A 72,089-nucleotide genomic window follows, 5' to 3' on the forward strand; every position below is an offset into this window, starting at 1 on the left:
CTATGCCGCTCCTGTAGCTCACTACAGTGCCCCTGTAGCTCATTACTCTGCTCCAGCCGCACATTACACATCGTATGCCGCACCAGCCGTATTAAAGTACCACCATTAAAAACTGGAACCATTATGAATATTTATCTAAATGAATGAACGATTGTATAAAATACTTTAGACGATGTTATTCTTATTTATATGTTACGAATATATAATATTATATTTTGAAATTAAAGAGAAAACCTTAAAAAAAGAAATTAAATATTATACTTCATTCTTTTTAAATGCATTAATTCGCTTTAATTTAAGCGAGACCTTGATTCTTTTTTTTAATTTGTTGCTGAATACGTGGGTTCGGCTGTCGCTTTAAAGGGATGCTCCCGAAATATCTGAATATTCGGTATTTAGAAAAGGTGTGGCAATTTTTGACGTGATAACGTCTTATAATTCGATGTAGCCGGCTGCACGCACCAAAAAATGCGACATGACATTGCTCATACAGCGTTACCTTGCTCATGCGACGTTACCTTGCTTGAACTGCAAGCGAGAGCGCTGACCGAACGACAATGAGACACAATCGGCCCCCGCGTTCGGCAACGTGCGATATCTGGCTCTCTCCTACTTGAGTGAGCACATATGTATATATATATAAATTCACATATTTGTACTTGCATATGCCTTCTTCCTGTGTGCATGGTAATGAACCATTTCTCTATGAGGATTATTAATTTAATTTGCTTGAAGAATTTAAAATAAAACCAATTGTATCATCATCATCCTTACCGAATTTATAATAAGAATAACACAAATAGTAGGAAGTTAAATATCACATTACTATAAATTCACATATTTGTATTTGCATATGCTATTGCAAAATTGACATATCTTTCATGAATTTTCATTTATTGTTTTATCATTTTTCACGTTTGTGTAAATGCAACTTGATCAATTCCATTCCTATTCCATTTACCTCCTTCTCTATGTCCATAAAAATATCTATCAAACAAAGAAAATTAAAGTTTTCTTTTGAAAAATGCAACCATTCCATCAGTATTTTCTAATGACGTTGTCACGTTAAACTATCGTCAGTAAACCGATTTTACAGACAACCTCTTTTTTTTTTTGTTTTTGAAAACATGTAAATATTTAGCGAAAAGTTATATAGTGACATTAAAAAATACCCTTGACTTAAAAAACTGCAAAACCACTACTGTCAGGTAGGAAATCATATATTGTATAAGATCCTCTTCACTTTTTATACTACAATTATAACGTTAGCATAGCCTTGAAATGATAAGCCGTTGCTGTTTAGTTTCACCAAGAGTTCATTAACTACTAAGCTCCGAATTAGTGGTGATAGGAAACCACCTTACGAGCACCCACTGGATGTTTGCCATTATACTACCCGAGCTAGTTGGTGTACCTTTCTCTAGCATATGGTTATACGAAGTTTTATAGGCCTTTCAATTTTAAGTACAAGTTTGAAATGGTTTAAAATTCTCTTTTTTCGTATTTTTTTCCTTGACGTGAATATATTACATAAAAAATGCATGTCGAAATCTTTTATTAATTATGGTAAATCTTTGAATTATGTGCGTATATGATTTTTATTAAAGAATGAACAATATTTTTACATAAAATTTATGGAAATTATGAAAAACAAAAAGTAGGCAAAAATGGTCAAAAGATTAGGATTGTATTATTTCACCCATAAGTATATTTTTGTATTACTGCAATTCCAGAAATATTACATAAAGTAATTTATTTAAAGATTTCACCAAGCAATCGCATACGTCTTTCGTCGAGGGCACTCTATCACAGAAGCAACTATTTCACGAGTTACAGTCAGCCATGATTACGAAAAGCTAGATTTTCTCTCAAAACTGATAACGTTCGCCCGTGAAAAAGCGTGTCATAAAAAAATCACGTGTTTTGCCCAACTTTAAAGTACTCACCAGTAGCCGCTGCTTGAATTTAGGCGTTATAATGATTTAGTTTTACTTTGAAGCGAAGGGCATCTAGAGAATATCAGTAAATGTAGATATGGCGAGCGTCGAAGATTTATATATTACTAATATAACATATTCCCTGTTATAAAATGTGTGAAATATCTTATATATGACAACAGATTATTTATTCATCAATTAAAGTACAACTCAAATATATTTAATACATGGTACGGTACAATACGGTGAGCGTGAGTTAGAAAATATGTATACATTTTTACAAAATTGGTTGGACTAACGTGTAAACGGTCCATTACGAATAAAATTCGTCTTGTGATAAGGTGAATGGAACATTTTGCTGAGTTTAAGGTTACAAGTATGATTTGAGATTATATCCCTTATACACATTATGGACCAAATGTATCTTCGCATTTCTAATGTTGGCAATGCTCACAAAAGGGCATCTACTTTTTTATGAAGGAAAAATACAAAAGGAAGGGAGTTAAGGGCAAGCCTAATGAAACGTTTCTGGACATTTTCAATTCTTAAATATGAACCCACATAGAATGGATGCCAAATGATGCTGCAATATTCGAGGTTTGATCTAACAAGAAAAACTTACAAATTCTTCAGCATAGAAAAATCTTGGAACTCCTTTGAACTCCTTACTACAAAACCGAGCATAGACCTAGACTTAGCTATCATAAAGCCAATGAGATTTTGTCATTAATCATTTCATAAATTTTTGTTATGGTGGTAGTGCCCAACTTGTAATCGAATTCAAAATCTGAACTTTGGTAAGGAGTTATCACCATAACAAGATTTCAATGATGCTAAGTCCTCTTGAAGTCCAATGTAGTCAGTTACGTCCTATATACAGGGTGGGTCATATAGCGTTTGCTTTTTGAACCACCTATTTTTTTGAGAATGGTAACGCAAATGGCATGTCAAATGTGTTCATAATTTACTTAAAGGTTTGAAATTTATGAAATGGGACGCTATATGCTTGAACAAAATTGGGAAATATTGAAAACCTATTTCCAAAGTGGTGAGTCTTCTTCTTCTTTTCTTATTTTCACATCGGTGGCTACGTCAATAAGCAAAATTGTCGGATTTGGGGCTCAGAAAATCCACACGTTACTGTAGAGAAGCAAATGCATCCATAACGAGTCACTGTTTGGTGCGGTTTTTGGTCTGGCGGCATCATCAGGCCATTTTTTTCGAAAATGAGCGAGGAGCCGCGGTTACAGTAAATGGCGAGCGTTACTGTGACATGCTCAACGAGTTGTTTCCAAATTTTGAAGAGGATGACATGGACGACATTTGGTTTCAACATGACGGTGCAACTTGTCACACTGCCAAAGTTACACTCGAACTTTTGGCTACCGTTTTTGAAAACCGAATAATCAGCCGAAATTCCGATATCAATTGGCAGCTGTGACTTTTTTGCGCTCGACGACTTTTTCGTTCGGGTGGAGCAGCAACTCGAGACGATTTTGCGCATATATTACGAGTGTCTTATAGGTAGCATGCAATGAATTTATATACAGATTAACATACGAAAACCGATATATGGAAAACATATTTTGGCCTTGATCAAGTTGGATATTTACATTTTACCGTAAACTATTCAAGAGATTTCAAAAATAGAGCTACAGGTGTTTACACAAATACAATAGAAGGAATTTGGACTGCAATATAGAGAGCTATCCCATACAGAAACAGAAAACTAAAACTTATAAAATTATACCTTTTTATATTTATGTTAAAAAAAGAATTCATCAACTGGATTCCTAATGAGGGACCTATTCATAAACCAATAGTGAGCTTCTATGAACTGGATATAAAGAAATCTAGTCTAAGCAAACACTGTCGCCTCTCACTCGCCGTTCGAGTTGCTAGTTGCTGCATGAAACATCGTGGCGAGTGAGAGTCGCCATTCGAGCGCAAAGGGTTAAGCCCGTCGGACTATTTTTTGTGGGGAGCCGTTAAGGACAAATGCTATGCGAACCATCCAGAGACGATTGATGCTTTAAAACACGAAATCGAAGTTGCCATTCATGAAATTGGAGCCCAAACAATCGAAAATGTGCTTGATCGAATGGCCTACTGTAAAGCCAGTCGTGGCAGTCATTTGAACGATATTATTTTTTTATTCATAAATGACAGTGTTCAATCTTCAAAATAAAAAAAAAAGTTTGAAAAAATATTGATTAGTTTTTTTTTATAGCCGATTCAAAAAGCAAATTTTACATGACCCACCCTATACAACTGTAAATAATCTGCATACATCAGACAAGGCGATGTCAAAAAAATGTCATGAATATCGTTGTCAAAGATTGAAAACAGTCTTGGGCTACAAGATGGTAACAGCCTTGAGGTTCTCCTGAAGTAACTTAACAGTGGCCAGTGTGCCGGATACTGTGCTACGAGAGCCGCATCATTAGTCATAGATATAAAGAGCATTTTCTTTCCTTTTGGGCATTACTTTTCAGTATACTCTGGGAAATTATCACTGAAAGGCTTACACCCACACAATGTTTAGAAATCCCGTAAATTTATTTAAATTCATGTTCAGCAAAACTTCTAAAGCACTACTATACGCTCACAGATAATGAATCAGAAATTTAGTATCAGAGCAGCTTAGACAATGTTCAAGCAGTTTAATTATCCGAGGCAATTAAGCTTTACATTGGGTTATTGGGTTTGGTTTCCACACAGATACAATTAAGCTTACACAATTAGTATTTAATAAATAAAAGAGGTTCGATATAGCTTGTGAAAAATTCGGTATGATGAAAATGGAGAAAAACTTAACTTTAGAACGTTTTTAATTATTATATGATGGATATACCGAAGTTTCGGTTGCCGTAGCCGAATGGGATGGTGCGTGATTATCATTCGGAATCAAGAGAGAACCTAGGTTTCCAGTAGGAAAACGTTTTTTCTAATAGCGGTCGCCTCTCGGAAGGCAATGGCAAACCTCCGAGTGTATTTCTGCCATGAAAAAGCTCTTCATAAAAAAAATATCTGCCGTTCGGAGTCGGCTTGAAACTATATTTCCCCCATTTGCGGAACAACATCAAGACGCACACCTCAAATAGGAGGAGGAGCTCGGCCAAGAAGGTTGTACGTGCCAATTATACATACATACATTTTGAAGTTTTCCACTCAATATAATCGAGTTTTGATTACCGCCTGGCCTTATTCAGAAAACAGTTAATTTCTTTGCTAATACTTCAAAGTTTAAGGAAGGAACAGCTTTTGCTCCTTGCAGCGTTAGAGCAAATGCAACTCGAATATCGTTGTGGAAACTGGTGAATGAAATTTAAAAAAGTTTAGTTCAAATTAATAACGTTTTTTTTTTATTAAAGAATGGACAGTCTGTTTTTGCTTCGGGAGGTCAATTGCAACTCCATTCTCCCGCAGTCCACGGAACTCCTCCGCTCATTATAATGAGAATCATTTTCAAAATTCTAAGAACCAGAACATATTTTCCGTAAAAAATCTTTGTTTCGTTTTTTCTCGATTTAATTTTCATGTCAATTCGGTTTCATGATGCTTCGTTTCCTTTTTACCTTGCTCTTCTTATTAAGCGCACTTTACAGGGTTGTAGGATAATCTTAAACAAATTTCTTGCCAATTAAGTACACTGTCCTGCGAGGTACAGTTTCTAAAACGACTATGGGTGTTTCTTGAAGATTTTTTTGAGCTGAAAACGAATATGACCTTGAAAATGTTCCAGCACGTCAGGATTTTTAGCAATTTGAGGTTAAATAGTCAAAAAATGCAGATTTTGGCCATTTTAAAAAATTTTTTTTTGAGCAAGTTAAATTTTTTTCTTAATTTTCCACAAGGGCATCGCAAAGTACTACTCTTTAGCTTTAAGGTCCATTTTTAAAAATATTTTTGCGATTAATATAAAAAAAGTTATACTATTTTGAATTCGCCCTTTACAGGGGCGTTAGAGAGTTAGAAAGGTTGAATTTGCATATCTTAAAGTCTCCAATTCGCATTATGACGCATTATTAAATTACATGAACGACAAATAAAAGTCCAAAGTCGTGATATCAAACGATCTTGGAGACCTATCCACTGATCCAAGATGAGAGATAAATTGCTTTGCGAAACGACGACGCAGAAAAGCCATTATTTCACGGGTTGTATGGCAAGTAGCACCGTTTCGTTGGAACCAAATGGGTTTCAATTTCCGGCATCAAAAAGTCGTTTTTCACGGCGCGATAGTGTTCGCCATCTTCTGTTACTTATACAAGTACATTGGCGCTAGCCTCGTTTCTTGAAGAAATATGATGATGATTCCTCCAGCCCATAGGCCGCACCCAACGGTTTTTTTCAATTGATCTAATGGCTATTCTTGAATGGCTTTGGGTTGCTTTTCAGCCCAAATACGGAAATTTTGCTTATCGGCGTAGCCATTAAGCCAAAAATGGCCTCATCCCGGTACACCTTAAATTGATGAAATGTCAATGAATACTGAAACAAATTATGTATTTAGTTTGACGATAGTCACACGTGATTTGTCAAAAACCCCTATTGGAATAAGTACTCCCAATCTTATCGTCCTTTACAAATGGATTGGTATTCTGCAATAGAAGGAAATTATTAGAAATTTAGCATTCAGCAAAAATATTACTTTAAAAGCGCTCTAATTGAAGATTATTAAAAACTTTAAAACTCGTTTAATAAATAACAGTTTCCACCAAACGCTCTATGTGTTTAGAATCTTATATTAAAACTTAGATATATGTGTTTTATTTCCATTCATAAAACTAATTTCGATTTAGGTACAATGTGCAAAAATACAATAAAAATGGTGCTTATTTTTGAGTGCCCAGATTTCAGTGTCCTCTCCTGTACATGGATTTACGTTAATAATGATTGGTTTGTGGTTACCAGTCAACAGGGTTCGGGTTTAAAATCCGTAGTATGTTTTCTAGTAGCGGTTGCCCATTGACAGTAAATGACAAACCTCCGAGTGTATTGCAGCCATAAAAATTCAAAAAAACGCTATGCCGATAGCGGGTGCTGTTCCATTTGTGAAACTATTTCAAAGGGTGTTTCTAAAAAAAAGACAAATTACGGACACTATTTCCCCACACTACAAATAATATAATATTTATACGAACGAATGAATCCTTATTTGAGCATTTGACAATAATAAATCGTAATTCGTAATACTAATACAAAATTATAAAGTTGTATTGAGCATTCCTCAAAATCATGTCTTCAAGACAATCGATCGAAAACGATCTATGAATTCAACGAAAGATGTCGTCTTACTGTTCATAAGTTGAAATAAATTATTAATTTGATAGGTAGCCGACTCCAAATATTCACTAAAACAAGCCATAAAATTTCAGTGGCAAATTGTTTGCGATTAGATGGGGACATTAGCATTTGCAGAGCTACGCACAACATAGTAGCTGGTATGAGTAGTAAAACTCGCATTATTAGTCTTAATCTTCCAGAAAATGGATAAATTACTGTAGAATATTTTTCTGTAAGAGGAATCTTAATAGTTTGCTGATGTCTACAAATGATGCTTGATCCCCTCTATGGCAGGATAATCTTTCCTCCCAATGTCGACGACATTTTCATCAACTGCTGTAAGTTTTGGTATTCTGCCACAAGCGGCATCAGTGCCAACTGTGTCTTAAAATAACAATAGATTAGCTAAAACGAAGGGTGTAAGAATGAATTTTCCAAAACTTAACTTGCCAAGGTTGGATGGTTAATATTCAACCAAAATGTGTGGAGAATTCTTGAATAATTTCGTTGTGAGCTAACAATTCTGCTGGTTGTTTTTTTTTAGATGACATTCTTAGTTATCGTTTCGGAAAATGATCCAAACAAAATATAATTTTTTGAAGGAATTCACCTAAAAATATAATTTGCAACGAGGTAGATTGCAGCATGTAAAAAGTAGACTCACATCACAAATTGGAGGAAGAGCTCGACCACACATTCAGGATGAGTTATATTAGCATTAAATCTATTTGTTACGGCATTTTTCATAAATTTTTGTTTACAATTATTTTGTCCAGCATACGAGGTGTGTGTCGCGGGGTACGTATGTATATTCGAATTTCGATTGTTTTGTGGTGATATGTTGGTACTCATGTCTCTCACTCATACAGGCGAGATCGGCCGCTTTGAATGTTCAGTTAATTGTTGACAGCTGCTTTGCTTGCAGGTGTTTCGGCTCGTCTTCGATTTTTACTTATTCAAAAAGATGGATCAAAGAACCTGTAGCAAATTTTGTGTGAAAAACGAAATTAAAGCGTGGGTGCATTCCGAATGTTGACTGTGTCATACGGAGAAGCTACTTTGGACCAAAGCAACGTTTATCGGTGTTCTCAGAAGGCCGAGAAGATGTGAACGACGAAAAACGTGGCGGATGCCCGAGCACTTCAACAACAGACGAAAAAATTGATGAAGTGAAGAAAATGGTATTGGCCAATCGTCGAATCACCGTAAGAGAAGTTGCTGAGGACCTAGACATATCGATTGGCTCGTGCCATTCGATTTGTTTCAAAGATTTGGGCATGAGACGGGTCGCCGCAAAATTCGTACCCCAACTGCTCAATGTCGACCAAAAGCAGCTAATGAGATGTTAGACTCTGTCCGCGACGACCCAAATTTACTCCAGAGGTTCATAACGTGGAGACCAAAGCTCAATCATCTCAATGGAAGCTGCCGCAGGAACCAAGACCGATAAAAGCACGCCAAGGTCGGTCAAATGTAAAAGTTTTGCTTACCGTTTTCTTCGATTGCAGGGGCGTTGTGCTTCACGAGTTCTTGTCACTGGTTAAAACCATCAATAAGGAATATTACCTGCAAGTTATGCGCAATTTACGCGAAGCAATCCGCCAGAAACGCCCAGATTTGTGGAAGAACAAAAATTGGCTCTTACAGCACCAACAGCCCCTGCTCACACATCGGTGCTTGTGCACGACTTTTTGGCCAAAAACAACACACTAATGACGCCACAGCCACCGTATTCCCCAGATCTGGCCCCCTGTGACTTTTTCTTGTTCCCGAAACTGAAGAGGCCCATGAAAGGTCGACGCTACGCTACGATTGACGAGATAAAGACGGCATCGAAGGAAGAGTTGAACAAGATAAAAAAAAAGTATTTTTTGAAGTGCTTAGAAGATTGCAAAGAAATTTGTCACAAGTGCGTAATATCTCATGGGGACTACTTTGAAGGGGAAAAAATAGATATTAATGAATAAATAAATAATTTTTGAAAAAAACACAAAAATCCCAATACATTTTAAACACACCTCGTATGTACTGCTATACGGTAATATAGGCTCTTACCTGTCTTATCTCAAGATATTAAAAACGATTTTCAATTCCAATATACCTATAGGTCGGACTCTTCTCGAGATCTCGAATTCCCTGTCGTTAGATTTTACAAAATTTACTAAAAATTAATTTATTGACTAAAGTTTTTAGAGTTTTCCAGTTAAACTGAAAAGACCAATCTTGAACCCACGCGCAGAAGTACACACATAGCAACATGTGGCTATGATTATTAAATCCAATATGTGGTATGTGGCCTTACTTTTTTCACGGTAACAGTTCACTTTCATAAATGCTTTGATGTTAACTCAAGTCAACTTTTACATAAAAAATTGCACCAGTTTGTTAGTGTTTAGCCAATGAGCCGGCCCGTAAAAAACATTCATGCGTACATATATCCACATATATTCACACACACACATCAATTAAATAGGATTTGTACAAAAGAAATGACCAACCATTAACTCAACAGGTGTACAGTATAAAACAGTTCGCTGACGGATATTTGGTATCATTCACTTCTTGCTATCGCAGCGACAAAGAACCCAGTCTTTAGTTACGAAACTATTCAACACATATCCGAAACATGGCATTCAAGGTAAATTTGAAGCTCGCAATGGTTTAATATAACATTCTCCAATTGCTTGTCAGTACTTATAGTAATGAACCTAATTTGTTTTTTTCTCTACAGTTTGTATTCGCACTCGCTTTCGTCGCTGTTGCCAGCGCTGGATACGCCCCCATTGCGCCGGTATACCATGCAGCACCAGCCTCTGTTGCATACCATGCCGCACCTGTTGCCGTCGCTCAAAAGGTTGTGGTCAAATCGGAGGAATACGATCCTCATCCACAATACAAATTCTCTTATGGCGTTGACGACAAACTGACTGGAGATTCCAAGAGCCAAGTGGAGGAACGTGATGGTGACGTAGTGCGTGGTGAATACTCGCTCATCGACGCTGATGGATACAAACGTACCGTCCAATATACTTCGGATTCAGTGAATGGTTTCAATGCTGTCGTAAATCGTGAACCACTTGTGAAGGCTGTTGCTGTCGCTCCAGTTGTAAAAACTGTGGCCCCAGTTGCTCACTATGCCGCTCCAGTTGCTCACTACGCCGCTCCAGTTGTTCACCATGCCGCTCCAGCTGTGGTGAAGACTGTTGCCCCAGTTGCTCACTATGCCGCTCCTGTAGCTCACTACAGTGCCCCTGTAGCTCATTACTCTGCTCCAGCCGCACATTACACATCGTATGCCGCACCAGCCGTATTAAAGTACCACAATTAAAAACTAGAACCATTATGAATATTTATCTAAATGAATGAACGATTGTATGAAATAGTTTAGTTGATGTTATTCTTATTTATGTGTTACGGATATATTTTGAAATTAAAGCAGAAGCGGAATTGAATACATATATTTTTATTTTTATTTGCATTAAATCTAGGACACTAAGATTCAGTTAAAGTAAAGACATTTTAGTTTCTGCAGTAAGCTATTTTAAGTTTCAATTCAAACAGCAATCCTTGAAAGACATCAGTCAGTTTTTCTGAAATTTGTTTCATATATAAAACCGGATGCGTGTACCAGTGGTTGTCACTTACCAATCCCCGCAGAAAGAAATACTGGCCAGGGTATCCATACGTTGCCCGACGTTTTGGATTGTCGTAATGGACCCACTTTTCATCGCCAGTCACAATTCGATGCAAAAAACCCTTTCTTTTGTGCCGTTGAAGCAGTTGTTCGCATGCCATAAAACGGCGTTCAACGTCTCTTGGCTTCAATTCATACGGCACCCAATGGCCTACCTTTCGGATCATTCCCATGGCTTTTAAACGTTTGGAAATGGTTGATTGATCAACTCCCAAAGTTTTTGCAACCTCTTCTTGCGTTTGAGCCGGATCTTGATCGAGCAATTCCTCCAATTCGGTATCCATGAACTTTGGCGGCGCACCCTCGCGTTCTTCGTCTTCCAAGCCAAAATCACCACTTTTAAAGCGTGCAAGCCACTTCTGGCACGTTCGCTCAGATAGAGCATGCTCACCATAAACTTCCACCAAGATACGATGACTTTCGGCTGCTTTTTTCTTCATATTAAAATAATGAAGAAGAATTCCCCGCAAAAACACATTATTTGGCACGAAATTCGACATTTTCAAGTGTGGTAAAAATATTGTTGTTTACGCTTCAAATAAAAAACTTATACTGACGTTTGTGCCTTACGACAGTAGCTCTCCAATGAATGTTTGGAAATGTGGATCGATGGAATAATAATCAAGTTACGCCATCTGTTGTAAAACCGCACGAACTTATTCATAGTCCTATTAGTAAATACATAGTCCTCTAGTCATCACGATGCATTGGAATTTCCATAGATAAGTCTTAAACTTTGTTATATGGTATAAAAAAATCAACTAAGGTGTAGACAAATTAATAATTTTACTATTGATACGAATTATTCTAGTCAATGGTGAACTAGTATGATTTCTCTTATTTAATACCAGTATCTGGTATTTGGATTTTCCCTGCAGGGTATATACAGGAAAGCATACAATCAGAAAAATGTTGATCGGATTTAAGTATGAATATCGTTTTGGGAAATCAGCTACTTTCGGCTGTAGTCCAGTCATCTGGTAGTTTTGCGAGAGTTTTGAAACTGGATAATTTTTATATATTTTGGGATGCTCTTTTCGAATTTCAACCTTGCCACCTCGTATTGAAATGTTTATAGTTTATGTAGGTGAATATTACTTTGGGGCGCTCGTACGCCAAAAACTATCGATTTTATAAAAAAATCGTAATAACATAAAATGCGGATTGCCGCATTTGGGCGAATGATAATCCAAGATTGATTACCGGAAAACCAATGCACCTACAGAGAGTGACTGTTTGGTGCGGTTTATGGGCCGGCGGCATCATATTTTTTCCAAAATGAGACCGGTCAGGCGGTCAGGCAGTTACTGTGAATAGTGTTCGCTATCGTGAGATGATAACGAACTTTTTATGACCCGAATTGGAAGATATGGATTTGGACGATATGTGGTTACAACACGACGGTGCCACTTGTCACACAGCTAACGAAACAATGGCTCTTTTGCGCGAAAAATTTGATGACCGAATAATCTCGTCGCGGCGATGTCAATTGGCCGCCAAGATCATGTGATTTGACACCGTTGGACTTCTTTCTTTGGGGTTATTTGAAAGAAAAGGTGTACGTCGATAAGCCAGCAACAATTCAAGAGCTAAAGGATGAGATAATTCGGCACATTAACGGCATAGAACCTCAATTATGCCTCAGCGACATCGAAAATTTGGACAATCGGATGGAGGTGTGCTGCCGAGGCCGCGGCGCCCATTTGGGCGATATTTTTTTGTTCCATACGTAATTCAGCCATACCAATATTATCATAATAAGGAGAAATGATAATAATTTCCAAAAAAATTGTATTTTATTCAAAATCAACACCGGCCCTTGAAACTTAACCACCCTTTATTAAAGGACGCGCTGATAACTATACATGTGTGTAATAAAAACCATATAAATCTAGAGCTTCGAGTTTTGTACGAAATTCACAAAAATTCGGTAAATTTGAAAACAAAAATATAAAAATTATAAAATTTTCATGCAGTTTCCTAGTATAATCAATTTTAGCTTAATAAGTTTCAAGTCGCTTAAAAATCGGTTGGTTGGTTTTTAACATTTTTTTCTGAGGTGTTGAGCATTTTCTTCCACATATATGGAGCTCGGAAGAATCTTTAATATATTTTAATATGAGCCAATATGGAAGAACATCATGCTACGAAAAACATGTGGTAAAATGCACTATACTTTTATAAAAACATAAAAAAATGGAAATACAAAAAATTTAAATAACAAAAAAAATAGTTAAAACTTGATAATTCGCCGCGCTCCTATTATTTTGAACACAGATGTATATATAGAACTGAAACGCTAATTAAAACACCAACCAACAATTAAATCCTGTCCTGAACTCTCTTCTGACCACTCGCCAGTCATACTGACAACTCATAGTCCATTGCAGCAAATGATAGATCGATCACATTACAATCATAATACAGACTGGAAGCGTTTACGGCGCTGAACGAATTAAACTTGAACACGAAGCTACCTTTAAAAACTTGACGAAGTTGAGACATCTAAAGCATTTTTCAACGACACGTTAATTCGTTCAGTCACCAAATGTACACCCCCCAACAATAAAATTTGTGAACAATTACATCCTTGCCAAAATAAAAAAGAAACTAAAACAAAAAAGCGAGCTAAGGAAAAAATGGCAGACAACAAGATTTCCTAACGACAAAAAAAGCTCAACAAATTAGTAAAAGAGAAAGACAATAAAATTAATAATCATCTTAAAAATATAGACGCAATAAAATCTTCAAACTACCCCCTTTGAAAAGCGACGAAGAATATGACTGACTGTCCGTTACACTTACCACCAATAAAATGAACAAATGGTCAATGGCACATTTTAAAATGAATGCCAAGGCATAAGTTTGGCTCACACAACAAATAACCAAAAAATTAATGAACAATAAATTTCCTGGATGTGACCTAATTTCTAAAGAATATGTCTGACAATGCAAATATTTACTTGAGAAATATTTTCAACGTTGCTCAAATATCTTCCTAGGGCATGGAAAGTAGCTGAAATCATAGCGATCCCTAAACCAAACATCATATCGACCTATCACGTGGTAACAAAAGCTTTAAAATTCTCGAAAATTTTTTATTTGACCGTATAGAACCTATTATATCAAGCATTAAACAGACACCCAATCACCAATTTGGTTTTTGGAATATTACCACTCGACTATGCAACAAATACTCAGAATGCTACATAAAATTAATTTAAACCAACAACACATTTGGGTGTCAGTTTATCTATACGTGGCTGAAATTTTCGATAAAGTGTGGTACCTTGGATTGCCGCACAAATTAAAATAGTGGTTATTTAATGACTATTATCTCAATACTAAAGGGTTACATTCAATACAAACAACTATGCCAAATATAATGACGCCTGCTCCGGCATCCGACGAATGACCGCAGGCAGTGTATTTGACCAACGTTGTATCTTTTATACAGGTATAAAGCCAATTTACCGACACCGAAGTCAGAAAACAGTATGATTGCAACATTTGCTAACGACACGGCCCTAAAGGTATCCAATAAAGACACAAAAATCTACAAAACGAGCTAAATATAACCTTAAATTGGTTTAAAAAATGGAACAGCAAAACTAATACAGATAAAACAATACAGTTAACCACACAAATAAAGGACAACCATGAAACCGATTAGGGTTGACAATTCTACCGCACAAATTGATAACAAAACCAAATATCTGAGCATTACAATCGACTCCAAATTAAAGTGGCAGGAATACATAAAGAGAATGCATGAATGAAATCAAAATCACTTTCGAAATCTTTACTGGCTGCTTGGGCCTTAGTCTAAATTGTCATTGAAAAATGACGTCCTTTTTATAAACGAGAATTGCACCGATTCGATAATTTGGGATAGGGGTTTGGGGCTCTGATCCTATGTTGCAACGAATTCAAACTAAAATACAATACAATTGGCAGTGCAATAGGAAACGAAAGCAGAATACAGGGCACTTCTAGTGTATCCAATTAAAAAGGCCCTACATTTAGTTTGGAAAATTACTTTTATTCATTTCAAAGTAAAAAATGTGTGAAAATAATAAAAAAGTAAGAATTCACTTACTTTTGCTCAATATGAACACCTTTTGCCTTGGCTATGGCCTTGAGATGGTCCTGAAACGAATCGCATGCTGCCCGAATGTGACTTGCAGGTATGTTGGCCCACTCGCGGGCAATGGCTTCTTTCAGCGCCTCGAGACTAGTGAAACTTTTAGTTCGGACCTTGCTTTCCTAAATGGCCCAAAGAGCATAATCCATTGCATTCGCGTCTGGTGAATTTGAAATCCATTGTGTGAACGTTATGAAGTTCGGAACATTGTTTGATTCACTCGAGCTTTGTGAGACGGTGCCGAGTTCTGTGGAAACGTCTATGGTCTGCCAGCGAAATGTTTGTCTGCCCACGGCTTCAAAGCAACCGCATTTACCCTGATAGAAATGAGCGAGTTGCCATTCTAAATGGTAGTCAGATGGCACTCAAGGCGTTTTCATCGCATGAGGTTAAGTCCTCATTAGTCCTTGAGTGCCTAGAGAAATAAAACTGACTAGGAATGCGCAATTGCATCTGGCTCACATGGATATGGCGTCGCTACTAACAGAACCCGAGCCCTTCCTTGTTATAGGACAAAACACCATCACGGAGAAACTTAGGAGTGAAGAGCTAAGGATAAGAGACGTGAGTTGGCACAAATTATAGGACTATGCCGGGCGAAAGGGGTACAATCAAAGGGGGCTCAGGAAACTCATAACCCTCATTCCCATAAATGGGAATGCTCACTGGCATTCTCACAGGTTACTGCAGATTGCGTAGTCATCTACACAGGATACGGGGGTGGTTCCCTTACCCCTGTCGTTTCTGCGACCCTAGAGACTGTAGCATATTTTCTTTTCGAATATGATACTATAGCGCGAAGAAGGTTGAGACATCTCGTTCGGATCTGGCCGGAAGAAAAGCACATGAACTCTGTCCAACCCAGCTCTTTCTTAGGTTTATTAAGGAAACTGGGTTTTGAGGAGATGCTGTGATGAGTAGAGGGCATAAAAGACCAAGAGAGCGAAGTGCAAACCTCATTTTCATTCATTCAGTCATTAATCCGTTTTTTACTAAAATATTCCCATTTCGTACTACATAAATGTGCCATTATGCCTACCTAATGAAGCAGTCACCCCAGTCCCATTCAAAATTGTAATGCAAGTTATTTATTAGTCTAATATAACTAAATAAATAAATTTATTAAAGAATTTCTAATTTACTATATCCTTTCTGCGGATTTGTGGCACCAGTTTATTGCAAATGCTTCACTGTGTAGGTGTACTACCACTTTGGGGAAAATTAAATACGAAAAAAGAACTACAGGAAAATTTCATACAAAGCATTCAAAGTTATACGTGCCACACACTGTGATTTTATGTATATAATGTTGTTTTTTTTAACAACAATGTATTCCTTGGCAACTATCTTGGCATCAGAGTTAAAACGTTTTCTCATTTTAGGTAATGTTTAAAAGAGATTCGAAACAATGATAAATAAAAGCATGATACAAAATATATCCGTGAGTAGACACATTCTCTTTCGCTGCAAAATCCGGTGTAAACCTTATTGGTAAGTAATAAATTCTATTGAATCATCAACGAACGTCACTACAAATCCAAAAGCAATACGACCTTTGAAAGCACGTTACGAAAGACACAACAAACGATTATAATACATACCATATGTATATATTGTATGTATACACGTGCATATATTAGGGTGTGCCATTTCTAGAAATTCAGATTTACAAAGAAAGTCTGGGTAGACTATTAGTTGAGAAAGTCAATAATATACGTAAGGTACTGAAAACAGTACGGCCAGCTTCAAACGTGTTTTCCCGCACAAGTTTTCCGAAAGACATTAAGTATTCTTCAAAAGCATCTTGTTATAACGCGAGTTTTCGAACAGATACTTGTTATATTGTAGATTTACAGAGACAGATTCACCAATTATACTGTGGAACAAAAAAAAAAAACAATGATTGAAAGTAGGCTAGGAAAAAGCTTCACACTTAATAGGACTATGAATAAGTTCGTGCGGTTTTTTTCGAAATTTGAAACTTTATTGACGTAAAATGGTTACAAATTTAATATTCAAAATATTGTCCATCGCTTACTACTACTTTTTCCCATCTTTCTGGCAATTCACGGATTCCCTTTGTGAAAAATTCGGTCGGTTTTGCCGCAATCCACGAATCGATCCATTTTTTGACTTCATCGTAATTACGGAAGTGCTGGTCAGCCAGGCCATGTTGCATCGATCGGAAGAGATAGTAATCGGATGGCGCAAGGTCTGGACTATACGGCGGGTGGGGTAGGGCATCCCATTTGAGCGTTTCTAAGTATGTTTTGACCACTTGTGCAACATGTGGCCGAGCATTGTCATGTTGCAAAATAACTTTGTCGTGTCTATCGGCGTATTGCGGCCGTTTTTCTCGCAGTGCTCGGCTCAAACGCATCAATTGTCGTCGGTAGACATCCCCCGTAATCGTTTCATTCGGTTTCAGTAGCTCATAATACACAACACCCAGCTGGTCCCACCAGATACACAGCATAACCTTCAGGCCATGAATATTCTGCGCCGACGTCGATGTTGAAGCATGGCCAGGGTATCCATACGTTGCCCGACGTTTTGGATTGTCGTAATGGACCCACTTTTCATCGCCAGTCACAATTCGATGCAAAAAACCCTTTCTTTTGTGCCGTTGAAGCAGTTGTTCGCATGCCATAAAACGGCGTTCAACGTCTCTTGGCTTCAATTCATACGGCACCCAATGGCCTACCTTTCGGATCATTCCCATGGCTTTTAAACGTTTGGAAATGGTTGATTGATCAACTCCCAAAGTTTTTGCAACCTCTTCTTGCGTTTGAGCCGGATCTTGATCGAGCAATTCCTCCAATTCGGTATCCATGAACTTTGGCGGCGCACCCTCGCGTTCTTCGTCTTCCAAGCCAAAATCACCACTTTTAAAGCGTGCAAACCACTTCTGGCACGTTCGCTCAGATAGAGCATGCTCACCATAAACTTCCACCAAGATACGATGACTTTCGGCTGCTTTTTCCTTCATATTAAAATAATGAAGAAGAACTCCCCGCAAAAACACATTATTTGGCACGAAATTCGACATTTTCAAGTGTGGTAAAAATATTGTTGTTTACGCTTCAAATAAAAAACTTATACTGACGTTTGTGCCTTACGACAGTAGCTCTCCAATGAATGTTTGGAAATGTGGATCGATGGAATAATAATCAAGTTACGCCATCTGTTGTAAAACCGCACGAACTTATTCATAGTCCTATTAGAATTTTGAATTGAGCCGGAAAATCAGTTTTTATAGAATGAGGCATATACTTACATCGTTTTTCATCCATTCAATCATTCACCGATTCCGAGTTTTCCCCCGAGCCGAGCCTCAACGGATTTTAATAATTTTTGGCTCGTTGAAAACATAAACATAAGCATTCTTAAAATCATACAAGTTTTTTACGAACTAAATATTATAAAAAATATGTTATTGAGTGATGAAAATCTTTATTTCGACCTTTACGCGCTCCTTTGCGCTGTCTATCAATATGTCGATTGCAGCTGATAGTTCACAAGTGCCTAATATGTTTGGCGTAGAACCCCATTTGCAAATATTATAAATCTTCCAATAGGGTGAACAAAATAGTCGCTTAAAACGCAATACAAAATTAAAAAAACTCATTAGTATAGTTAGTATATTTTTTAATATTTTCAAATTTTTTTTTCCTATGTATAATTTTTGGATTTATTTTGAAGCAGTATTTAATTTAATTTGCTTAAAGTTTCACTGAATTTGGAAATAGTTTGATTTGATTTGAATAATTTTGCCTCTATTTTGAAAAAGTTTTCGTGATTTGATTGTTAAATAAATGACACACATACATATATACATAATATAATAATACAACAATGAAATAAAGATTTAAAAATGTATTGTAAAGTAGAGCTTAAGTATTGGTTCTTAACGCACCAGTTCACAACCCAGTGAATTTTCCTGCAGGGTATTCACGCACATATTACTTATATATTATCAAGTGCGCTATTCATACTTCTTTCTTTGACCACGTGAAATATTTAATAGAGCCATTTAGTAATTTGGCTATTTGATTCAGTTGTTTGTGCCAAGTACTTGTCTGCCAACTCTTACAAATGAAACAAGCCACTGAATTTGTTGGCGCGAACAGAGCATTGGATGTATTAACTGATTACTCCTATGCTCGCTACAGTTTCGATGTTTTACGACGTGTTTATGTACAGTGGGGGATCTTGATCATGTGCATACATAAACAAAAAAAAAAAAACATACATCTGTATAGAGTACACCAAAAATTTTGTATATGACTTAGTAATTGTTTTATTGGAGTTAAAAGGTTTTCTATTTTAAGTTGAAGAAAGAAAGGGAATGCTTTTAAATAAAATGGAATCTTTTATGATTCAAGGTCTGAATAGAAACGCTGCTGTACTTATTTGTTAAAAAAAAAAAGTGTGCTTTTTTACTTGTTTGTTAACTTTTCGGAGCACACAGCTTTCAAATCCTTTTCACACCACTTTTACTATCAGGGGAAAAAACATTTTTTAGTTATTTCAGAGAAATTCTAAAGTAATTTACATTTTTTTATCAAATGGGGTAAGCATTACTTATACTTATATTCTGCACACACCAGATTTTCAAAATTTAAGGGCTACAATGATTTAAGGCAATAATAAAAAGGAGGCGTCAAATACGGTAGAGTGTTTTTGAAAAACTTCGGGACTTTTAGAAACGTACAGATGAAGAGTAGCAAGTGCTGCTGCCATGTAGTAAGGACAAGGAATAATCCAAAATGATTTTGTTTTATACCGCACCAAAATAAGTAAAGGCAATCATGTTTTTAAATGCCAATGAAAATAAATTTTTAACTTTTATCCCTTTCAAATATTTTCCACTTGTGAACTAGACAGCTGCAGTATACTTATACAAAGAGATAAGCAATGGAGAGCATAAATGTCAAAATACAGATTTTCTTCACTAAATATTATCATTTTTTAATTAGTATTAAAGTTAACCAAAAATAAATTGGATGATTAATTGGTAAGTACATATTCGTACTTGCACTAACCACTATTTATTTGTACCCGTATGGTTTCTTTTCACACTCACTCCATTGCAAATTTATAAACCCAACAAAATTTGTTTATGAAACTATAGTTCATGCTACAACAAAAACCATATAATGCAAACTTTCAAGCTTTGATCTAAGTTTTTCAAACTTTCACCACGACTTTTAACTCTTTAACCGGAATTTTTACAATTCATGAATTATATTTTATTATTAATTTTCTTCGTCTTAATTTACTTCAAATTAATTTTGTTAATTCTCTGCATAGAACCTTGGACCCCATATTTGTAAGTAATAACTCCTAAAAATAAGCATCATTTACTCTTAGTTGTCAAACTCGACTTTTACTGTTTTGCTACTGTTCCGTCTGGTGCCAGGTTACTGGATATTAATTGGGATAATTTATTTGCTAAACTTGACACATCTAGTAGTTTTTCTGCTTTTAAGTCCATTTTGTCTAAACTCTGCTTAAATAACATTCCGCTCAGAAAGAAAAAGCCTTATAAATTACTCTTGTAATCTAAGGCTTTGAAAAAGCTAGAAAATCTTAAAAACACTTATTTCAAGAAGTTTAAGTCCACGAAGAATCATTTGTATTTCAGTTACTATAAGCAAATGTTAAGGATTTCAACAATTTAAATAAATCTTTCTATAATAGCTATGTTAACAACATGAAGTTAAACATTAAAGTAAATCCCAAAACCTTATGGAAATACTTAAAATCTAGAAGGAGTAGTGCCAGTGTTGCCACTGGTATCTTTTTTGATAATAGTCAAGCGCGAAGACCAAGTGAAGCGGCAATCTTATTTGCTGAGTTTTTTAAATCTAATTTTGTTGACGAAGAACTTGATCTTCCGTCCGACTTTTCTTCTGACTTAGTTTATGCCCTGAACTTTGCCTCTCTCCTCAGGATATTAGTAATGATTTATTTAAATTGAAATCATCCTCTCAAACTGATGCTGATGAACTTTCAGCAGTTTTGATAAAAAATTGTCCGACTTTGGTCTATCCACTGAAAATTATTTTCAACAAAACTTCATAGTTGGGGTGTTTCATTGACGCATAGAAGCTCACTTTCATTACGCCCTTCTTTAAGAGTGACAATAAAAAAGACATTAGAAATTATGGCATTTTTATTGTCACTATCAGCTATCGACTTGGCGGCCGCCGTAGCCGAATGGGTTGGTGCGTGATTACCATTCGGAATTCACAGAGAGGTCGTTGGTTCGAATCTCGGTGAAAGCAAAATTAATAAAAACATTTTTCTAATAGCGGTCGCCCCTCGGCAGGCAATGGCAAACCTCCGAGGGTGTTCCTGCCATGAAAAAGCTCCTCATAAAAATATCTGTCGTTCGGAGTCGGCTTGAAACTGTAGGTCCCTCCATTTGTGGAACAACATCAAAACGCACACCACAAATAGGAGGAGGAGCTCGGTCAAACACCTAACAGAAGTGTACGCGCCAATTATTTATTTTTTTTTTTTTATCAGCTATCGACTATTGCTAAAATTTTTGAGCACTCGATCAATGCAAAGCTGACCTTTACAGTTAAATCTCCAATCAACATAAGTCACACAACACATATTGTATATTTTACTGCACTGATTCTTTCTCGGCTGCTTTCCAGGTCGCCTCCGACAAAGTTTCTCATAAAATCTTGATTAAAAAATTAGCTTGTTTTGGCTTTCATTCTGCATTTCTGCAGTTTATAATCTCTTATTTGAGTAATAAACGTTGTATTGTAACAATATATGGCATTTCATCTACTCCCTTTGCTGCCACCTCTGGTGTTTCGCAAGGAAGTATCTTGGGACCGCTTTTATTTGTGTTATTTATTAATGAAATCAAAAGTTGTTTCCCCATTGTTACATTTTTGCTTTATGCTGATGACCTTGAGATCTTTTCAGCGATCAAGACTCGAGAGGATGCCATGAAACTTCAAGCCGATATGAATAGATTTTACTTGTGGTGGCGAAATTCACGTCTTTCGCTGAACTTATCTAAAAGCTTTCGACTATCTTACTCGAAAACATCTAACATTTTGTGCACTAAGTACAGCATATCGACAAGTATCTTGCAGTGTGTTGCGAGTTTAAGGACCTTGGCGTTATCTTTGATAGCAAATTTTCTTTTAGTAACCATATAAATTATATTATTTCGAAGTCTTTCTCAACGTAGGGCTTCGTCATTCGGAATGCCACTAAGTTTTCTGCTCCCTATGCCATTAAGTTACTCTATACATCTTCTGTTAGGTCTCATTTAAAATATCCTGCTTTTATTTGGAAATATTGTAGTCAGCAAGCTATCAATCAAACGTGTGCAAAAAACATTTATCAAATATGCGATTCGGTCTCTGAATTTTATTGATCCCATGCCATCATATTCTGCTCGTCTCATGCTTATAAGCCTCAAGTGCTTAGAAATTCGTAGGTCTGTACTGTGTCTGTCTTCTACTCATCATATTATTTGTGGAGTAATTGATTAATCCTTCTTGTTGGAAAGGATTTAATTTAAAGTTCCTCAGCGATCTCTTACGAACTTCTACGCTTTTTGATAGGGGAAACTTTAAAACTAAGTATGCAAGTAATGCTCCCATTACCGATTTTTTAAATCTCTTGAATTCTATGGCAGAGTTGTTTTTAAATACATGTAATATATTAGTAGTTTAATCGAAGCAACGTTTGTATCATAGTCTGTAAGGATGGTAATTCATAGACTTAAATAAATAAATAAAGGAAATAAATAAATTTGATTATTTCATACGTCGACCAAAATTTGTTTGGTGATAACCGATATAGAGACTATTTCTTTTATATAAACACCCTTTTCGGGTGTTTGGCCGAGCTCTTCTTCCTATTCATGGTGTACGTCTGAATGTTGTTCCACATATGGAGGGCCCTACAGAACCGCAAATGGTTTTTCATGAGGAGCTTTTTCATAGCACAAATACACTCGGAGCTTTGTCATTGCATTCCGAGGGGCGACTGCTATTAAAAAAAAATTGTTCAATTATTTTGGTGTTTCATGCACGGAGGTTTGCACCCACGCACTTCCGATAAATAGTCACGCGCCGACCCATTCAGGTACGATGGCCGCCAAATGTGCTTAACATTTGATTAATGGGAGATGATCGTATTTGTTGCAAACATCAATTTTGCTCATCTTCACTCAAGAAACATTTGTACTACACTTGAAGCTTTCAACTTATTTATTATTTATGGCCCTTTTGTGTGGAGTACTACCACTGTACGGCACGTCGGCACTTATGTAGTTAAAGTCGCGTTTATTGTACTCTATTTTGACTGAAAGGTGTGAAATGTTGGCCAGGTTTTGCCAGCCGGCCGTAGAAAATCGTATCGCGAACATGACATTGAAATTCCACTGGCAAACGGAATTTCCTAATTGTTAAACACTTATGTATATTCGCTCGTCATTTAGACGTGTAAGTATGTACGTAAATACACATTTATACATAACTTGGAGTAATGTAGATTATACGTAGTGGGGTGATTGTTGTTTGTTTTTAGTGCGGCCAGTAATATGAGTGTGCGCGTATATAGAGTAATGAAATCAAAAAGTTCTCATTAATACCCAAATGGGATCGAATAGGCGGTTCGTGAGACTTTTTGTTTATTAAGATATTTTTTGTCTGTTATTAATAATCCTCCGAAATGAAACATATGTAGTAGTACAATAGATTTACAGGTTTTCAATGCAGTACATTTTTGGTATGCTATCGCATATTTCCGGTTCGTGATTCTTAACGCTTTGTGCTCTGATTTGGTATAAAGCCATTCAGCATCTACTATATTAGAGTAGCAAGAAATGTTTATAAATGCATTTGTCATAAAGGAATTGGACAGATAATATTGAGTAAAAGTAACGTGGGTGTTAGCGGCCAAAAGTCCGTTTAAATACGACTTTAGAAATTAAGGCGAAATCTATTTTTCGTTGGGTGTATATTATTTCACATACTTGCATGCAAAAATGGTGGTTTTGGTCATTGCATTTGCAAACTCTCCATCCTGGGCATAGGCTTGACATCTGTTTTTTTGTTTTTTTTTTTTTGTGATACAACACAACATTTGAATGGCTAAGAGGCTTACATGGCAAATTAACCCACTGCACAACAACTTTCCCAAAATCTGTACCTACTGTATGATAATACTCGTACTCTTACTAATGTCAAACACATCCTCAACTAAACTAAACCGTCTTAGTAAAACTATATCTTAGTATGGAAGGTCTCTATGATGTGAATAAAGCAACAGTTGTAATAGTTGCTTTTTATTCGCAACAACGTTGTGGGACAATACCAACAACGAAATACTACTATTGTAGAACGATTCGTAATAGTTTCATTCTACGCCAGTTCATATTAAAGTTCAATCACACACGGCTCACGAGATTAGCTCTTTGGCTTTTGTGGGAATTTTTTCGCTAAATTGTTGAGCCGCTTTATTATTTATCTTCATTTGATTTTTATATACACATTTGTATTACTTATTTAGTACGTCCGTGCAACATGACACGTATGTATGAACGTGCAACATCTATCGGAAGAGTTAGTGGCTTTATATAACCCAATACATTTTTCGTTGCTCTTGATGGATGTAGTGGGGTGAGACGTCTTTACCAACTATCCAAGTGGGCAACCACAGTTTTATGCAAGAAGGTGGTGGAAATGTTAAAAATTACCATCGAGTGTTATCTAAAATTAAATTGCAACGTTGCACAAAAGTAACGCGACTGGTGCACTCTGTTTATTTAGTGAATTACTTGGTGAATGCGTTAATTCGTCCCCAAGTCGACAGTCGTGTGAATATTTGTCAAATTATTTAACAGTTTACTGCAAGATCAGCCATAGGGCACTTTTCGCTGATATTACGAGTATTGCTGCTAAAATATATACATATGTACACCAAGTACAGTTATGTTAAATAAAGAAACAAAAATTAAAAAACAAAAAAATTCTTTGTATGAGCTATTTTAGACTCTGTTTTCTTACAACACTCGAAGCAACTTGATAAGTGTTACAGATGCATAATAGCACTAAGCAACTAAAATTTATGGAGATTTCCTTTCTCCTAAAAAATTTTGTCTTTTCATTGCCCTCTACTTCTTTGTGCTGGCAGTTGGTTACCCTCAAAATCAGCTGACTACTTAAACCGTTTATATTAAGCTACTCGTATACCTTCTTCTTCTTGAGTTTAACAAAGCGCGCAAGTCATTTCTTTCTCGGCTGTCATTCTTATCGGTGTTAGTGCTAGTTCCTAGATAAACAAAGTCTTTTACAACCTCGAAATTATAACTGTCAACAGTGATGTATGTAGGTGCCGATACGCAAGTGTGCCGACTGTTTGTTTGATGACAGGAGATACTTCGTTTTGTCCTCGTCCACCACCAGACCCATTCGGTTTGCTGCGCGGCCTTAACAGCGTGATTGTTAAGGCCGATGATTTCAATATCATCGGCATACACCAACAATTGTACGCTTTTATACGCTACGCGTATGCCAGGCAAAGATAAATACATACTCTTGTAATATCCTAGACAGACGGTAGCATTAATCAGGATTAAAGATTTAATTCGGAATTCAAGACTTAATCCTCATGATTTAATCGAATTATGGGAGTTTAACCGGATTGGGGGAATTTTCGATGGCAACATTGCCGAAAAGGGGCAGTTAATATATGTTGTGGATGTTGTCACATGGACACATTAATTGTTTTAATTTTTCTAAGCAGTTTGAGAAATAGCAATTTACGATTTTTTTTTATAATAAATAATTATTTTTTAGTATCATGGCAGCTAGTACCCGCATTTGTGGTCTGTGGTCCATCTTTTACTAACAAAATTACCCAATAAGCAAATCAAATGTTCACTAATCCGCGTAACAACCGTCTACATTTTTAACAGAATTAACTGCGACGGTAATCCCGATTAAAGCAGCCGTCTGTCTAGACTATTACATATCCGTATTTAGTGCTAAAATCCGTTTCTAGAGATGAGAGTTGAGTTGAACTTTAAAAAATGTGTACACGTGTACGAATAACATTTTTTCGTAGAAAAGAAAACACCATTAGTTTTTTAGGCTTTTATTCTTGAAGGAATATTCAATAAATAGTCAATAAATATAAAGTGATGTTTTAATAATATTTTTATAAAATTTCTATTACTTCCCTAACATATTGCACATAGGTGTGGCACAATTTGTACGCTATAAGGTATTTCTAACTGGATACCCCAACAGTTAAATAGTAACCCAGCTGAACTTCAGTTGAGATCTACCTAATAGAAGATATTTCCTTACTTCGTGCTCCAATGTTACTCTTTGCAGAGCAAAAGAAGAAATCTCCCAAGCGATGAATAAAAGTTTACTCCTTTTTATATTAATTTTGAGCATTAAAAAATTTCTCCTTTAGTTTTTCTTTTTTATTAAAAAAATTGCGTACATTATAAAAAGGAATATTGTCAAACTGCGTCTGACCTAAATTAATATATTAAACCGAACAAGGATTTTTGCCTCATTAACTTTCAAATATGTAGATAATTTTGCTGCTTTGCTAAAGTAATATCTTATTGCTCGATTATGAAAAATATGTACATATTAGACCGCTATTAGAAAAACTTGTTTCTATTATTTGGTGTTTCATGCACGGAAGATTTTATAAGCTCTCTTTATTTACTTCCTTAGGAGGTATCAAGCATTATTTTTCAAATGCTTCCCTCTTGTTTGGAAGGTGAAAAGCAGTTTTCCCATTATTCGCCCTCATAGGAAAATAAATATAAACAACGACAAAGAGTAACAAAAGTTCGTATGTACTAGCGATGTAAGTTCCGGGATCCCGAGATCTATTTTTCTATAATTTTCGGGGTTAGTAATTTCTTACGAAGCACATGAAATGGAGGCAGAAGAATAACTTTTGTACTAAAAACAAGCAACTTGAATTTTGCAGTATTCTTGTGGATAAAAATTCTGTGAAATAAATTCTGGAAGCCTAAATTCGTTTGAGTTATAATTCTGTAAAAACAAAGTATTGTATCTGGGTATACAAATTTATTTCTGGTCATAATTCCATACTTTAAATTATCTTAAAGAAAAAATTGTTTGAACATAACATAAATAAATAGTATTTACTAAAAATTAAAAAAATATCTCGCCTGTAACTGTAAAATACAAAGTGTTAGAATTGAATACCATGAAAATAGTTACGTACATACGTCTAATGGGCCCAATAAACTACACAAATTAATTGGGAACAGGTGTAACCTATTTACTCTTTCGGTATATGGTGAATTATGAACTATACGGCTGCTCTCCATAAATCAATTTTATGACTCAATATAACAAAAATTCTTTCTTGTACCTTTCTTGTGTCACTAATGAAATTATAACTAAAAAAAAATAATTTAAATAAAAAGTATATTCAAAATCCATTTATTTATTAATTAGTACGTATAGGAGGCCCCTCAAGCAATACTCATGTAATTTTTTGGAGTTAAGGTGTTGCAAAATAATGAATATATTAATCCCGAAACAAGTCCCGAGAACCCGGGATTGCGTGACCAGGTCTCGAATATGCCTACCATTGATGTTTCGTTAGCATATATCTTTAATTAATTGTTTACGTTTTAAAAAAGTAAATAAATAAATATGAATGATGTTTGCGTATGTATAAATACTTAGTCAAGCCTATTAACAAAATAATTAAGTACGTTCATAGTTATATTCACACACAAGGGTATACTTTCATGCCTACTTTATGAAAACATTTATTTTTAGCTCAAAAAACAATTAACTCAATAATTTTACTTTTAAAGTCGCCTCGTTAATTGTTATTAATGTTATCTGTAAGCCTCTATTGTACCCGAGTGTTTTCGTATAGTAACAGATATAACATTAATACAATTTACTATTTTTATTTACTCTAATAGGGTTCATAATTAGACAGTGTGAATTAAGGCAATAAAGAGGGTGAGATCAAGCGTGACTACAGCTTCACTGGTATAGTACAATAGACAGGTTTGAAAACAAAAGTAAAACACTATTTCACGCTGCTCCATGGCTTCCTCTTGATACATGACAGTATTGTTTGATTGATTTTTAGAAGGGAGTGCCTAAAATTAATTAAGAATTGGACGGATATTTTTTTATATACATACATGAATAAAAAACTTACCAACATTAAATTCGTGAAACGCAAAGGCACAATTTCTGGGCTAAGGGAGAATTTTTAAAATTTTTGGAGTTTACTCCTTAACACTTATCCTGTATTCAAAAAAACTAACGTACGTGACATAAGTGGGTAAATTTTGCCCAATGGACGAATAAATAGATTTTGATTTTATTTCAAGGTTTAAAGTATTTTTTTATTTAAAAATTATAGAATTCAACATTTTTTATTTAAAAAATTAAAAAATTCAGTTAAGTAAGCAACTAGTACATAAGATAGATGTTTCAGAATGAGTCTTACAAATAAAGTTTTCGCATTTACTGCTATATTTCGTACTATTTGATCGACTTGGACAAATAAAGCAACGACCACGTTTTAGATTTGTAGGTTTTGGAGTATTTTCAGTAGTTTCTGCTGTTTTTTGAGTGTTTATTACGATCATTTTTGCTGCACTGTTTCGAGGGAGTACAGATCTGCGCGAAATTTCCTGTAAAATAAGTTCATTTCCGAGCTCTTCTAGGAACAAACGACGCTTAATTTTTTTATTCTTGTTCCATTCAGTGTTTATTTCTCTAAAAATTACAAAGCATTTTATGCACTTATATCCAACATATTGTAAAACAAGGACTGTGGCCATCGATTTGTCCTTCGCTTGCAGGTGTATGTTCTAATAACTTGGTCTAGTATATCGACCCCGGATTTAGTTTTATTGTAAAAATCTATGATTTCTGGCTTTTCAGTGTTGGGATTGATTTCAACATTATTGTGGAGAGTACTGAGTAGATATACAGCTCGATTCCTTTTAGGCACATATCCAACTGTTCTGGTTTTGGCTTCCAAACTAATACTATCTATTTCGACCCAATTATTTTCAAACACTGATTGACCTGAAACAAATCCCCAGGTATTACTTTATATGCAGGTACATACTTCTACTTATATAATTATGTCTTTCAATTGCAAGTGACTACCTTCTATATTAGTCATCTCAATGATTATTTTCACCACATCGGGCGGCTTAAATAACAAAAATGAAGATTTTATACCATCGGTCCGAGCAATGGCATACCGTGTAGTACCGGGTGCGGTGGTAATAACATTTTCTGCAGCCCGCCTGCCAGCTTCGCTTGCAACCACATATATTTTCCATCCTTAGACGGAAAAGCTCCTGAAACATTATGCTGAAGGACAGAATTGTCCTCTTCGTCTGTTTCATCTGATAAATTGGGATCGTAAAGGGATTCCACTTCTGATATCTGGTCTTCTTCATCATCACTTTCGGTATCGTTTGGTGCTTCATCACCCAAATCGGAGTTCTCTAGAAGGGCTTCAATTTCTTCTCTATTCATACTGAAACATAAATAAAACACAACCGCACTAAAACCACTTCTTACTAATTCACAAAATAATATTGATTTCCCTTTTTTACACTTACTTTATTCCTTGAGAAAAAAACATATGAGTACACATACTGCTTTTACTATTGGGCAATTTTGACCCACTTATACAATATATGTAACTATTTCTGCCCAGCCTATCCTGTGGATGACACATTTAATCGAAAACTTTTTTCAAGTTTAATTTTATTAAATAATAAAAGTCGAGAAGTTTAACCAGATTATATGAAGCATAAAAAAATATATGCAACTTTTAAAGTCGTTTGGGCAATTTTGACCCACTTATACAGGATAAGTGTTAAGAAACGATATATAAGGCCCATGGTATGAAAAATATGGGTAGTAAAATCGTGAATCACCGGAAGTGTACACTGACGGAAGTGACGCGTTGCCCTTTTTCTATATTCTAGTGAGAAAAAGCACTGCCTACCTTGTGGCGCTACTTTGTTGGTGCAAACTTGTATGAAATATATTTTCCTTGTGGGTGCTGATTTCTCGTGAGAAAAAGCACTGCATACCTTGTGGCGCTGGTTTGTTGGTGCAAACTTGTAGGAAATATATATTTCCTTGTGGTTGCTAATTTCTAGTCAGAAATAACACTGCCCACATTTTGGTGCTTATTTCCGTTTCCTATCTAGTGCTTGTACGTTCGTTGAGAACCTACATATACCAGTGATATCGTCTGAACCTTTGGAGGAGATTGTCTTCAAAAACCCTTACAATGGTTCATCTGCCAATTACACGCCAATGAACTACCGCTTAGACATTTGTTTGAATACATTGATGGCTCTACGTCTGAAAGCTTTAAGCTGAAATAGAGAAAAAATTGAAGGATTGTGAGAAGCTTTCTTTCGTCAATTATAAACCAATTATATTCACACTACCAGATATATCCAGTGAAAAAGATTTAAGTACGGACCAAAAATACCTATTTGATATTTGTAGTGCTATTATAAGTGGACATTGCGACGACAGCTTAAAAAAGAAAAACCCCAAAAAAATTGTTCATTCCAGGTGGCTTACTATAGCGAATAGAATAAATAAATTCATATTTTTCCAGTAATATAGAAAAGGTCTTCATTTACTCCTTTTGCATATTAAATATATTTTTAGTTATCACGGTAATCGTTCTTAAGGAGTAAACTCCAGTCGCGTGTCGGAGCTGACACACACACCTTTTTTATTTGCAGTTTTAATCATGATTCTTTTTTAAGCTCATTAATTATATATTCAAAAAAAATACCTCATTGAACAACAAAAACCATATAAATTAAAATTTCAATTTTTTTACGACCTACCTATAAGTTCACAAAGTTTTTTTTAAATGGAGAAAATATGCAACACGGCCAGGGAAAAACCCGTTAAGAATAAACGAAAGTTCAAGGCCACTTCAAGCTTGCTCTTTATTATACTAACATTTAATGAGTTATAAACTGCGTACCCAATTTTTTTTTCTTTTAATTCCTATTAACAATTTTTAAATTCTGATGAGAGTTTATTGAGTTTTTGTAAATCTTGCACGAATTTGAGTCATTAATTAATATGGTCTTTATTAAAGGATGTATTACTATATTTGTATAAAAAGTTCCAATTAAAAAATAAATAAGTATTCAAACCTTTCCAAAACGTTGATATATTTTTTTCGCGGGCCGTATTTACTAAAATAGCAATTGCATAGTCAACTTAACCAAATAACTTGAAGAAAATGAGGCAATGAATTTAAAAAATCATCATATTTACATACTTGCATACAAATGTAGAGATTCTGCTAGCGACGCGCAGTGTAACGTACCCATATAAGCTGCAAAGAAAAAATATAAACAATGATAAAGATTGGGGCGTCTATATGGAATGTGGTCCGATTTTGATGAATTTCGTTCATATATTTCTTTTACCTAGAAAAATAAAAATATATAATATAATATGGTTATTGGCGATTGATTCAACGTCACATCCAAAACTTGAATCTAGGTAGTTCTAAAATATGATTCATTTTGTCTACGATTTTTTTTATAAAATTTCTTCATGCCATATTTATTTTTCATATTACAGTACACATTGGAAACATGTGTGCGTCTTTTTTTACAATAATACTCTGAAAATTATTTACAGCCTTGGCCAAAAGTATAAGGCACCCCATTAATTACTGAATTTTTCGTTTGAAAAAGTGAAGTAATGATATTTTATTAATAAATTAGTACAAATAAAAGGAGTTAGTGATAAAAACTTTGATATTTAGTACTGCCGCCTTTTATTTTGATAACAGCAGCATCTCTGGGGCATGGTGTGTAAATTATAAGTTTTTTATAATATACAAATTATATGCTTTATTTAACACAACCTTTTACCACCGGAGTCATCTGCTAAAAAAAGGTCCATTTTCAACAGAACTCCCATTTACAAATTCTAATTGGACAATAGTGAGTTTCACACTTTATTACTCTTCGCTGTTAATTGCTCTGGTCGCTCTCATAACAGTCGCCTCACACTTTCATTGTAACTGCAAGTAATGCGTGTGCTGTTCGCTGTTAACTGAAGTCGCTTTCACAGCAGTCGACTCACACTTGCATTGCAACTGTAGAAGCGCTGTAAAGTCGTATGCTTAAGATGTTCGCTGGTAGGAACACATCAGAGAGCATATCCGTGTATGAAGGTGGCCAGCAGTTATTTCTGCTTATTTCGCATTCGCCGGTACTTACTATATGGTGCTCCTATCGTGAATTAAAGCATTTTTCAGGCTGGTTTTCGATGTAATGCTGTGCTCCTGTATCTTATGTTTTAAAATAGCCCACATGTGCTATATGTGGTTTAAATCTGGAGGCTGTGGGCCAATCTAACAAAACAATGGTATTATCTCTAAACCAACGCATTGTAGTCGCTGATTTGTGACAAGGAGCATTGTCTTGTAACGAAGGTAAAAGTACAGTGTCTAATACATTTGTATGCTTTTCACGGTCCATGCGACACTCGCAAATGAACATTTCGCCGACACCATCAGCAGCCACACAGTCCCAGATCATAATGCCTCCTTCCCCATGCCAAACAATGGGTACCACGCAACCTGGATGGTATTCCTCGCCCCACGAACGTCACACCACATGTTCCAAATACTTGTGGGAAAGGAAAAAAAAAATCGTTTTATCACATTTCTGTTATTTTCTTCAAATTGGATTATTGTTGTAGGTATTTTAAAATGATGCAAACTAAGCTTCCCTTCTTCTAGCTGTTCGAGCACTAACGGAATTTTCCAGAAGAGCATTTTTTACGATCCTTGAGATACTCGCGCATAAGTTTTTGGTCTTCCCCTACATTAGTGATTTTTTATGGTGGGATTTTGTCTCCGCACATCGCTTAATAGCACATTCAACTGCGCACCGCAATCATCCGACCAAATTGGCAATCTAAACCTGAGATTTTCCTCCCTCACTTAAAACTTGGAATCTCACTCCTTTTTGTCAAAATAAAGTTGACTATTTTCAAAAATTTTGATGAAAAGAAATTATTTATATTCTCTTCATAATTTTGCACTAAAGATTATTCACACAGTGACTAGCAAATTTAAAATGCTAAAATATTTTTAGCACACCTTTGAAATTGCAACTTTCTAGACTTTACGCGTCAAGTGTGACATGACTTTTCCCATAATACAATTTATTGTTGTAATGAAACACACTAGTGAAATGCAAAACCGGGATCCCTTTGGTAGCCACATTTGAAATTACTTGCATTTTAGTTGGGTGCTTAATACTTTTAGCCAAGGCTGTATTTTGCAAATAAACAAAAAATATTATGAAATATTCCGATTACTCGCTTCTTGTGATATTTTTCTATGGCTGACCCTGAAAAATTTACACAATATTAAAACCAGTTGATTGCAGTTACAACTTACTTTTTTAAAACATACTTATCACGACAACATATCGAAAAATTGGGAGTTTATTTTGATTTAAATAATAAAATAGGTTAAGTATACATTAAGTTAAGTTACATTTTTTTCAGAAATATATATATTTTTTATATGTCTTTTTTTGTGTGCATAAAGTACGTTTCCAAAACAGGAAATGTAAAATTCTAATCTCCAGCCAGTATAAATGAGTCTAAACACCTACGACTTTAAAGCTTCGATATATTCAGCACCATATGTTTATTGAAAAAAAGGTTTATTTTTAGTTTAGTTAGAATACTGATTGTTTTCATTTGCACAAATCTTATCTTAATTTTAAAATAAGATTCAACGCATTTTGACCGTTACACTGTGCGACGTGATGAAATAAATTTCTAAAATTAATTAGGTCCCAGCAAAATCACTGTGACCGAATCTCCAACACGCCTTCACTCCTTACAAAATCCTTTCTTCTTCTGCCATCTAAGACGAAATAGTACTAGCCTAGCCAATTGAATTCGATTTTTTGGATTCTGTTTCAACGCCATAAAACAGGCAATCGGGTAAAAAAAGGAGGTTGTCTGTAAAATCGGTTTACTGACGATAGTTTAACGTGACAACGTCATAAGAAAATACTAATGGAATGGTTGCATTTTTCAAAAGAAAACTTTAATTTTCTTTGTTTGATAGATATTTTTTATGGATATAGAGAAGGAGGTAAATGGAATCGCAATGGAATTCATCAAGTTACATTTACACAAAGGTGAAAAATGACAAAACAATAAATGAAAATTCATGAAAGATATGTTCAATTTCGATTGTGCATCAGACGTTAATAAGACAACAACACTAAGAGGCACTATCATCGATTTGACTTTTTCAAGACACATTACACTCGAAACACTCCCTTTCATTTCCTACTTTTCCTATCATCGTCCTATTCTCAACAGAAAAATGGTTCATTGCCATACCCATAGGAAGAAGGCTTATGCAAATACAAATATGTGAATTTATATACATATGCGCATATACATACATATAAGGGCGGGTCGATTTAAAAATCGCTCATTACTCTGTGAAAATTGTTTTCTAAGGATCAAAATAAGAAACTTGGCCGAAGGAACCATATCTCTAAAACGAATTCTGATGTCCATTTGACCCATTTAGAGTGCTCCTATCGAGTCCAAATGTATGACCGACCCCCACTAACTTTGGACGGCCGATCCACCCATGCCAGTCGCACACCCCCTGGAACTCCCCTGGAGGGTTCCCCATACAATCATTTCAAAATATCACCATTTTTGGCCTTTACATGAGAAAAGAAACTAAACAGTTCGACCCAAATTGCGGGACATCAGAATTCGTTACAAAACATTAACAAAGAGGTAATGCTTAGTACAGGATCATCCTCTTAACTTTATGCAACAAAGAATCAAACTGGTATTAAGTTTTAATTATGAATAAGAAAAAATTTGCCAATTTAAAAATAAAGAGTGGTGGTCAATGTTAATGATGTTCCGAGTTATGATTGTGAGGAAACAAATAGTGGTTTAAACTGTTCTACTGGCCGATAGCCCCTGTTACTATATGTCTTGATTTTGTAATATAATTATTTATATTTATATCTCAACTAAATGAATAATTAAATTGTTCCGATGACTCGTTGCTCATCACTGATGAAAGTTTTGAAAATGTTGATGTGGTAGAATGTGACAGTGCAAGTGAAATTAATGAAATGATGGGCGGTTACGAATAAATCGTCTTTGCTTTAAATACCAGAAAAACAAGTCTTAAAGGTTTACCACGTTCGGTTAAACGTCGTGCAATCGTTTGCTTTCCGGGTGAATCGCCCTCTACTATTGCTTGCCCATCTGGGATGATAAAACTTTGGAACGTCAACGATTTCTTAAAGTAATTTTGCGATGAAGTACTTGATTTAAAAGAAAGCGGTATTCAAATACAAAAAATGTACCAAATTTAATAAAATAATTTAATATCAGAACAAAATAATAACTTGCGATTGGGTTAAATTTTTATACTCAGAATAGAACCGGTCAACCAAAGTTTTGCTTTCAAATCGTGTGAAAATATTTTAGAAAAAAATGTATCGCAATTTCAAAATCGTATCGCAATTTACATTTGATCTAATGCACTTAGTCGATCTTAGTGTATATAAGAAGTTGCTCCAACTGCTTATGAGAAATTTTTGCTCTAAGATAAGTGAAAATAAAAAGTATTTTAAAAAAAGTACCTGGATATTGATTTAAAATAAAAGATGTAAAAATGTAGATTCTTTTTATATATATTTTTATTGAAAATACGGCTCTTCACAATTGTATGATATGTGAAAGAAACACGTCTACAAGCTGTCAATATTTTCAAGGAGCTCAATAATATCAATCCGAATGTATTGTTTAAGCTTTGGAATCGTTATTGGCTTTTTGACATCGACTTTATACATATAATTGGCGTGTAAACCCTTTTAGGGTATTTGGCCGAGCGCCTTCTCCTATTTGAGGCGCGCGTTTTGATGTTGTCTTACAAATGGAGGGACCTAGAGTTTCAAGCCGTTTCCGAACGGCAGATATTTTTTTATGAGAAGCTTTTTCATGGCAGAAATACCCTCGGAGATTTGCCATTTCCCGCCGAGGGGCGACCGCTATTGGAAAAAACTTTTCCTTCTTTTTTTATTTCACCGGGTTTCGAACCTACGTTCTCTCTGAATTGCGAATGATAGTCACGCACCAATCCATTCGGCTACGGTGACCGCCATAGACTTTACTTTTCAAAGAAACCAACAAAAAGTAGTCTAGTGAAGTTAGATCGTTTATGTCACCACCCATCAGAAGAATTAGATCGCAATAATGCAATGTTTTCCCGTGTTGTATGACTTGTGACTCCATTCTTTTAAAACGGCAGGTCGTATATTCTTTCAAGGGCAGGCCACGAAAAATGTTCAATTAGTGGTCTGTAGTGATGTCAACTGAAAGTAGCAGCTCTTTCATTTGTATCTTCGAAGAAAAATGGACCAATTATATCACCAGCCCCAGTGGATGTAATGGTTTTCTGCAATTACTCGAGGCTTCATCACTAAAGACGATTTTACGAAAGAACCCAGCATCGTCTTCAAAGAACCAATTCCTGAAATTTCTGTGTCACTTTTAAAGGACCCTTTATTAATTTTGTATCGAAATAAGTTCCCAAAGAATTTGGTCGATATGTACAGACTTAAGCGAAATAAACAACTAAAAGTTAACTAAACTGTTCTATATTTTTCTACTGTTATAACCGTACGATTAATATCTCCCAAAAGTAGCGAAAGAAATTTTACAAGAATTTGTTGCTTTATTAAAAAACATTTAGATATGATGTCTATTTTCATCTTATGACCTCGAAAACTACATGTAGCATTTAATTTTGATCACAAAAAAATACACTCATATTGTACTAGTAGCAAATTAGGTGCAATTAAAATTGAAAATACAGAAGAATATTAAGGCCTAATTACTTAAGCGTACAAAACATTAATGAAAGCCTCATTACCGCTGAAACTTTTGCCGACCTGCTTAAAATCATACATCAGTCATGATCGCACTGCATGTGCAGCCATATTTCATTGATAAACTGCCCTCCATAACATCAAATAATACGAACTGGAACAAAGGAATATCTCGGACTATCAGGAATATCTCAAAACTATGATGAGTGTACCAATTATACTGTGCGACAATTTTGGGGTCATCAAAATCAAACCGCATCGGACCTTTTTTTTCTGAAAATATACCTATTCAATAGCAAAACCCTCGCTGTGTTTTTAAAAGTTAGCTCCATTTTTTTTTTATAGCGTTTTGAAGTTTTCTATTTTCATGAGATTTTGGAGTTTTACCTGTACGCTGAATTTGACTTATAAATCGACCTTTGTTTGATTTAATCGATTTATTTTGTCATAGCTTAATTATTATATTATATATGTAACTACTTATTTCCCTTGTTTTACTATATATTTTGCAACTTTTTCATATACAACTTTAAAAAAATATTGTTGGACTTCAAAGGGTCAAATGATGATATCAACGACGTGTTGCGTCAGCTTTACACCGACGAGTTTATGTATTTTTTCATTTAGGTTGGTCAAGGCAACAAAGAAGTCTTAAAGCAGTTTTCCCTCATACCAGATTATTATATGGTGGACATTGAATAACAATTGGTGATTTTTTTTTTGGTTTGGAATCTATAACAATTTTTTTTTCGGGGACCGTAGGTTGTTATCCTAAGGATCCCATCTTCGCAATGGGACTGTCATCTTGAATTTAGTTAGCGGGATCAGCTATCAAAAACCGATTGCAAAAGTAATTAGAGAACGCAAATGGAGATGGATTGGCCATAATACTTTGCGCAAAGGCGGCATTGACATCAGCAGACAAGCACTGGACTGGCAGACCTAGAGAAACTTGGCGGCACTGCATAAAGAAAGACTTTATAGAACTCAATATCCTAACTTGGTGGCAAGTGAAAACTAAAACCAGGAACCATACAAAAAGAATATCCGCAACAGAGATCAAGGAATTATGATGATGATTTAATAAATATGTATGCAGATTATGCATTCCAGTGTATATTTTTACACCCACGTTTATTCTGCATTCTTTTAGATGTTTTCCAGCAAGACGGGGGAACATTAGTTGATAAAAATATATGGAAGTCCGTTGAATTACGAAACCACCGTCCTAAGCAATGAACATACCGCAAGAAACTTAAATCACCACAAGTGGAATAATTTTCATAGTATTAGCATATACAAGTATGTTATGAATTGTTAGGGCGTACGCGCCAATTATACATATATCACGTGCGCAACTAAGTTCCCGCTGTTTTGTCAATAGATGCCGTCAGCAGTGTGTGTTAGTCGACTCTAAGATAACCTAAATGTCATAAACCAAGATTGGACACAACTCAAAATTAACTCAAATTCGGAGTTCTGCCGTTAAAAGCAAAAATCAACTACAGAGTTTATATATTTTCATCTGGAAAAGCGTCATAAGCGAATCTTGAAGCAATTCTGAGAGATGGCGTTAGTCTCGTCGACACCTGTCGTTTTTTCGCATGTGAACAACTGCTCCAGTGGCAAAAAAGAAAGGGTTTTCTTCATCGCATCGTGACGGGTGATGAAAAATGGTTTCATTACACCAATCCAAAGAAAAGAAAGTAATGTGGGCTGCTCGATCATGCTTCTACATCGTCGCCTCGGCTGAATATTCACGCTGCGAAGGTTATGCTATATATTTGGTGGGACCAAGTTGGTGTTATTTATTATGAATTGTTAAAACCAAGCGCAACCATCACTGGGGATCGGTATCGACTTCGATTGATGTGATTGAGCCGAGCACTGTGCGAGAAGCGGCCGCAATACGCGGGGAGGCATGAAAAAATGATTCTACAGCATGACAACGCTCGGCCTCACGTTGCCAAAACCCGTTAAAACCTACCTGGAAATACTGAAATGGGAAATCCTACCAGCAGTTCCATTCATATGCAGACATCAAAAAATGGCTTGATCCGTGGATAGCCTCAAAAGATGAACAGTTTTACCGCTACGGTATACGAGATCTACCAGAAAGATTGGAAAAAGTAATAGCCAGCGATAGGCAATACTGTCAATGATTCACTTGTCACCATTTTTTCAGAATAAAGTTGTATTTTCATCAAAAAAACAGCGATAACTTAGATGTGCATCCAATATATACATATATATATATATATATGTTTTACCGATATTTTTCTATATATTGTAATTAATTGTTGAACACAATTCACATGGGAGAAATGAGTAGCAAACATAAATTTACCATTTCTGCAAGTAATAGCGAACTAATTAATTAATAACATTCATTTTTTTTTTAGTTTTTTAATTAAAATTTTTTTTTTACCAAAATAATATGTTACGGTATGCTAAAAAAGTGTACAAATTCGCTCGAACTTGATTTCTTTAGGCGAAATAGGTTAAAACTATATTAATTAATAATTTTTAATAATGAACTTATACGAAATTAACTTATTAATTGGGTCGTATTATTTAAAGCATGCAATTACTTCGAGTGAAATCCCAGAAAGAAGTAAAAGCATTAAGTATTTGCAATAAATTAGGAAGAATAAAAATTAAGCTTATATATTTGAGAAAGTTTGCAAATTCGAAGTGCGTATTTTTTTACTTCAGACATCACTGGCAAGAAACTTTTTCCCCATTTTTTTCACTTTCCAACATACAGAGTGTACCTCTCCACTTTTGTCCCCGTTTAAGGTTAGAATCATAGGCTGCATCCATTTCGGACACTCTCAACTCTTGTTCGCTTTCAATTTCTCTCAGCGGCTTTACAGCTGAGTCTTTAAAAAATATCGCACCGTTATGAAGTACAAAGTAAAGGACAATCATTGAGAAAATTTTCTCCATAGCCATTCGAATATTTGACAGCAGAATCTCTGTTATAATTGACCAAATATGTGCTTGATTAAAACGGAGGTGAATGATGCGCTATTCCATACCCAAATGTAGATGCAAAATAAAACTAAAAACAACGTAGTATCTTACACCGCTGCTGCCTTATACAAATTTCTTTTCTTATGTTTTTAACTAGTCACCCTATTTTTGGCTCCACCTATGCTGTAGAAAAAGAGTATCGCGCACATATTAGCCTATATAGGGCTTTTTTAATCATATGGTATTTTAACAGGGAAAGCTCTTTTCCACTGGAGATCTTTACAGAAAGTCAGCAAAACGAAGTTAGAACGAACGCTGGAAAAACGTGGGGAAATATTGCAAACATATTTCCAAAGACAAAGTTGTGTAGCCCAAACTGTGCGTTTATTGAAAATAAGTCAAAACCATCTTTTTTGGAGAAGCGCATTTTCATCAGGGCGGCAACGTTGAAAAGCAAAACTGCCGCAACTGAAGATCGGGAAACTTATTTTTCTTTGAAAATGTTGCTATTTCGGTCAACGGTGATCACGAAAGGGGCATGATTACGATTTTTTGTGGTCGGAAATTGAAGGCATGGACTGGGATTATCTCTTTCAGCAGGATGGTGCGCCATGCCACAGAGCCCACGCCATGATTCATATTTTACGCGGCGTTTCCGCGATGTCAATTGGAGCTGCGATTTGACCCCGTTAAACGTTTTTTGTAGGGGTCGTGAATAATCGATGTTATGCGATGAAGGTTAGGATAGAACGAGAAACTGTCACCCGGATACGGCACTCCGAAGCCAGCCAAGGCGGCTACATGGATGAAATCGTGTTCCATAAGTAATTGGAATGTTTGTTATTCCGAATAAGCCCAAAACATACCGAAAACAAATTTATTTTTATTAATTTTTTGGAACTTTTTTAAATAAACCACTTTATGGGCCCCCCTGTATGCGTATAAAGTTCAGTTAAAGGGCGCAATTTACACAAAAACTAATTTCTCTTATGTACTTGAATTTACTTCATTGAATTGAAAAATGTATTACCGCGTTTATACCAAACTTTGGATGTTGCACTTGCGGTTATATTTCATGAACACCAATTTTATAGTGACAACAAATTGTTTAGTGCCTTTCCCACGAAAACTAGCTTAAGCCACTGAGCATCGCTGTTCCGCTCACAGTTGTGAGTTTTGAGATTTGGGAAACAGCTGCTAAGTGGGTCAACAGTTGTAATTTTCGCCGCTATTAGCATATAAATATATACATACATACTTACCTTCATAATGAAATTTGTAATTGCAATAATTTCGTTTTGCGAAAATTATAAAAAGTAGCAGCCATTTGAATCAATAATGTACAAAAACCAGTTAACCAACAAGAAATAAAAAAATAAGTAGCAACGCTTTGTGTTCAAACGAAAGTCTTGCAGGAAAATAATAACAATAATAATTTTAACAAGAAACTGGCTATGAAGTAATGGCAAACAATAAACAGTTATATTGTTGAACTTGACGTAACTTCAGCCATTAACCGATCAAAATGAGTGACGTAAAAAAAGTGTATAAGCGCTAATAACAAAGCGCTCACTGACCACGCTTTCAAACATACATAGCATATTTTTTTGAGATCTATGTGGTACGCTATGTACGGTGACCACTTCCTGCCACACTGCCCTCCATCAACGAGCGATCAATAATTTTATTATTTTTTGTTAACCACTTACTCCTCAACCGCTATGCCAAACAAAAAGTCCATAGTGGCAAGGCAATCGCGCGTTGGTGGAAAGGGTGTGGTATGGCCAACATCTATATTACGCCAGCAGTGTCACCGCCAACGGCAATATACGTACATATGTATGTATGTATCTCTAACAAGGCATCGGTCTTCCAAGGTAGAGTGCCGGTGATAGTAAATGTCTATTGAGGAATGCGAATCACGCATGCATGCCATCGTTCGCTTTTACTCGTTTGCACGAACCAAACCGAAAACTTGCACTTTTACGCAAAAGCATGAACGATTTAGGAAAAAAAAAACGCAAAGAGGTGTCCGAGTACTAACCGTGCCATGACAAAGCCAGAAATATACCGTTCATCGGCTTGTGTTCCATTCAATTTAGATGCGAAAAACTTGTGCCAAAAATTTTCTATAAAACCTTACGCTAGACTCTACCTCATTAATATTCAAGTCACACACTTGAGAGTGGGAGGACAAAGTTAAGCGCGAATTTAGTAATTTTTTGCATTTGTTACCGTCACATAAACGAAATGGCTTCTAAGGTGAGTGCGTATGATAACTTTCGTATTTTAGCGATGTGCTAGAATATACAATTTAAAGATTTGTTTGAAGAAGAGATTCACAATTTAAACATTTCTATTTTTGCAGTACTTCGCAGTTGTATTTCTCATCGGTGCTGCTCAAGCAGGCATTATTTCAGTACAGGAGCAGCATGGAGTGCCTTTTGAGCATCAGCAGCACCAACAGCACCATGATGCAGCAGTTCTATATCATGCACCTGCACAGGTGGCACACGTTGCACACTCGCCTGCCGCTCATGCCGTTCACTTGCAAGCTGCTCACGAACAGTATCCCGATGATCCTCATCCTCAATACAATTTCGCTTATGATGTGCAGGATGCCGTTTCTGGTGATTCCAAAAGCCAGTCCGAGAGTCGTGACGGCGATGTAGTTCATGGTGAATACTCCTTGAACGATGCTGATGGTTATCGTCGCACAGTTAAATATACTGCCGATTCGGTCAATGGTTTCAATGCTGTGGTAGAACGTGAACCCCTTACCCACAAAGTAGTCGCTGCTGCACCGGTGCACTATCAGCACTCCCCCGCCGCTGCTCAAGCATATGCCGCAGTGCCAGTTCAACACCAAGCCGTTCATACGAGCTACGAAGCTCCTCATCAAGAAGAGCAGCAATACTTCCATCACTAATTGACTGAATTATAAGCATCATTTCCCAGCTATTCTTCTTTTTACATAACAAACCATTTGCATAGAAAGTATTATTCATCATACATACATATATACATACATATGTAATAAATCAATGTTTTTAGAAAAAAATTTATTCTGTGGTGTAACTCCAAAAAGATGCATTTAGCTAAACCCCATTAGCCTACTTGAAAGTTAATTTTATTGGATGAGATTGCTATTTCTGAATTTGGCTAAAATTATTAAACCTGGAATTGGCCAATTAACTAGCAAAATTAATTTTTAAAAAGTTATAAAAATTTTAAGTTAGCACTTTACATACAAACATACGTACACAGAATAATAGCCCTGCATGAAGATGGAAATATAATGAAATATGACGCCAATTTTGCAATGGGACAAAAATGTAGACATACGGGATGGTCCAAATATAAGGGACTTTCATTTTAATGAAATGTATAAATTAAATTTCCTATGGAATATTTTGGAAGCCGTATGGGATTGTGAGTGACAACCGCTCTTTAGGTATTTGGTCCAAATACACTATGAAATATCAAATTTGATGTATATTTCAATTCTTTAAGAGGGCCGCTCCTGCAGCACTTTCAAATTTTCCATTTTTGTACTTAAAAATGCATTTACAATCTAAAGAATATTTTCAATGTTGAACGAAAGATGAGTAAGAGCGAAAACTTTAATCGCGTTTTTCTCAAAACACGTTTTTTTCCGCGCTTTCGAATATAACTCAAAAAGTAATCAAGATATCAACTTAAAATTTTACAGGGATATTCTTTAACATATTGACCTTTGCATGTATCTCAAATTTAATATTAATTATCCCTAAGCATAATGTTTTCATCAATTTGTTTATAAAAAAAGTGTAATTTTTTCTTTTTCTCTTTAAATTTTCAGTTTTTTTTCGTTAAAAATAAGTAAGTGCAAAATGAAATTATTTCAACGAAAATTTTTTGCCTGGTTGATTTCAATTGATTACAAGAGACCAAGGCGAATTTATTACAGGTGACAGCAAACACATATAAGTAAAACCCTACATGTATTTGTTGTTGCGTTTGGTCCAACCATCACGTCAAAATCAGCAAGCAAATGTAAACGTACGAATGTAAACATACCAATACATACAAACAAAGCATATCATTTTGACGTAAGCCATACCTACGGTGAAAAATTCAGCTGGGTGAATGCTGTCACCTTAATAAATCCACCTTGCAAGAGACTGTACACTCCACGGCGCAAATTTTAAAGGAGCCAGCTGTAGCGCCGTCATTTTGTTTTTTTATTTCAAGAAAATCTTTGTATATTCATTTAAGCATGGATATTAATATGCCATTTATTTTAAGATAATCAATACTCTCATCTTTTCGCAAAAAATTATTGAAAAACTCGTTACCCGAAGGAGCTGTCCCCCGTATTAATTAGTCAATGATTACAAAATCTTACAAACTAGAAATACAGAAGAGCGTAATTGTAATTTCTTACTGATTAGTTACAAGCGATTTATTATAAATAGAAATCTAATCATAGACACAAATCGCCATAACAAAGTCGAGGTCAAGGGCACGATAGATTTTATTTAGCTCAAGAACTGCTCTAGTAATAGATGCAGAATTAAAGAAAATAGATTTGTAAAGGATAATAGAAACGTAGTGGGAACGTTGAAGCTTATCTGCCCATGAATGGTTGGGCAGTCGTTGAAACCATTATCAGCATCATACATAAACATTCAAGATTGAATAGTCCGCCCATATGAAAGAAGTTTCAGACCTATGAGTAAGTAACGTGACGGGGTCATTAAAACGAAGCGAAATTAATGAAGCCACGATGGACTGGGGGATTCTATCAGGAGGATGGCCGGGTCGCCTTAATACATGCAATATATGCCCCCAAACATGACTTCATTCATGTGGCTGGTTCGATTGACTTAGCAGCGACACATCCTGTCAATCTAATTTTTCAAGATATTTTTGATCGTATCTGTATTCGCTTTCGTTTGCCGCTCCACACGCATTTCCACCCATTACTGATTTCGTTTACAGGTGACAGAGTCATACTCAAATATTCAGGCCATTCCGCACTCATCCAATCTTCTGTCGTCGCTCTGAAAGCGAGTCAACAAATTCTTGCAAACCGACAATCCTTGTATCAGACAAGAAGAAAGTAGACAAATATAACTGTTGCAAAATTATAAAAGCATAGGACGGTTAGATGTAGGCTTTTGAAAGTTTTTTGTCATTTTATATCAAAATGCCGCGTGGTACACAACTTACAGAAATGGAAAAAGGCGTGAATGAAAACAAATTTTAAACACTTGTGAAGTGCGAAAAGTTATTCGATTGTCGCGAAACAGAACAAAAAGCTTACGTGATATCAAGGATGGATAAGACCTCGGACTACTCCCCATTAATATCTTTATCCACTCCGCTTGATATATTGCCGCTGAAAATAAATAAAACAGCTTTTTTTAAGTTTCCCAAATTTCAGCAATTGTTTTAAGGATATTGTAAGAATCATAGCAACCCATGATTATAAGAATCACAGCAAACAATGATTGTAAGAATCATAGCAGGCCATGATTTGTAAGAATCATAGTTGGCCATGTACATTTTGGTTCAGCCGTTATTCTTAGTTTTTCAACTTCTTAAAACATGGGGAATGGACTCATGCAAGTCGGCAACTACACCTTGGGTTGATGGCACGGTACTCAAGAAGTGTGAGAAGCAGTGTAACGATATTGACGCGATGCGATACCAAAGTGTAATCGGAGGGTTGATGTACCTGGCGGTAATATCTAGGCCAGATATCGCCCATGTTGTATCTAAATTATCACAATTTAATAATCATCCACATGAAGAACATTTTAAAGCTGCGAAGCACGTGTTACGATATTTGAAGCAGAGTTCAGCAGCGAAAATAATTTATTCATCTACAGGCGAAAATTTGGTGTGGTACACAGATTCCGACTGGGCTGGTGACGTATCTGACCGCAAATCATACAGCGGTTACGTAGTATTCATGTCTGATGGTCTGGTTTCTTGGGAATCAAAAAAGCAGTCTATCGTTGCCCTCAGTACAATGGAGGCAGAATATATAGCTCTATGTCAAGGCGCAAAAGATGTTGTTTTTCTTCGAGCGTTGTTGCGTGAAATGGGGTATGACGGATACTTAAATGAACCTACGAACATACATTGCGATAATCAAAGTGCACAATTTTTGCTGAAGAACCCGATGCAAGCGCAGTAAACACATAGATTTAAGATTTCATTACGTCCGTGAGTTGTTTGAAAAGGGCGAAATCGAGGTACATTTTGTAAATTCTGATGCAAATTCAGCAGATATAATGACTAAATTTTTAAAGAAATTGAAACATAAAAATGGATGTAAATTGCTAAAGCTTACAATGTAATTAAAATGTACTCAAAAGTAGCAATATTATTATTACAGTTTTGTCGTAATGAAAATATTAAAATACGGAAAATTTTGAAAAATGTAATTTATAAAATAACTGGGTTGAGAGGGAGAATTGTAAGAATCATAGCAACCCATGATTATAAGAATCACAGCAAACAATGATTGTAAGAATCATAGCAGGCCATGATTTGTAAGAATCATAGTTGGCCATGTACATTTTGGTTCAGCCGTTATTCTTAGTTTTAATATGTACAGTTAGTTGAAATAAAGCAACCGAGCAGTGGAAGCGTGCGTTTTCTTTTTCGGTTATATAAAGGTAAAATAACCTTACAGATATTTTTCCGATAAAAAGAAATTTCACTTAGATGGGCCAAATTGATTTAGTAAGTATTGCAGATATTTGCCTTTAGAGCCAAGACATTTTTTGGGTGCTTTGAATACAATGGAACAGATCACGGTCCACTTCCCATCTACACGCATGAATCCCGAACGAATTTATATGTATATATATATATAATTGGCGCGTACGCCTTTTCTGGGTGTTTGGCTGAGTTCCTCCTCCTATTTGTGGTGTGCGTCTTGATGCTGTTCCACAAAAAAGGAGAGACCTGCTGTTTTAAGCCGATTCCGAACGGCAGACATTTTTTATGAGGAGGTTTTTCATGGCAGAAATACATTCGGAGGCTTGCCATTGCCTGCCGAGGGGCGACCGCTACTAGAAAAAACTTGTTTCTTAATTTTGGTGTTTTACGGAGACTCGATCCTACGTTCTCCTAAAGGTAGTCATGCATCTATTCTCTTCTCGCATAATACAAGTGCTGTTGTTTTTGTTGCTTGCAATGTGAACCGGGTTCTCTTAGCATATCACGAATTAAAGCTTTGTCCTCCCTGGGGGCGTTCTACCGGCCACTTTTCAAAAGTTATATGTAATCTATATTGTGCCCAGAGATCATACTGTATATGTATATAGACACTGTAAACTTTGACACTTTTTACACTTATGAAAGACACACACAGGCCTCCACTGGTTAAAAATTTTTGGGGAAACATTTGCTGACCTAAATAGATTAAAAAACATACAATTTAATTTTCACATAATCTTAGTAGTTCGCCTGAATATTTTCCAACCAACATGGGATGAAAATATATTTACAAATTATTTTGTATAAATCAATACCGATATCCACGCGTTTTAAGAAAAAGGTCATTATCAACAAGCAGAGGAATGTTCGCCAAATTACCCGGTATTCCATAGTTATAGCAATTGGCCGTCAAGACCAGATCGGTCGCCATTCATCGTGATTGAACTAGTTTCCTTGGGGTCATCTCTTGTAAAGATGACAAACAGCGCGAAATTGACTATCCAATTATGTAATCAAACATTTTGCAAAACTAATCGACGTCTGTACGCGTACAAGCGTGAACTATTTCGAAAATATCATTTATCATTCATAAATTATACTAAATACTACTCTGCTGCATACATATGAAAATAAACAGGTAATGAATTCTAATTCAAAATATGTCTTTAATTTGAATTACAAAAAAGCCTCAACAATAAAGGCACTTCAGTGCTTTACAGGCTTTACTCATAACTTTACCTCGATGGACTTTTTAAAAAAATCTATCAGTGACAAGGAAAACTAAAATATTTTAAGCATTGCAATTAACAAATGCCCAAAATTAATCACCCTATCGGAGTATTTATAATATTTCCAAATGAAGTCGTACACTAATCTTGTTTGACACTTGTGAACTAGACAGCTGCAGCTGGAGCACGTAAAGGTCAAAAAAAGATTTATTCAAAATCATTTTGTTTTTATTTAGTAAAAAAGTTATTCAAAATCAAAATTCGACGATCAATTTTGCGTCCCTTATACGAGTATTTGAAAAGGCTGTATCAAGGCAACCAAACGGCCTGAGGAACGAATTACAATCAAGCTGACCGTAATAAGCTTGCAAGAAGAAATCGAGAAGTTTCTAACTGCTAACTGTTTTGGCAACTCTAAGATTAATTAATACTCAATATTTATTAAACGAAAAAATCACAATTTGTATACCATACAATCAGTCAATCTACAAATATGAAATGAGACATTTAGTGCTGTGCGGTGGTGTATGTGGTGTAAGAGGGAGCCGCGTAAGCGTGAGCCACTGGTGCGACAGGTTTGATGAAGGCTGGGGAAGCATACGCAACAGGGGCAACTGCTTTCACAACTGGAGCAACGGCAATGGATTTCACCAACGGTTCGCGACTGACAACGGCATTGAAACCGTTGACAGGGTCAGCGGTATACTGCACAGTGCGCTTGAAACCATCAGCATCAATCAGGGAATATTCACCACGAACGACATCGCCATCGCGCTCCTCAATTTGGTTCTTTGAGTCACCGGACACAGCATCCTGCACATCGTAGCTGTATTTGTATTGAGGATGTGGGTCGTATTCTTCAGCGGCCTTGGTCAGCACTGGCTGCGCTGCATAGGCTACTGGAGCGGCTTTGACGATGTGAGCAGCGGGCGCTGTATGATACACCTGTGCGGCGGGAAGTAAACCAGCACTGGCGACGGCAAGAAGGGCAAATGCAGCTACGAACTAAGATATACGAAAATGTTACGTTAGTAATGAAAATATTTTTTGAATCACAACAAATTTACCTTGAATGTCATTTCGATTGAGTTTATTTGTTGACTTGTTGGCTTTGTGACTTGCGACTGAGCTGGTGTTGCTCTGATGAATGAAAATCTGATAATGCTGCTACAGTTGCCCGCATAGTCTATTTATACGCCTCTCAATACCATACGTTACACTTATCACACTTGTTACAATTTTGCATTTCACATCCATTATTTAGTGAGGGCGAGTAATGCAGAAGAAGGAGTGTCGAAAAATGTAGCATTGAAATCTTGGTAGCAAGTCGAAAATGCCCTTTTCAAGTCATGTTTGTTTCTTTCTGCTTCAAAGCTATTATTATATAGTTATATTACCTAATAAACATGTGTGTGCGTATTTTTATTGCAATTTCATATAATGGCGCAATTTCATTTCATATTACATATTTTATTAATTTTCATACATTTTTTCGCATATTTGATATTTTTTCTCAATTGAATGCCTACATACATACATACAATATGTACATACATATGTATTCATTAGGGATGTAAATTTGTTAAGATTTCTAAGATTTCGGTATCCCGGTATTAGTCCCGGCATTCGGACATTCAATATTTTGCAACACATTAACTCAAATAAAGTCAACCAATATTGTTTGACAAGTCTCCTACCAGTTAATACATAATAAATAAATTCAATTTAAGTATGCTTTGCTTCATTAATGTGAAAATCATTTCAGTAGTAACAAACAAAAGACAACAGTTAAATTTATAAGCATTTAATAATACTTTAGTGGTGGTAAGGTAATTTAAGGTATGTCGAAGAGCGATCGGCGCAAAATCCATGCCTACGGCGAGAACAAATTCGCAGCAAAAGTCCCGTCATTTTAGCTTTTGTTCGTATGCGTTGTCTACTCATAAAATATACTCAGTTTCGTGGAAAAATTCGCTTATTAGCAATGGAAAAGGGGGCGTCCATAAATTGATGTGAGATGTTTAAGGGGGGAGGGGGTCGATTCAAATCTCATCTAATCTTACGTTGGAGAGAGGGGGGGCAAATATCACGCAATTTTTTTTCTGATTGAAATAAAAAAAAATTATACTATTTTGGTCCATTATCCAGATTGTACATGCTTAAGATTTAATCTTAAGCGTAATCGTAGTATGATTAAGATCATTCATTCGTTATACATTACTGCTGTCAAACCACCATATTTGTTTTATACCAAATAGCCCAATTTAATCTGAATTTACGGTACAGTGTAGCCCGTCGTTTGTTTTCGCCCCACTTTCCAGCCTTCTTTGTTTAGAGAGAGCCAATATTTACTCCAGGTACATTGCAATTGATTCATATCAAATTTTTATGCGTGCCTATTTCATTTTATTTTTTTAGTTTTTTGACGAGCGCGAATGTCAACAAATTTTTATTAAGAGTTACAAAGGGAAATTGTTTTTAATTTTTTTTTAGGTTGTTAAATGCGATGATCAGACTGCTGCAGCCCACGCCGGAGTGATCTGCATATGATTCTTCACGACCGTTTTCTGCCACCTCCATACCCCATCACTTAGGTTGATTGACGTTTGATAATTCCGGACTTTAAAGAACATGACGGAAAGTAATTTGCTCCATTTCTAATACGCCTACCGATTCAACCGCTGAATGCCTTCATCAGCACGCCTTATGATCTCTATTGCCCAAGTATACGTGATGATTTAGAGAAAAGATGCATCTATCACAAGAGCTGCAGCGCACAGGCGAGCAGCTCACATTGCACCAGCTAAGCAAGTGCGTATGTTCCGCAAAGTGCGACCCTCACGGATTGTCACAAGACGAGCTAATGAGTTACTGTGCGCAAGCGTCAACGCCTTAGAGTGGCTAGATCAGAACGAAGTTGAAAGAGCAGATGATTTTACTGAAAATCTTATGGACATGTTGGTCCCAATAGTCTCTCTTGAAACCGCGCATGATTCTCCATGGACTGAATTAGAGTAGATATTCTTTATTTAATAGCAGTAGTTACGATTTAAGTGTTCTATTGTTGAATTTTTATTACACTTATAACTCTCAGCAATATTGATTACTAGTCTTAACTAGCACGAAGCATTTTTTTTCTTTTTGCAATAACAATCCAACGCGTTTACATAAGAAAGTCACATTTTAAAAAATCTCACGTGAGATTGGGGGATGGGGGAGGTGGTTGAATAAAATCTCACGACCTCTCACCAGGGGGGAGGGAGGGTCAGAAAATTAAAAAAAACACCTCACGTAATTTATGGACGCCCCCAAAGGGAACTAATGAAAATCGCATTGCAGTGATTGCATTACAGAAGTGTGATAAGTGTAGAAAAGCGCAAGTGAGATTTACGAATTGCTGAAAAAACTTAATATTTCGAGAATGTTTGTTTACCGATAAATCGATTTTCTCGCGTGGTTCGAACCAATGCAGCCATAAAAGCCGTTCGAGAAAGAATTCGCAGAAATCCCCTTAGAAAGCAGAAAATCATGAATATATCGACCAAATCCACATAAAGACTAAATAGAGATGATCTCCACATGAACGCCTTTTGTAGCTCAACTGGTCACATATTGACAAGGGGCTTAAAGAAAATTAGACACGACAGATGCAAGCAGTTTCTTCGGTGGAACGGGGTCCACGACCATTAAAATATTCTTTTCACAAATGAGATATTTTCACTGTTGAAGAAGTTTTTAATAAGCAAAATGCTAAACTAATAATGCTAAAACTTCTAAAGACCCAAAAAACGTTATTCCAAGAGTTCAGCGTGGCCACCATGCAGCCTCCGTAGTGGTATGGTGGGCGAGTGTTTTGTACAGGTGTTACATGGCTTCATTTCTGCAAGGGTTAAAACCGGGGCAAAAGTGTTCCAGGAGAATGTCTTAGAAGTCGTGATGGAGCAGTTAAGCAGTACTGTCTACAATGGAGAGCGAGCAAGATTCCGTTCCTGCTCATAAGGCTAAAACCACCCAGCAGTGGCTAAAAAACAATATTCCCGGGTTTATAGCCATAGCTACAGTTTGGGATTAGAATTGTTGAATATGGCGTGTCGAAAACTTCAAAGAAATTTGGAGAGTCTCAAACAATATTTGATTCGAGCAGCGAAGTCAATATCTAATTATGAAAACCGCGAGTGCCGCAATAGCTGAATGGCCTAATCGTTCGAAGGCTTGTGTAAAAGCAAATGATAACCATTTTTTTTAAATATTTACATTATTAAATAAAACAAACTTCTTTAAAAAAGTATTATAATTTCATATCTATAACGGACTTAACTTACAACAGAACTTATGGCAGAACTTAGTAGCAGCATATTTTGTGATTGAAAGAAGTTCATATGTTTTTTTTAATCTCGTAAAATTTAAAGTAGTAAGGAATTAAGGAAAGTAGCAGTAGCAACAAAAGCAGAAACATTTAGAATTTTCCTTATTTGACAATTGGTTAGTCAGTGTTGCTTTTTTGCTATGAAAAAGGGATTTCCCCGCCTCTATATCATATGCTTCGTAAGAAATTACAAATCCCGGGATTGTAAGCTAATACTAAAAAATACCGAAATACCCTGATTACAGAACTGCATCCCTTGTAGGTATGTATATTATGAAATCCGATTTCTATAGTGCCTCATTGAGTACCACTAACTGATTCTTCTAGTGTCTGATCAGTTGCGACTTCGGCTAACACAAGCAAATACTGGTCCGAATTAAGGCGTATTTTTTCAATGTTTTTGTTTGGAAGTCCTAGCAGAGATAGTACTGCTAGCATCCAAAGTCATTAACAAATACTTTATACTAGTAATTTTAAGCTTAAGAGCATCCTCCAATCAAATACCAGTCAGACAAAACCGAGCAAATCTTTCTTTTCTGCGAATAGTGCACTTAGAACACGATTATCGAACTAAAAACGCAAAAGTTTGATTATTTAATGGACTTCATGCCAAGGCGCGGCGTTCTAAAATCAGAGATCTTCCAATGTTTTGACTTCATTATCAACACACAAAAAGTCAGCAATGAAAAAGCTCTGGTATCACTCCAAAATACGCACAATACTTTCGCTCTCTACTGTTGCTACCGTAGGAAAGATGATTTATAGAACGAATTCGATATCCAATCCGATCTTTTCTAAGTCTAGAGAACGATACTGAGAAGCTTAAATGTATAAGAAGGTAATATCTTCATAAGTTTATTTACATATTTAAATAATTCCGTATATAAAAATGTAAATTTTTCACGAGATTATGAAATTAACGAAGCTGCTTGTTCTGAATATTTGAAACATAGTAATTAAGGTGAACCATTTCATTGAGAACAGGATATGCAACTAAGCCTGAAAATTTCGTTAATTAACATTTTTGTGCAAAACTGGCTCGTCATCGATTCCCTACACTTTTATGCCACCTCCGAATGGCAGATGGTCTTTTAGGAGGAGATTTTTCATGAGAGAAATGCATTCGGAGGTTTGCCATTGTCTGCCAGGCCTTTTCAAGAGGCGCTTAGTTGTTCGACAGATGTTTTCTTTCCTAAATCCACAGTGTTTGGATACCCACATAAGTTCAAGTTTATTATATTTCTGGACAGTTTTTAAAGGGGCTAACGTTCCGCAAGGCATTAAGGCAGCACTAGGAATGGAGGAAATCAAAAAAACAATAAGATCTTGATAAAAGATCAGACCAGGCCAATGATGCTATGTAAAAATTTACTCTAGTAGCTCTGCCACTCATATCAAGTCCTTTATTTACGTCAAAAATGGCTTTGCGGAAATTCTATAAAATACTCCTTCAGAAATTGAAAAGGATTGAGAAGCAAAAAGCCTCTATTCAAGTTTAAATGTAGAGTAGTGTAGTATATCCGCGATGTCTGAATTTGGTATCCCCGCAAAACTAATACGGCTATGTAAGATGACGTTGCTCAACACCAACAGCGCCGTCAGAATTGGAAAGGACCTCTCCGAGCCGTTTGATACCAAACGAGGTTTCAGACAGGGTGACTCCCTGTCGTGTGACTTCTTTAACCTGATGTTGGAGAGCATCGTGCGAGCCGCAGAACTTAATCGCTCAGGCACAATTTTTTATAAGAGCGTACAATTGCTGGCGTATGCCGATGATATTGACATCATCGGCCTTAACAACCGCGCTGTTAGTTCTGCCTTCTCCAAACTGGATAAAGAGGCAAAGCGAATGGGTCTGGTGGTGAACGAGGACAAAACGAAGTACCTCCTGTCTTCAAACAAACAGTCGGCGCACTCGCGTATCGGCACCCACGTCACTGTTGACAGTTATAATTTTGAGGTTGTAAAAGACTTCGTCTATTTGGGAACCAACATTAACACCGATAACAATGTCAGCCTTGAAATCCAACGTAGAATCTCTCTTGCCAACAAGTGTTACTTTGGACTAAGTAGGCAATTGAGTAGTAAAGTCCTCTCTCGACGAACAAAACTAACACTCTACAAGACTCTCATCATGCCCGTCCTAACGTATGGCGCAGAAGCTTGGACGATGACAACATCCGATGAAGCGACGCTTGGAGTGTTCGAGAGAAAGATTCTGCGTAAGATTTTTGGACCTTTGCACGTTGGCAACAGCGAATATCGCAGACGATGGAACGATGAGCTGTATGAGCTTTACGACGACATAGACATAGCGCAGCGAATAAAGATCCAGCGGCTTCGTTGGCTGGGTCATGTCGTCCGAATGGATACAAACGCTCCGGCTTTGAAAGTATTCGATGCGGTACCAGCTGGTGGTAGCAGAGGAAGAGGAAGGCCTCCTCTGCGTTGGAAAGATCAGGTGGAGAAGGACTTGGCTTCACTTGGTGTGTCCAACTGGCGCCGGTTAGCACGAGAAAGAAACGACTGGCGCGCTTTGTTAAACTCGGCCAAAATCGCGTAAGCGGTTATAGCGCCAATTAAGAAGAAGAAGTGTAGTATATCTACAAGTTCTTGTGGTTACAAAACACACTAAATACAATATAATATATTATAACAAGCCATTTAAAAAAAAAGTTAAAAACTATAAATGGCTTAAAAATTGCAATACTTTTTTTTTTAATTTATTTTTACTCCTCCTCCTTCAAAAAAAATTGCTGGAAGACTCCTCTAAGGTAAGTAATTTTCAATACTCAATGATAAATATGACGTGAGATAAGATTTTAAAGAAAACTTGTGATTCTAAGAAAACGCATTACAAACGTCAAAACTGAAACTCGAAATTGTGCAGGAGCAAAATCTTTTTTAATATAATATTAATAACTAGTAACTCTGACAATCATTTGGTAAAGTTTAAATGAAATCGACGACATAAATTTTTGTACTTGATCGACCTGGTAAATTTTGCCGCATACCTTTCTGATCTTGATCTTGTTTTTGCTAAGTTGTCGCCATGTTGTAGCTCTCTTCTTGCCATCTAACCTACCTACCTACCTACGTTGAAAAATATGTACTGCTGTTAGACCTTTGTCATCACACTTTGATACATTTCTCCGAGGTTAGGTTGACCTGGCTGGCTGAAAGCCATCACATAGACCTATTGATCCTTACTGTTACCAGATGGAGCTAGACCCTTACGTTTCTTTGTAGTAGACATATTGTAACACGTCTGCGTCTTTTGCGAATCTAAGTATACTTTGGAGCTCTATCCCCGAGAGGTACTCTAACTTCTCATATTGTAAAGCTCCTAACCATTTTAATCTGGTTCTAGCCAATGCAGGGCAGGAATATAGAAGGTGTTCTAGCGCTTCCCTCCCTTCTAGTTCATTGCAAAATCTGCAGCAATCGTTGTTTGTAATTCCTATCTTGTATGCGTGCGCCGCTAGCAAATTGTGGCCTGTCAGCATACCTACAATAGTTCTGCTTTCTTTTCTAGACAGAGCTAGTACGAATCGGACGTATTTATCTGCACTCTGTGTGCACATGATTTTCGAGGTTTTGCAAGTGGTTATATTATTCCACCTCTTATCTATCCGTATCTATCTATCTGTCCACAGCGATGTCTTCGTATACCGTATTTAAAGGTTTCAGTATGTCGTTTTCCTATACGAATTGTCTGTAAATAGTGCTTTTGGTAATCTCATCTACAATTTAGTTTCCTGCAATGCCCTTATGTCCGGGTACCCAATAGATAGATAGATACATTTCTCCGAAGCCAGTTTAAATAAAATATATCCTTTTATATATATTTAGGAGCGAGCGCAAACAATTATTTTCAGAGCGGTTTAAAATATAATAATTTTTGATGATATATAATTGGCGCGTACACCCTTTTTGGGTGTTTGGCCGAGCTCCTCCTCCTGTTTGTGGTGTGCGTCTTGATGTTGTTCCTCAAATGGAGGGACCTTCAGTTTCAAGCCGACTCCGAACGGCAGATATTTTTATGAGGAGCTTATTCATGGCAGAAATACACTCGGAGGTTTGCCATTGCCTGCCGAGGGCAACACATGTGTTTAGTGTTTCCAATATTTCTCTGTTTCAAATAAATTCCAGCACTTAAGTATGAAAAAATTAGAAATATTTCTTTAATATTTCGCTCTTTCTTCTATGTTACATTTGATCGGCTTCGTTTCTTTTTTGTCTTGTATTCAATATTTCTTCATTCTTAGCTTCTATATCTCTGCCGATGTTAAGTTAATCATCGCTCCCTAATTTCATTACGTAAATACGTTTTAGTTATCTTGAACGCTAAGAAGGAGCGAACTCTGGGAACAATTGTCCCAGGGCGTGTTACACCTATGTATCTGCATGAATCGATATATATTTAGAGGTAGGGATTAATTGCAAATAATAAAGAAGCATAATATTACGAAAAATACTAGCACCGAAACAGTAAAATAGTTAATAGCACAGCATTTAAGTTTGAAATGTAGAAAATTACCTTTGGCAGATTTTGCTTTCGGCTGCAAAGCCTTCAGTGGATCCAAAGATTTCATTTAGCCACTTTGTTTCCAAAATATGTGCAATTTGTTCAGTGAGAAATTTTGTGTACAGCTCCTTTTAATACATGGCCAAAGAGGGACAGAAAACAGATTTTCGGCAATAGCCTTCAGGCTCCTCTTCGTTTATGTAATTTGAAGTCCCACTAGGAATCATAAATAACATATTAATTTTTTTTACTATTTCAGTTGCCGAGACGAAAATTTTCTGAAATGGTTCTCTTCGTTCGTTGTCAAATGCAACGACATCTTTTTCAAATCGCAATCTTCTTTTTGTAGAGAAACTTACTCTTACGCACTTCGTTAAGCTGAAAATCGGTTTCAGTACAATCAAACCAACGATGCTTGGAGCTACTCGAATCCGATGAGGGTAAAGCGTATGGCTGAATACCATCGCACTTTGCTGTCATCGCGTCTAACTCAGTCAATGCTAAGCAGTTTTTACAGAGTAAAGTCTCGATTTGTGCAACTAACTAATAGAAAGAAAATTTCTCCAAAGATACCCAACTGGGTTCGCTTCTGTATATGTTCATCCTCGACACACATCTACGTCTATATTTGAGCCAAATCAATATTTTACAGTTCATGTATAAGTAAGGATCATAATACAATTTAGTTCTGCATTCATAAAAAGTTTTGCAGTTCAATCATCATATAGAATGTCGTCGAGAACAAATAAATTTTAATTAGGCAATTCACAAGGTGCCTCACATTCCCATTTCACAACATTTGTCACAATGTTGTTGCTATTTCGTATAAAATACGCTCAGTGTTTGAAATAATAAAAGAAAAAACTCATTTTTTCAATCAAAACAAATTAAATCCACTTCACAATGAAACAAATAAAGACATTTAATCGCATGAAAACAAACAGTTCAAGTTTCTAAAATTATTTTGCCGTGAAAATTTGTGTTAGATACATATATACGCGTACTATATACAGGGTTGTTCTGAAATCCTATGAATTGAAAACTATCAGAATTGAAAATCGATTCCGATTTCATTTCGTGTTGCAGGTTATGATCTTTTTGAACATAAACAAAATCGATTGTCGAAACCGCTGATCTTTACTTACTTTTGCAACAAAATTTAAAATTCTCATATTTTAATCAAACGAAAAGTTCACGAGTGCCGCAATAGTAGCTTGTTTCCTAATGGCGCAAGGAATTTCCGAATTCGATACATATATTAAGGGGCAACAGATACATATATAATATTAGTTGTGCCGGAATCAGTGTAAGTATATTTTTGCTTGTTTTCAACTAATGAACACGTCGCAGATAATAAAGAATCTTTCGTTCTACAATACTCATAGTTCTAGATTTAATAAAAAGTGAGGTGTGCCAATCGTGCATTCCTCCAGTACTTCACCTGGCAGCAACTGATTCTAACAAAGATGATAGCCATTTTGGAGCTTCGAATTTTCTGTTGGAAGATGATTTGGTTCTTGGATTCCAGTGAAAAATCGCAGAACAGAGACTATATGTACAACAAATATAAAATTCCAAGATCATTACGAGGTACATAAATGTGGTATATGTAAAATTATTTTGCCCCAAGTTGCAAGTAAATATTAATTTGCTATATCTCGACTTGGTTCCATAAATTCCAAACAAATTCTCTTTTGAGAATATTAAATTTATTACCAGAGGAAAATGTTAAAAAGATGTTTTAGTTGTAAACTTTAATTGTTTTATTTAATAATGTATGTATATATGTATATAACCACAATTACTGAAAAATGGGATTTTGGCATTGAGAGATTTAAGGCAGATTAAAGAAATCGGGCACCAGTCCGCTTTAATGGCATGAGCTAAGGAAATTTTACCTTAAAATTGTTTTCACTACACTTTTCTTTAATTCTCACAGGTTTTTATGGGAATATAATAGTTAAAAAAATCGGCAGTGTATCTTTTTGACCTTTCTTCAGACTTCATTGAGAACTATTTTATTATCACTACAAAAAGCGTGAATTTCTTTTAAATTTTGTGTGAAATTATCGGGCTATAGGTATTACCGGCAAAACATGATTGGAAGTTAAGGAATACATTTTTATATTTTAAAAATCTTTCTTTTAAATTGCGAATGAACGAATCTAGTAATGGTATATATGTTTAGTGATATACAATAATGTGTTTCAGAAATCGTAATCCTGACGTTTTTCGAAATAAAGTAACTTCCCAGCGTTATTGTATCATTTCTAAATTAATTTCCGGCATTATTTGTTAAAAATGAAAGCATTACATCGCACCTGCGCATCATTATTGTTGGTGTAAAAGTACGAGGCAAACTGCATAGTTTTCAGTTTCAGTTCCAGTTAATCTCCAAAACCCTCGCCACCCTTGGCTGCATGCATGTTCGAAGCCAGAAGCCAATAACAAGGCCATAGAAAATTAGATTGAGGTAATGTGCTACTGCAGAACGAGACGAAGCAGCCATTTGCATGCATTCACGTTCCATAGGTAATGGAAAAGTTGAATTAATTTTTAAAAATATAGTTGTATGTGGAACACCCTGTGCATAAGAAATGCGATAGGACTGTCGTTACACTCTTCATAACTTGACACATACAGTCTATCTAATGGAAACGTGACCGGCAAAATTCACAATTAGAGTTCCAGTGCAGTGCTACTATGCACACACACAAAGGTCCAAAAATGTCACGTGCATCTGTAGCAAAAGATTAGCACATCCCGAAGACGTTCATAAATAAATGGGTGCAATGGTGTACGGAAATTAAAACCTTCACCCGAAGAGGTCCAAAACGGAGCATCACTCCAAAGCAACATCAGAAGATGATTGATTTGTTTGTGACAAAGCCGAACTTATGGTTGCCTGAAGATGTATCAGTTTTAAGCAAAAGTGGGTTTTAAGTATCCAAGACAAAATTTGGAAAAGACCTCAAATTATGGAACAATTGAAAAAACCGCTGCTCTCAATATCACATATTGAAAAAAAATTGGGAACTGGATTGGGCAAACATAGTATTTACGGATGAATCTTCTTTTGGGGCGAATAGTTGCCTATGTCGGTCTTGAGAACACTATTGATAATCGACAACTTCAACGAACTGCTAAATATCTGCTGCTTTTCCGAAAAAGAGTTTGTCCGTTTTTGGGTTTACCGTCAATTTGAATGTACTTTTTGATAAATAAAATTTGCCAAAAAGCATTGTGATCGTCAGCTGCGAACATGTTTGGAAGAAGATGCTGCGAAAATGAAGGCATATGTTAATTAATTAAATATTTATATACATATAGATTAGGCCGGGTCGATTTGTGGGGAGGCAAAAAAATCGCCCATTGCTCTGTGAAAATCATATTCTAGGGATCAAAATAAGAAACTTTGCCGAAGGAACCATACCTCTAAAACGAATTCTGATGTCCCCCAATTTGGGTCGAACTTTTTAGTTTCTTTTCTCATGTAAAGGCCAAAAATGGTGATATTTTGAAATTATTGTATGGGGAACCCCCCAGGGGAGTTCCAGGGGAAGTGCGACTGGCATGGGGGGGGGGGGGGGAGTTAGTGGGGGTCGGTCATACATTTGGACTCGATTGGAGCACTCTAAATGGGTCAAAGTGGGATTTTTCGTTCGACCCAAATTGTGGGACATCAGAATTCGTTTTAGAGGTATGGTTTCTTCGGCAAAGTTTCTTATTTTGATCTCTAGAATACGGTTTTCACAGAGGAATTAGCGATTTTTAAATCGACCCGCCCTAATATATGTAGATATTTATATTATCATTTCAGTATTTACTATTAGATATTCGGTCGCTGTAGCCATACAATTTAGTTAAATCTATTTATTTAGTAAGTTCTTATTTATTAATATAATTTAAATGTAATATTAATTTTATGTTAAATAAATTTAACTAATATAAATATAATTATTTTTTATTCAATTATTAAATAAATATAATTAATTATTTACATCTTTAATTGATCATTAAATTGAATGAAAATATTAGAAATAAAATATGCTGTTTTCATTTAATTTTTTTAATGAAAAAGAGTAAATTTGATTAGGGTATTTTACAAGAAGACAACGTTCCCAAGCATCCAACCAAATGTGTGTAGAGTGGAAACAGCGAAATGCGATTGAAATATTGGATTGACCTTTACAGTCGCCTGATGCGAACTGGAACCGCTTACCTCCACAACTTACGCAGAAATGAACACAAAGTATGACTCGAAGATGTGAAGCCACTATAGCTAATGGTGGTGACTATAGATTTTATGGAATATACTGCACTGTAATACTGTATGTATAGATATATACCCGTATGCATATGCATACATTAGCAATGCATGTCATATATCTTCTTTTTTATGCAATGCAAATCTTTTTCTTGTATTTCATTCTGTTTGTCAAATATACATATATATTTATGTATGTACTTACACATACAGATACATACTGACAATCTGTCCCACACATTCTAAACTTTGGTCATAAATTTTTGAGGATGTTTGATCCAAATCAATTTTGTACACTTTCAGAATAATATTTACACATTTTTGTGGGTTTTTTGCTTAGCCTCTACTTAAGCTTCTTTTGGTTGTCAACATTCAATAGCCACCACAGCTAAAATGCAAAGTTAAATAAAAAGAACACAGTTTTCAAACAAATTCAGCGGTTAAAGAGTCCGATTTATTAAAACGCTCCTCATGCACTTCGGCATGCCTTAAATGGCGAGCCATAAAGCTGAAAATGAATATCAATTACTTGTCATCAATGACAAAATAAACGTCTTGAGTATAAATGCTGTCCACCGAAGCGGGTAGATGACAATCAGTCTTCAGCTTTTGTTTCATACGGACAGAACAAATTTACTCAAAAAATGGCCATTAAGGTTTGTTAATTAAGGATTAAGATATTTTATTAAAAGTGTCTCGCGGACGTTTTGGAATATATTTATATATTTTTTTATTAAATAAGTGTTAAAAAGTGAAATTAATTGTTTTTTTATATTTCTGCCTCTGAAAATTTTAGTTAGTGATCGCTCTCGCTCTCTTCGCTGTGGTGAAGGCTGGTGTTATCGTACCCGCTGCTGCTCCCGTTGCTGTTGCCCCCGCCGCCGTTGCTGTGGAGGAATACGATCCTCACCCACAGTACAAATATGGCTACGATGTACAAGACGCTCTGTCTGGTGATTCCAAAGGTCACGTGGAGGAACGTGATGGTGATGTTGTGCGTGGTGAATACTCTTTGATCGATTCTGACGGTTTCAGACGTGTTGTCACCTACACTGCCGACCCCATTAATGGCTTCAATGCTGTAGTGCGTCGTGAACCTTTGGTTGCCCCAGTTGTTGCTGCTGCTCCTGTGGTAAAAGCTGCCCCAGTTGTTGCAGCACCTGTTGTTAGAGCCGCCCCATTGGCCGCTGCCGCTCCAATTGCGCCCGCTTTTACCTACAGCCGCCTGTAAAATGTTGAGCCATTCATATTAATATTATTTGTTACTTGGATTAATTAGATACAATACAAAAATAAATGTGATCTGTAATTTTAAATGTGAATTGCAGTGTCTATACTTTCAACATCATCGAAACTTAAACACGAGTAAGTCTAACCATTTCCAAAGGACTACGGTGTATAACAAAATGAAGAATTCTTCACGAAAATAATTTTCATTTCTGTTCAAACATACATACGAGTACATTATTAATTTCCATTATGTTTTTTAAACAATGAAAACGGTTCATGTCAAGTGATCCAAGTGTGGCCTATGTATAATAAGACGTAAACTGCATGATAAAAATATAGTAAGACAGAGTCTCTGAGAAATACTTTCAGCATTTTTGATGCTTGCAAACCATTTAGTCTCACGCTTCCATTTCTTTTGCTTGTTTTGGTTTTGTGTTTTCATTCAAATAAATCGAAAATATTTTTATAAAAATGTAACTCTTCTATATCGTAAAAGTAAATATCAGAAGGAACGTGATAATATCTATATTTTCAGTATTTGAATTTTAATTTCATGTATTTATAATTATGAAAATGATTGAAAGTTGATCGTAAGTACCACCGAATTCTTTCGCCACATCTTTACTGCAAAGACCAGTGGATTGTTGCTAAAAAGTCTCGTACATCTAACAACGTAAAGAATGTTCAACATCGAAAAGCTGCAATCACAACATAAAACCAGAAGACTTTCCACTCGACTCTCACTTCTGCTCTCAGATAGTACTGCCCAACAATCCGGCATGCACGAGCAATGGAAGAAGAAATCAGATTCCGGCGAGCCCGAAAAAACAGTTGGGACTCCGAGGAATGTCATGCTGCCGCAGAAAGAAAAGATGCTGCCTATAGAGCCACGCTGCGATCGGGCGCAACGCGAGCCATGTGGGATCGCTACCGAGAGCTAAGAAAGGAAACACGTCTCGTATTATCCGAAAGAAAAATCGAGAGGCCGAAATGCGTGAGTGCAAGGAGCTTGAGATGCTGGCCAATAGGAACAATGCCCAAAATTTTACCAGAAATTTCGGCGGCTTACAGAAGATTTAAAGACCGGGGCGTTTTCCTGTAAGAACAAAGATGGCGATCTGGTGAATGACATCCAGAGCATACTTAAATTATGGAGTGAACAGTTCTCGAACCTGTTAAATAGTAACAGCTGCGCATGTCACAGAAAATGTGAAGATCCCGATACCCCAATCGTCGGCGACGGAATTGTCGTTCCGCTATCCGACCATGACGAGGTGAGAATAGCGATAACGCGGCTAAAGAACAACAAAGCCGCGGGTGCCGACGGACTGCCGGCTGAGCTATTCAAATATGGCAGCGAGGAGCTGGTAAGGTGCATGCATCAGCTTCTTTGCGGAGAGGAGAATCGACACACACCATCTTTCGTCGACTTCAAAGCTGCATTCGACAGTACAAAAGGAGTTACCTACATGCCGCGATGTCTGAGCTTAGTATCTATCCCCACAAAACTAATACGGCAATGCAAAAGGGCCTTGCTCAATACTAGCAGCGCCGTCAGAAGGACCTCTCCGATGACTCGCTGTCAGGTGACTTCTTTAATCTGATGTTGGAAAGGATCGTACGAGCCGCAGAACTTAATCGCTCCGCACAATATTTTATAAAAGCGTACAATTGTTGTCTTATGCCGATGACATTGACATCATCGGCCTTAATAACCACGCTGTTAGTTCTGCCTTTTCCAAACTGGATAAGGAAGCAAAGCGAATGGGTCTGGTAGTGGACGAGGACAAAACGGAGTACCTCCTGTCATCAAACAAACAGTCGGCGCATTCGCGTATTGGCACCCACGTCACTGTTGACAGTTATGGTTTCGAGGTTGTTTAGGCCGTTTATTTAGGAACCAGCATTAAACTCGATAACAATGTCAGCCAGGAAATCCAACGTAGAACCTCTCTTGCCAGCAAATGCTACTTTGGACTAAGTAGGCAAATTAGTAGTAAAGTCCTCTCTCGTCAAACAAAACTAACACTCTACAAGGCTCTCATCATGCCCGTCCTAACGTATGGCACAGAAACGTGGGCAATGACAACATCCGATGAAGCAACGCTTGGAGTGTTCGAGAGAAAGATTATGCGGAAGATTTTTGGACCTTTGCACGTTGGTGACGGCGAATATCGCAGGCGATGGAATAATGAGCTGTATGAACTTTACGACGGCATAGACATTGCGCAACGAATAAAAAGCCAACGGTTACGTTGGCTGGGTCACGTCGTCCGAATGGATGAACACGCTCTGGCTCTGAAACTATTCGATGCAGTACCAGCTGGTGGTAGCAGAGGAAGAGGAAGGCCTCGTATGCGTTGGAAAGATCAGGTAGAGAAAGACTTGGCTTCCCATAGTGTGTCCAACTGGCGCCGGTTAGCATAAGAAAGAAGCGCCTGGCGCGCTTTGTTAAACTAGGCCAAAATCGTGTAAGCGGTTATTGCGCTAATTAAGAAGAAGAAAAAGTCTCGTTGATTTTTTATAATTGTTTTTTTGAAGCTATTGCGCAAATATATAAAAACAGTTCCTGCATTCGTGAATGATTTCAAAATTGGTAAAAACGTTGATGTGCTATAATTTTGTCCAGGGGTGTACATACATATACTCGTACATATATAACTAATGCGTAAAATATTGAAAAGTTGCCTCGGGATATGTAACTCTGTTACTACACCTATCTACATTTTTCGTGCTAATTTGACACGGCTGGTTTGTTGCTGGTATTGAACCCGGCCTGATGGAGCAGTTTACTCTCTAGTTTTGTAATGTTTGTTTTTGCATACCAATGACACTAATCTTACTTTGAAAACATTACGTACTCAACTCGTATCAGTATTCATTATGTAGGCGAAATTGGTATGAAAAAATGCAATACAATGACTGCCAATTATGATGAATTATATTTGAATTTTGAACACTTAAGCAAATGCAAATCTTAAAGGGTAAGAAAAAAGAGAATGAAAAGAAAAGTATTCAAAATTTACATTGTAAGCCTGTTTGCGTGCCAACGCTGGTATATAAATTGCAAAATTTTGAACAGTAAATTATTCAGCATCCCAACTCCTTTCCATCCAGCAGCCGCATATTGAACTAATAAACTCAAGCAAAATGGCATACAAGGTAAGTGGCTCAATAAAAATTTTAGTAAAAAGAATACTTCCAAACATTATTATGGATTTTCTCTACAATGCTGTAGTTCGTAGCAATACTCGCTTTCGCGTCGTTGGCCAGCGGTGGCGTCATCCCAGTTCATGATGTTTATCATCACGCCCCTGTTGTGCACCAGGCACCAGCCCATTATGCTGTTCCTGCTCCAGCGTACGCACCAGCTGCTCACGGGCCTGTTGCTGTTGTTCACGCTCATCCTCAGCCTGTTCTTGCCAAGCAAAATGATGAATATGACCCACATCCACAATACAAATATGGTTATGATGTGCAGGACGCACTCTCTGGCGATTCCAAGAGTCAAACTGAGGAACGCGATGGTGATGTAGTTCGCGGTGAATATTCCTTGGTAGATGCTGACGGTTTCAAACGAGTTGTTCAATATACCGCCGATCCAGAGAATGGTTTCAATGCTGTTGTCAATCGCGTCCCCTTGGAGCAGTTGAAGACTGTGGTGAAATCCGTTCCGGTAGCATACGCCCAGCCTGCTCCAGCCATTGTTAAGGAGTATGCTGCTTCAATTTCATATCATCATTAAGTTGTAAGCACTCCGCTATGCAAGAGTGTATTGTTATCAGTTGAAAAAATTGTTGAATAGTTTTCGAAAAAATAAAATAAAATATGTAAGTAAATTTTCGATGAGGCATTTTGAGTCAATAAGTATTACGAGTACGACTAAAACGATGTTCCTAATTACAAAACTTGTACCCAAAAATATATATAAACTTTGATGATTCTCGCAGGTATAATGTGGCGATGCTACTTTCTGCCATTTTGTGACGAACGTTTGTAAGCGAATTTTAATCCTCGACCCATAGTTTCTCTACACGCAAATAAGTTAGTTTGAGAATGACATAAAGGCAGTATTTCATAAACTCGATCCCCACTGCTGACATTATACATTAACAAATTTTTCCTTAAAGCGGTAGCTCCTTGGTACGCAAAAGCAAATCTGGTCATATATTTCTGCCTTGGAAAAGCTTCCCATGAAAGACCTTCGTCACTCAGACTTAGAGACGGATTAAAGCTTCAATTTTGGGACAACACCAAGTTGCACCACTCGACCTGGAGGAGAAGCTTGGCCACTTTTGAAGAATGTTTGCATAAGTCTGCCGTTATAGTTCTCAGACTGCCATCTTAGAACCTCTAAATAGAGGTCTTCAAAACTGATCGTACTTTTCACAGTTAGTTTCATGTTTTTTCCAATTCCTACTTCTTACTTCTCTGTTGAAAGATAAAGGGTGCAAAATAATGTGAATTCATTTATTTGAAATTGCTTTAGTTCAAAAATTTATTTTAGTTTTATTACAATCTTAAATTATATCACAGGAGACAGGAATTGGGAATATAATAAAGTTTTCCATTTAATGTAGTTCTTAAAAGCTTATAAAAAATTAAACAGCCACGATATAGATTATATTCAATAATTAGTTAAGTAATGGTCAGGCCACTTCTACTACGTAATTCAGAATTGGATTAAATTGTTAAAAAGTTATTTACAACAGAGGCTGTAGGGTATTAAGTTTGCTACTTAATGGCCTAAAGTGCTGTATTTTTATATACTCGTATAAAGAAACACACAAGTATTTTTTAACAAAATATACAAGGGATGTAAGAAAAAGTTAAACATTTTATCATAAGTAGCTCACTCAAATTGATCAAAATTATTTCTTTTCCATGGCTCCTTCCTAGTTTCGCAAAACCACCCACTATCGCCACACCCAATTTCGCTAAATCATAACGGGTTTTCCAATAACAGGTGTTATTTTGAATACCTCGCTATTTCGGTAGATGTCACTCTTGAAGCTGTAATTTTTTGATATTTGACAAGTAGAAACTACTCCTTTAAAAAAAATGGAACGATACACGCTAAAACAACGCTAAACTATAAAAATGGTAAAAATTTGGCAGAGACGGTTCGTAAAACTCGAACATTTTTGGGTCATCGTGAAGCACCTTGTCGGACCGCAATACAGAAATTGGTGAAAAAATTCGAGCTCTTGGGACAAGTTAGTGATTTAAAGAATAAAACCCGTGCATGTCGCTCAAGAGCAGCCGAAAATATTGCTGTTGTAGTATAAAGTGTTGAAGAAAACCCAGGTTTGGAATTAGGCATTGGAATTAGGCATTCCACAAACGTCATTACACCGTATTTTGCATAAAGATTTGGGTCTTAAGGCTTATAAAGTCCAGAACTCAAGTCAGCCGATCGTCAACAACGTCGTGTCTTTGCTGATTGGGTCGTTGAAATGCATGAAAATGATCCGGAATTCCATCGAAACATCATCTTGAGTGATGAGGCCCATTTCCACCTCGGTGGCTTCGTCAACAAGCAATATTTTCGGATCTGGGGCTCAAAAAATCCAAAAGTTATTGTTGAAAAGCCTCTCTATCTTCAACGTGTGACTATTTGGTGTGGTTTATGGTCCGGCGGAGTCATTGGACCTTACTTTTTCGAAAATGAAGGTGAAGCAACAGTTACGGTGAATGGATTGCGCTATCGAGAAATTATTAACGATTTTTTATGGCCGGCATTGGATGGTATTGATCTGGACAACGTCTATTTTCAACAAGACGGCGCTAAGTGCCACACAAGCAACGAAACCATTGATCTTTTATCAAAATAATACCTCTTATTAGAAAACCCTTTATATAGTGAAAAAAGACCTTCATAAAACGAAAACCTCAATGTAACAAAATTTTTGCTCAGTCCTCTGAAGAATCTTCGTTGTAGAGAAATTTTCAAATCAAAAGTGTTCCACAGATCCAACGAAAAATTGTGGTCCACGAAAGCTTTCGAAAATATTGACGGGTAAAATCCGTTCGAAAAGCCTCTATATAAAGAAGTGTTGGCACAAAAGCCTCTGCATCGGGAATCCTAAACTCTTGACGGCTAGGGTCCCATTACTAAAAGCCTCTATATGACGAAGTACAGTACGTTGGGTGTACATTGTCAGTAATGGTTCAATTGCTGTAAAAATAAGTTATCCAGTAAAGCGAAAGTCGATTGATTTACCTACTCGATAAAACTACAATCAAAACGCTCCAAACGCTATTCGAGGTGAAGTATTATATTTTTGAAGATTTAACATGTGTAAAAGAATCGTTGATGTGCTTATTAAAAAAAAAAAACAAAGCAAAAATCAAAATTTAGAAAATAAAAATCAGAGCAACATTTATAGGGAATTTTTTCAATTCATTCATTCCTCGCTGTAGATATATCGGATAATTTGTCCAACCCCTCCAACTTCTTCATATAGAGGTTTCACTGTACTTGTATTTTATTTTCATGCATTTTATCTATTGGTAAATAGATCCTCAATCCTCAGTCGTGATGTGCATTCACTATTTGGCAATCGAATAAGCTTTATGTTTTATATATTTTTTATTTATCAGAGCTTTATTAACCGAAAATTCTTTCATCCGTTCATTTGAAGCAATAAATTTTAATGAATGTTGCCAAGTACAACAAGTAGTAACCGCAATAAAATACCAACAAATTCTACATCATAAATGAATAAAAAGGCATGACAAAGGGGCTGCCACAATTCAATAACTCCATGCAAATTGAAATTAATGTATGTAATTTTACTAATTTCATACAAGTGCAGCCCATAATTGACTGTTGAAGCGAATCCAAAGTGATGACTGAATTTTCGAGGTTGACCTTATGAAAAGTAGGTATTTTTACCTACCGCCATAACGAAATTCAAGTGCAACTGCAATGCACTCGTAGTCCCTTCACTGCAATTTTGAAAGCATAATTTATTGCAGTTGTCGTCTTAATTTCTTTGATGTTTACAAAGCATGAGAATAAATACAAAACACCATATCTCACTGCTCACAATCAGATAAATCCAAATAATCAACGGCATAACGGCAAAAATTGTTTCCATTTAAAACCGAATGCCGAAAGCCGAGAGCCGAAAAAAAGAAAAATACTTTTGCTCACTGATCTAGTCGCAACCGTTCGAATTTTTCCCATTTTTCTCATTTTTGGCAAAGCAACGCTCAACAGAGTGTTAAGGTCAAAGTCAGGTTTTATTGTTAATTGACGTACATAGTATTGTATTTTAACCATTCCACATACCCCGCCAAGGTACCTTTGCCGTCAGTTAGCAAGTTGTTGCTACGCCCCTTAGCGCTGTTTGCCGCAATGACCGGCGTAATACTCATGTAAGTGGCTGGCATTACATGCGACCAACCGATCGCCCAAATGACTGCTCATAAACACTTACTCGCGTACGTAAACAGCAAAAAGAACGACAAGTAAAATACAACAGTAAGTGTGGTGGCGGTAGCAACAACAATATTAACACTATGCCCGACTGCAACCGCTGTCGCCAGGTGCGCAAACAAGTGGCGGCCAAACGCACAGACACAATTTTGAATAAAACTTACTCAAAAATTTAAAATTTAAACCTGGAAAGATAGGTGCGAGCAATATTCACAATTTCAAGTTGATCTTGTAGTAACAAAAAACCAAATAATTGGAAAATATATGAAGTCGTGCCATTTCGATTGCGTAGATCCACTGTTGGCGTTTTAAGAAAACTACCTTTAAGATATTAAAATGTTATAAAAAAAATATTACATTAAAAACATTTATGTACAGTAGAACTCTTTTCCTCTAAAAAAAAACTATTTGGCAAACTTTACTTATAAGCCCAACTAATAATACAAATGTAGGTAGACAAGTTATTACTAAGGGGCAGATTTATTATATGTATGTAGTGTTTTTCATTGCGGAAATATGCCCTCTAAAAATGCTAAATAATATATAATATAGGTATATGAGAATTGAACTAGAAGAGTTTGACTCTTACACAAATTCTATATTTAATATAATAGAATATATGTATAGACGTATATTTATTGAATGTAATGAATTAGAACTATGTATATACTTCATTTTTTGACGAACTTTGCTACTCAGATAAACAAAAATTAGCTGAACAACGCTCACCCTCTTTTTCGTAGCGGATAGAAACATTCACATGGCCGGTATAACGAAAAACTGCCAGTTATGGCGTGGGGCGGAATAAATGTGACATTATTGGGAGAAAGGAAAACACCATAAATCTTAAAAAAATCGTTTATGGCTTATGGGTTATGCGTGCATTTTCCTAGTAGAAATGATAGATATAATGAAACTCCAATATAACAAATCTTCATAAAATGAAAATCTCAAAATAACAAAATGTTTACTGAGTCCCCTGCAAAAAACCTCATCGTTGTAAAATGTTCCATATAAAAACGTACTATAGATATAACGAAGAATTTTTTAGCATAACCACCTTTGGAATATATTCACGGTTAAAGTCCCATTAGCAAATTCCTCTACAGGAAGAAGTGCCGATTCAAAAACAAATAACATTCATAAATAATTATCTAAAGAAAACGTATGTTTTTCTTTATTGTTATATCTGGAACTGTTCTTATAAAGAAATTTTCCAAAACTTTCACATTTTTCGTTGTACCGAGGCTTTCATGTTCTATAAATATAACAAATCTATAGATATAACACAGCATTTGTTCAACACCTACAAATTGTTTATATCGACTTTCCACTACAAGTATATTTGTAAAGAATGTGAGATCTTTAAGGATAAGAATAAAAATAAAGCAATAATGTATTCTCAAGTCAGGTGGTACTGTTAGCAATGCCCGTTTCGATAGCCAAATCCAAGCTATTAAAAAAATTAAAGATGGAATTGGACTCAATATCTTAAGCGGTGAGCGTCTCCCTTATCTAGTTTTTCGGTCATACCTATGAATATCGAAAGAAAAGAGAAGATGAGCAAATTAGCTGTATAAATCCGTGGCTATGACGCGTAATAGTAAGACAGCTTAGGCCCAACTACTGCAGACTGAAGACAACAGGTGAGAATATAACGCAATATAACAACTATAGCAACTGCTCTGAACCACTGGACACTAGGACAGCATGCGGCATAACTTAACGCAGTTATCACCTGGACTCTTAAGACAAAGATCACTTGGGAGGTATATAGTATGTGGTGCAAATAACATACTTGCCGAGCTTCATAATAAGTGACTTCAGTAAATTGAATGGAGAGGCAAAACGGTTTGACTAATAACGATATGGTAGAGATATTGCACGAAAAATGCAACAAAATAGCGCCTCCACCCGCTAATCGACCCTTGAGCAGTCACATGGACAACCAATCAACCTATGTTGCCGTAGTCTCAACACGGGTAAAATAAATTAAGAAGAGCATCTGCTAGTATTTTTCTCGTAGGCCTTAAGTTGATGTATTGGATTAAATGCACATGTAGATGAATTTCTAAAAGCTTAATAACTTCCCGCTAAAAATCAAGCGGGATTAAATTAATATTCTATCTATACAGAAAAAAGTATTTTGGCATCATTAATACGATTTGAGTATTTGCATTTTAATACTGGCTATTATGATAATAGGAAAAGCTTAAAAACGACAACTCTGCTCGAGCCTGAAAACGTTCCAACATTGAAGACTTACAG

General features: G+C 36.2%; 6 protein-coding genes across 6 annotated transcripts in view; 5 read left to right on the forward strand and 1 right to left on the reverse strand.

Annotated features, from left to right (window-relative positions):
• The window catches only part of LOC128871940 (larval cuticle protein A2B-like), an 831-nt gene extending 597 nt beyond the window's left edge, over positions 1–234 (forward strand). Inside the window, exon 2 of the mRNA XM_054114130.1 lies at positions 1–234. This exon is cut by the window's left edge and continues 437 nt beyond it. Within this exon, the coding sequence (XP_053970105.1) occupies positions 1–109 (109 nt within the window). The 3' untranslated portion in view covers positions 110–234.
• Positions 235–9,789: 9,555 nt separating this feature from the next.
• LOC128871939 (larval cuticle protein A2B-like) lies at positions 9,790–10,664 on the forward strand. The gene is made up of 2 exons (XM_054114128.1): positions 9,790–9,864; positions 9,958–10,664. Exons 1-2 carry the CDS (start codon positions 9,853–9,855, stop codon positions 10,552–10,554), a joined length of 609 nt encoding a protein of 202 aa, XP_053970103.1. The 5' UTR covers positions 9,790–9,852; the 3' UTR covers positions 10,555–10,664.
• Positions 10,665–32,655: 21,991 nt separating this feature from the next.
• LOC128868070 (cuticle protein 18.6-like) lies at positions 32,656–43,035 on the forward strand. The gene is made up of 3 exons (XM_054109835.1): positions 32,656–32,750; positions 42,212–42,302; positions 42,409–43,035. The coding sequence occupies exons 1-3, from the start codon at positions 32,656–32,658 to the stop codon at positions 42,967–42,969; spliced, it is 747 nt and encodes a 248-aa protein (XP_053965810.1). The 3' UTR covers positions 42,970–43,035.
• Positions 43,036–48,292: 5,257 nt separating this feature from the next.
• On the reverse strand, positions 48,293–49,125 carry LOC128871943 (larval cuticle protein A2B-like). Its single transcript, XM_054114133.1, has 2 exons — positions 49,054–49,125; positions 48,293–48,991 (listed from the first exon to the last, which is right to left on the reverse strand). Exons 1-2 carry the CDS (start codon positions 49,063–49,065, stop codon positions 48,494–48,496), a joined length of 510 nt encoding a protein of 169 aa, XP_053970108.1. The 5' UTR covers positions 49,066–49,125; the 3' UTR covers positions 48,293–48,493.
• A 12,598-nt stretch (positions 49,126–61,723) lies between these two features.
• LOC128858212 (larval cuticle protein A2B-like) lies at positions 61,724–62,485 on the forward strand. The gene is made up of 2 exons (XM_054094288.1): positions 61,724–61,803; positions 61,944–62,485. The coding sequence occupies exons 1-2, from the start codon at positions 61,792–61,794 to the stop codon at positions 62,376–62,378; spliced, it is 447 nt and encodes a 148-aa protein (XP_053950263.1). The 5' UTR covers positions 61,724–61,791; the 3' UTR covers positions 62,379–62,485.
• A 2,991-nt stretch (positions 62,486–65,476) lies between these two features.
• On the forward strand, positions 65,477–66,205 carry LOC128858218 (larval cuticle protein A2B-like). The gene is made up of 2 exons (XM_054094297.1): positions 65,477–65,539; positions 65,616–66,205. Exons 1-2 carry the CDS (start codon positions 65,528–65,530, stop codon positions 66,120–66,122), a joined length of 519 nt encoding a protein of 172 aa, XP_053950272.1. The 5' UTR covers positions 65,477–65,527; the 3' UTR covers positions 66,123–66,205.
• The last annotated feature ends 5,884 nt before the right edge of the window (positions 66,206–72,089 follow it).

This window comes from Anastrepha ludens, chromosome 2 (assembly GCF_028408465.1).
Source record: "Anastrepha ludens isolate Willacy chromosome 2, idAnaLude1.1, whole genome shotgun sequence".
Taxonomy (NCBI): domain Eukaryota; kingdom Metazoa; phylum Arthropoda; class Insecta; order Diptera; family Tephritidae; genus Anastrepha; species Anastrepha ludens.

Bases quoted from the DNA above. Each gene is read 5' to 3' on its own strand.
- LOC128868070 (XM_054109835.1), top strand. From the start codon at position 32,656: ATGAACATTTCGCCGACACCATCAGCAGCCACACAGTCCCAGATCATA. The intron at 32,751-42,211 runs GTATTCCTCGCC...TTAATATTCAAG, and splicing joins GGTACCACGCAACCTGGATG to TCACACACTTGAGAGTGGGA. The intron at 42,303-42,408 runs GTGAGTGCGTAT...CTATTTTTGCAG, and splicing joins TAAACGAAATGGCTTCTAAG to TACTTCGCAGTTGTATTTCT.